The following is a 72,089-nucleotide window of genomic DNA, read 5'->3' on the forward strand; positions in this document are numbered from 1 at the left end:
TCCTCGGATGATGTGCCCTCCTAAAGTCCATGATCAGCTCCTTCGTTTTTTTGATGTTCAAGAGGAGGCTGTTATCCTGGCACCAGAGTGCTAGATCAGCCACCTCCTCCCGGTAGGCCTTCTCATCGTTGTCTGAGATCAGGCCCACCACCACAGTGTCATCAGCAAACTTAATTATTGAGTTGGAGCTGAACCTAGCCACACAGTCATGTGTGTACAGGGAGTACAATAGGGGGCTGAGGACCCAACCCTGGTGCGATCCTGTGCTCAGGGTGAGGGACTTCGATGTATTCCCTCCCATTTTGACTACCTGGGGCCTGGCGGTGAGAAAGTCCAGGACCCAGGCACACAGGGAGGTGTTGAGCCCCAATTCCATTAGCTTCCCGGCCAATCTGGTGGGGACTATCGTGTTGAAGGCTGAACTGTAGTCTATGAACAGCATCCTCACGTAGCCCCCCTTCTGGCTGTCCAGATGGGAGAGAGCGGTGTGCAAGACCTGGGAGACCGCATCGTCCGTGGATCTGTTGGGACGGTATGCGAACTGCAACGGGTCCATGTTCCGAGGGTGGAAGGCGCAGATGTGTTTCTTCACCAGCCTCTCAAAGCATTTCATGACTACCGAGGTAAGGGCCACCGGACGGTGGTCATTCAGACAGGCTGGGGAGGCATTTTTTGGTACCGGTACAATTATGGATTTTTTGAAGCAGGCAGGGACCACGGACTTGTCCAGGGAGAGGTTGAATAATGTAGTGAGCACTGGAGCTAGCTGCGTAGCACAGGACTTGAGCACTCGCCCCGAGATGCCATCGGGGCCTGCAGCTTTTCTCGTGTTCACCCGTGTCAGAGCCCTCCTCACGTCGTGCTCGGACAGCGAGAATGTGTGCACATTCCTCCCTTCAGCTTCGGTAGCCAGTTGGCTTCTAGGTACTGACACTTATCACAGATAGGTGAGATATTTGGACAAAATCTGTTTAATTTAGTTTTGGAGTAATATAATCTATGTAGTATTAAAGAGTGTCTGGCGTTTAACGAACAGTAATATATATGTTGTAACCTTTCATCCCATATATCCTTCGTTATGGATTGAGCCAATTCATTTTCCCATGCTTGTCTGTGTGGTTCCGTCGACAGGACCTCAGTATCTAACAGAATATTATAAATGTAGGATATTAATTTTTCTGTATTAGGATGTTTATTCAAATATTCATCGAGGATTTCTAGGTCTTTAGTTCTATACACTAGTGTGTGTGATTTTATATAATCTCTAAGTTGCAAGTATCTAAAAAAATTATTTTGATGTAGTCCATAATTCTGTTGTAGCTCCTGGAATGAAAGAAGGATACCCATTCGATAAAGGTGTCCCACTTTTGTAATTCCAAAGTTTTTCCATTTTGCAAATCCTTTAGCTAACACGGACGGGTTAAATGAGGGGTTATTTAAGATAGGAAGAAGTGATAAATTATCCAATTTTAAAGTCTTTTTTAATTGTTTCCAGGTTCGCATACCACTTACCATTATCGGGTTTCCACTATAAGTTTTTTAAATCAATTTTGTAGATGTTAACAAAATTGCGACAATTTCAAAAGGTAGCCAGTCTGCTTTTTCCATCTAGAAGTTCATATTTTTGATATTAACAGCCCAAAAATTAAATAGAAAATTTGGTAAAACTATTCCTCCATTCATCTCAGGTGTTTTTTTACTTATTCTATGGTTCTTGTAGTCCCAAATAAAACTTGTAATTATTTATTTTCTTCACTGTAGAGGTTCCTGCTCTCCATTCTACTAATCTCTCCTACGTTACCTTGCTCCGTCGTGTCTGTTCACCCATCGCACATCCACCAACAGCTCACCGCCCCACCAAAACAATTAACCTTTCCAATTAATTTTACAAACTTGCTTCCCACTGGTGTTTTGCAGAGTCCTTGTAGATGGTGTACCTGTCCAAGGTTCATGGTGTATCACCATTCCCAGCTTTCTCACTGATCATCATAATTTGGGGATAGTCTTCTTTTCCAGCTGGGTTCCACTTCTCTGCTCCTCATCAAATCCTCATTGAAGGCATGGCAGCATGGGTAGAGCTGCTGGATGATGTCCACATGCCTGGACTAATGATCTGATAAAAATACCTAGAAACTGATAAATTGCTAAATAAAAATGATAAATTAAAATGGAATGAGGTTAACATCAATAATGCTAATTATTAAAGTATTAGATTATCATAAAATCTGTTCAGTTCATTCATGTAATTCAAGGGATGGACATGTGCAAACAACATTTGTTTGGCCGGCAGGTAACACCAGACCCAACACTGTGCCGACTGTTAACAAGGCTCTGAAATAACTCAAGAAGCACAACAATTGTAAAAGACATGTACAGTAGGCACTGGCCTTTTCAGAGACATTCATCTCCTGAAAATGAATAGAAAAGCACCTTTCATGACAACCCGGTCTTTTGATTCCAGCCAAAACAAGTGTCCTAGAATGTTTATTTCATTCAACAAGTGAAGCCATCCAGGCCTGGAAACACTGGAGATAGCCAACGGCCCAGGCAGATTTAATGGTGCGAGGTAAAGAGCTAATGTTTGAGATTGATGACCTGTCATCAGAACTGAAAAAGGTTTGAGATACAAGAAGTTTTAAGCAGAACAAAAGAACGGATGGGAGGAGAAATTAATTGTCAAAAATAAACCCAATGCAAGGGAAAGAGAGTTGATACATAATTGACTTTAAGTGGAGTGGGATTCATTTCTACGTGTGTTCCCTATCATTTTTACTCTGTTAAGTGTTATATTTTACAACTTTCATTTTACCACATTTCAATAAATATTATTGAATCTTTATATTCTTGACCAAACACCTGTGGTAACAATATTTGAGGTGTTAAAATATTTACATATATTAATTATTCATAAATTAATTTCAGTTATTAGTTTTGTCCCTGACCCCGTCTTTTAGGTGATTGCAATGTAAGGGTCAGACATCTATATGTAATTGTCACCTCACAGGACCCAGTGTTAGTGGGTCTCATTTGTGTCGGGCCAGTGTTTTCCAATGAGAATACTTTGGGAATGCAACAGATATCCATTTCACTCATAGCAAATTCTCCCTTAAGCATCAAAGTGGGCTGTTTGGTGGCTTGGGTTAGAATTGCAATCAATGTCTTCCTGGGAGGCTGGCCAGCTTGTAGCTCCTTATCAGTTGGTGGTAGGCCCCTTCTAACTGCATCTTTGAACAAAAGTTCTCATATGATGTCCGAAGAAGGGTCGCGACCCGAAATGTCGCCCATTCCTTCTCTCCAGAGATGCTGCCTCACCCGCTGAATTACTCCAACCTTTTGTGTCTTCCTTTGATAACCTGATGTATATAGTCACTGCCCCACCAATCACACTGACCACAAGGTGCTAGTTACTCACCTTTTCCTTTTGATTGCCACTGTGGCATCAATCCACTTTCAATCTCTCCTAGTTGAGAAAATTGAATAACTTTCTGATTTTTTTCTCTGCTCGACATGATAGGAAGGATAATAATTCACAAAATCGGGTACAGAGTGGATATATGAGGATGTTACCAGAACTGGAAAATAGTGGCTATGAGAAAAGATTGGATAAACTATTGTTTTTACCCACTATGCAGCAGAGGAGGCTGGATGTGAGACTTAATTGAAGTTTATATCATCAGGAGGGGCCTGGACAGAATAAACAGGAATAATCTATTTCACCTAGAAAAGACTCAAAACCCAGGAAGTATAGATTTAAATACAGGCAATCCCCAGGTTGCGCACATGTTCTGTTCTTGAGAACTATCTGTAAGCCGAAGTACAAACAATGTTTTCTAGAATATCGTAACCCGTGTCGAATTGGTCTGCACACACACACACACTTTCATTCATTAATTGCATTGAATCATCACCCTCATATTACGCATAAATAAACCAATGGAATATACAATGTACTCAGTCATTAACAAATAACTTGGAACATGCTTTTATTATTATTATTATTACCAACATGAAAAATGCATTGAAAGTATACAGGAGAGTTTGAGAAAAGTCATAATTCCGTAAGCAAAATTATTCATAACTCATGGAGCCTCTGTAATTGTCAAGAGTCAAGAAAGTCAAGAGTGTTTAATTGTCATATGTATCAACAATAGAACAATTAATTTTTTTCTTATAATAGTTCCAAAGGCCCATAACTAAATACACACAGATAATATATAATAATCAAGAAATTCAATAATTTAATAACCATAATACTAATGCAAAAAACAGATCAATTTCAGATCAATTTCCCTCCTAGGGTAAATAAAACTCTATCTTATCATATCGTAACGTTCGTAGTGTAACCAAGGACACAGTCCATAGAAGCTCAAAGAAGCTGAGAAGTGTGATGTTGAGGTAAAGAGCCAGATGTTTGCTGGGAAGAAGCAGATCTTGAACCTGGTCATGACGGTTTTCATGCCTGTATCTCTTCCCGATGGTAGGAATGAAATGAGAGCGTGGCCAGGGTGATGTGGGTCGTTGATGATCTTGGCTGCCTTTCTGAGGCAGTGCCTCCTATAGATCCCTTTGATGGTGGGGTAGTCAGTACTTGTGGTGGAGTAGGCAGTGTCTACCACGCTAGCTGAAGGATTGAAGATTGGTGAGGGAAATAAATCTCACAGTAAGTGGCAGAAGTCTAGATCTTCCTGTCTGAAAGAATAGTAGAGACAGAAACACCAATTATATTTAAAAGAACAGTGACCTGCAGTCCTACACATCAAATGGTGGAAGGTGGGATTAGGCTGGGTGGCTCTTTGTTGACCAGCACAATCTTGCATTAGAAATGTTTCTCTTATCAACCATCACAAAGTTTTCCTGCAAAGTGCACCACATATTAAGAAGTTTTGCTTCAGTATATTTTGGTGAACTTCAAATTAAGTGACACATTCAGGCTGTGAAAAATATGGCAGGTAAATTGTTTCAGTATTGCTAAGGAGTGAATTGTGTCAGAAGTTGTTGCAAGGGAACAGGTTCAGGGATCCGGCTGATAGAACAAAAAAAGGCTCACACCATTTACAGTATAAATTAAGTTTAGAACCCCAAACATATCTGTATTATCAGAACACCCTCTAGAAGACATTCTTCTGGACCACGATTTCATTTTACTAAACATTTTCCATATTATTTGTCAGATCCGACAAATAGAATAAAAAATGTTTAGTTTCCGTACTGTAGTGGTTACCACATTCGCCTGACAAGCGAAAGGTCACGTTCAATCAGGCCGTGCCACACTGTCTGATGTGCACGCTGTTTCTGCACTGCTTGTGGTAGGGGACATGGGTGGTTCACCCAGCTTTTGCAGTGTTTTGCTCAGGATGTCCAGACATTCCCGGACATTCTTCGAAAGCATCTAGTTGTTTTCGTAAGTGTTCGGAATGCTGTGTTGCTAATTTAGCTGACAACTCCATTTTAGCTGCAAATGGGAGGGGGTGTGATGTGGACTGATTGGAGGGGAAAGGCCATAAAGGACTGTAATTGGCACCCTTCCAGAGCAGGAGAGAGCCCCAGCCTCGGACCATGTCATAAACGGTGCCAGGAGATCAACAACAGGTCACTAACCCACGGCGCGCTTTGCGGTGCACTCTGAGTTTTGCAAACTCCCGTACACACATACATGAATCTAGTGTGCCTTATTTTGTAGTGTAATAAAATAACTTGTTATACAAACTATGTTGCCTGAATCCGGTGATTTATCTAACACAACAGGAGTGAATATCGGCCTGTAATGGTCCCACAACTTGAGACAATAGATGGCTGGAAACACTCAGCTGTGTGAGTAGAAACTGGTTAAATCAGATTGGTTTGGTTTTATTTCAAGCCCTACACTGAAAATTCATTATTTTAAAGTTATGAGCTATCAGAGTTCATGAGGTGTGATTTTCAGATTCAAAGGTTCCACATTGTTGTAGTTTGTGAGACCCTATGTGGAAAATTTCTCTGTAGAGTCGGGACTACTGAAATATCTTGACCAATTTCAATTTCAGTGTGATAATGCTTCAAAATGGAAACAGTTTAAATATGACATGGAGGAGACATTCATGATGCATTGTTGCCAGTTATTGGGGTCTGACAACGTGAAATATATGCTTCAAGGCATCTCATGACATGGTCTGCTGTTGCATGAGTTACCCCAAAGTCTACCATGGCCACTCCAATATTTCTCATCCAGACGGCAAACTTTGGTGACATGGTCCAAATGCCTGAGATGAGATTCTGCAGGTACACTGATGATTCTGATCACCACAACTGTACCCCTCCTACTGTCTCCAAATTGTCAATGTCTATGAAATGTATTGCCTTGGACAAATATTATGGATTCCATCGCCATGTTTTGGTCTCAAATTCTCTGTCTCGCTGATTACTTCATCCATCTCTGCAGCAACTCCTTTGCTGTTAACAACTCCAGTGTCTCACTTGGCAAAATGAGTATATCCACCATGTAACTGAACTGCTTTCTTTCACCCGTGTAATATTGTCCTCCCAGAGGTGATTCCTGCTGAAACCCTGATCCTTGCATTTGTTGCTGCCGGACCTGCCAATCCTCCCCCCTCCCTCTTTGCCTATGTTTTATTGGGAGAAGGCTGACATGGTTTAGGTTGCCATAACCAATATCAGCTAATTTTACCCAGCCATTACCAATGATGCTGGGGATTGGCCTCTCCTGGTCAGTCAGCCAGTGATAGGCATCCAAGGGAGGGGGCGCTGTCACAATTCACACAGAGAAACAGCGGGAGAATCAATGAGGACTGGAATCAGGAGGAATGGAAGGAAAGGGGTTAAAATAATAGAGAGGCAGTCAAATGCCACCCAGGCACATTCCGTGAGATGGTTCAATGAAATGATCACACCCCAGGGTACATTGTCAACAATATACTCAGACTCATATATAAAGTACCAAGGGATGTTCTTCAGACTGAGCACCACACTCACTGCTGTTAGACCCACTGTGACAGTTTCCGTGGTGCAATATTTTGTTCTCAGCTTCTCCTATAGGGGACAGTGGGGTTCTTTTCTTTCCACTTTTAAGCAGGTGGCCCCAGCTACTACCCACCCATAAAATAATCCTCATGCCCCCCTCCTCTCTGAACACCCACCATCCCCCCCACCAGACATCGCCTCGGCCTCCATCTACTCACCTGACTTCCTCCGACCCCAACCCTTGCCTTGTTTTCACCATCCCCTCTGATCTCCCCCTTTTTGATACGGAACGGTCGGTCCTTGGCAGAGGCCTCACCTTTGTTCCCCTCCACCCCCACCTCAACGAGTTGCAGGTCCGCCACGATGTAGAGCTCTTCTTCCGTCGTGTCCACCTCCGTGCCTTTCTCAATGGGAAGGAGTTCTCGCCACCCAGTGATGACCCATTCTACCGTCTCCACCGGACCCCCTTCCTCTTGAACTCCCCCGGATGGCCCTCTACCTTCTTTAGACATTTTTATTTCCAACTGCCTCAACTTTTCCGCTCCTCTTACTTACTCGAACCTCTTCCCCCCTGAACACACAGCCCTCCGCTCACTCTGCAGCAACACAGACTTGATAATCAAACCCACCAACAAGGGAGGTGCCGTGGAAGTCTGGCGCACTGACCTCTACCGGGCTGAGGCCAGGTGACAACTCTCAGACACCTCCTCCTACTTATCCTTGGACCATGACCCCACAGACGAGCACCAGACCGTAATATCACATACCATTTCTGATTTAATTACTTCCGGCTCTCTGCCCTCTAAAGCCTCCAAACTTATCATTCCCCAGCCTCGCACGGCCCGATTTTATCTTCTCCCCAAAATCGACAGAACTGTCCTGGCAGACCCATTGTTTCTGCTTGTTCATGTCCCACTAAATTAATTTCCACATACCTCGCCTCCATCCTATCCCCTCTGGGCCAATCCCTTCCTACCAATGTCCAAGACACCTTACATGCTCTTCGTCTCTTCAATTATTCAAGCCCCCACTCCCTCATCATTAATATGGATGTCCAGTCACTCTACACCTCCATCCCCCACCAGGAAGGTCTTAAAGTCCGTTTCTTCCTCGACCTCAGAACCAGCCAATTTCCTCCACCTAGCAGAGCTGGTCCTTACCATCAACAACCTCCTTCAACTCCTCCCACTTCCTCCAAATCCAAGGAGTAGCTATGGGCACTCGCATGGGCCCGTCTATGCCTGCCCCCTTGTAGGATACGTCGAACAATCCCTGTTCCAGGCTTACTCTGGCCCTATCTCTGAACTCTACCTCTGCTACATTGACAACTGAATCGGTGTTACCTCCTGCACCCATGCAGAACTCACTGACATCAACTTCACAACTAATTTCCATCCCACACTCAAATTCACTTGGACCATCTCCGACATCCCTCTAACGTTTCTAGATCTCACCGTCTCTATCACAGGAGACAGACTATTGACCGACAGCTATTACAAACCCACTGACTCCCATAGCTACAGTATCTAGACTACACTTCTTCCCACCCTGCTTCCTATAAAGACTATCCCCTACTCCCAATTCCTCCGTCTATGTTGCATCTGCGCCCAGGATGAGGTTTTCCATACCTGGTCAACGGAGATGTCCTCAATCTTTAGGAAACGGGGGTTCCCCCCTTCTATTATATATGAGGCTCTCACGAGGGTCTCCCCAATATCCCGCTGCTCCGTTCTTGCACCCCCTCCCCCCCCCATTCATAACAAGGACGGAGTCCCTCTTGTCCTCACCTTCCACCCCATTAGCCGTCGCATATAGAAAATAATCCTCCAATATTTCCGCCACCTCCAACGGGATCCCACTACTGACCACATCTTCCCATCTCCACTCCTTTCTGCTTTCTGCAGAGACCGTTCCGTCTGCAACTCCCTGGTCAACTCGTCCCTTCCCACCCACACCACCACCTCCCCGGGTACTTTCCCCTGCAACTGCAGGAGATGCAACACCTGCCCCTTTACCTCCCCCCTCGACTCCATCCAAGGACACCAACAGTCTTTTCTGATGAGGCAGAGGTTCGCTTGCACGTCCTCCAAACTCATCTACTGTATCCGCTGTTCCAGGTGCTAACTCCTGTACATCGGCGAGACCGAACGCAGGCTCGGCGATTGTTTTGCTGAACACCTCTGCTCAGTCTGCCTTAACATACCTGATCTCCCAGTTGCTCAGCACTTTAGCTCCCCCTCCCATTCCCAATCTGACCTTTCTGTCCTGGGCCTCCTCCATTGTCAGAGTGAGGCCCAGCGCAAATTGGATGGACAGCATCTCATATTTCGCTTGGGTAGATTACACCCCAGCAGTATGAACATTGACTTCTCTAACTTCAAGTAGCCCTTGCTTTCCCTTTCTCTCCATCCCCTCTCCCTTCCCAGTTCTCCCACCAGTCTTACTACCTCCGACTACGTTCTATCTCTGTCCCGCCCACTCCCCTGACATCAGTCTGAAGAAGGGTCTCGACCCAGAACGTCACACATTGCTTCTCTCCAGAGATGCTGCCTGTCCCACTCAGTTACTCCAGCATTTTGTGACTCTCTGATATTTAAACCAGCATCTGCAGTTCCTTCCTTCCACTGACACTCCTTAAAAAATGCAATGACTTAATTATCATTAATTTGTCAGATAGTGGCTTTTAATAATATTTTTTTGCATTTGCTAATAAATTTGCTTCCATGGTGACTAATTTTCCTGAGGCCCTCTATTCCAATTCCTAATTGACAACTATTTCTGGGATGTTATCTGTGTTCTCTATAGCAAAGACCGATGCAAAATAACCATTTAATTCATCTACCAATTATTTTCCTTTTTAAAATACATGGAAATTCTTACTGTTTTTATATTTCGGGCTAACTTTGCCTATTACTCTAATTTTTCCTTTCTTGGTAGTTTTCAGTCATTTGTTGCTGTTTTATATGCAGTAGTCTTTTGAACTGTGCAATAATATGCATTTTGTTTAAGTCTGATAGTGTAACATTTTTAATTCACCATGGGTGGTCTGTGCTCCACTTGGTGAGTGAGAGAGAGAGAGGAGGGGGAGTACAGAATTGTTTCCTTTGACCCTTTCCAACAAACAATGAAGCTTCACTTCCACACTAATATTACTCTAACCAAAGGTACACAAAAATGCTGGAGAAACTCAGCGGGTGCAGCAGCATTACTCTAACCAATGCTGCTGCACCCGCTGAGTTTCTCCAGCTTTTTTGTGTACCTTACTCTAACCAATGTTATTCTCTCCACATTTCCATCAATTATCCCCACGTTCTACCACTCACCTACACATTAGGGGGAATATTTGAAGGCCAATTAACTTATTGACCTGACGAGGAAACCAGAGCACCTGGGCTCACAGCCAAAATGCACAAATCCCACACAGATAGCAACGATGAATAGGAATCGCTGAGTCACTGGAGCAATGACGGCTCTACCAGCAGTGTCACTGGGGTGTCCTCTTGAATTTAAAAGAACATCAATTAATTCTAGATCATTGCACAATTCCAGATTTTTTTTTAGTTTGCCTCAGATTCTTGGATTCTTCAAAAATATTACATGAAATCCATATCCAGATTGTTACAAGTTTTGTCTGGGATTATAAGAATCATAGAATAAGTAAAAAACATTTATGTAAATCAAAGATAAATGGAGGTCTGGCTTTGCCAAATTTCTTATTTTATTTTTGGGCAGTCCATATTAAAAACATGAATTTTTGGCTGGAAGAAATGGATCAACAACCAGATTGGCTAATGATGGAAAAGGAAGACTGTCTACCTTTTGAAATTGGACCGATCATATTTGCCCCCACAAAACTGCACAAAAAAACCTATAAAGAAAACCCCATAATACATAGTGGAATACGAATTTGGAAACAAATAAAAAAAGATTTAAAATTGAATAATATACCACTCTGCCTTCCCATTGTAAATAATCCTTTATTCAAATCATCCTTTATGGACAAAGGTTTCACACAATGGAAAAATCATGGAATCAAAAATATAGGACATCTTTATGGGAAAGGTACTTTTCTTTCATTTCAAGAGTTACAACAGAATTATGGACTGCACTCAAATAATTTCTTCAGATATCTACAAATTAGAGATTATGTTAAATCTAATACACAAGTTTACAGGAATAGGGAATCAGAAATTCTTGATGAATGTCTGAACAAGCATCCTAATACTGAAAAACTAATAGCTTATATTTATAACACCCTACTAAATAACGAGGTACCACCAACCGAACCATATAGATACAAATGGGAAAATGAAATAGGTCATCCTATCACGAAAGATATGTGGGACGAAAGTTTACAACAAATACATCAATGTTCATTAAATGCCAGACATACTTTAATACAATTCAAGGTCTTACATAGACTACACTTCTCTAAAATAAAACTAAATAGAATCTTCCCACAAATCTCTCCTATTTGTGATAAATGTCTACATTTAGAGGCTAATTTAACACATACGTTTGCAAACTGTATAAAACTTAAACATTTCTGGACAGATATTTTTGAAATAACTTCAGAAGTTATTAATACAAAACTGGACCCAGACACAAAATTAATAATACTTGGAATATCAGAACAAAGCTTAACACTCACAACAAACCAAAGAAACTTCGTCAATTACAGTATAATAACCGGAAAAAAATTAATATTAAAATTTTGGAAAGGCCCTACAACCCCCACAATTAAAATGTGGATTACGGAAATGTCGGAGACCCTATACTTAGAAAGAATTAGACTTGTCTTAATGGACAAACAAGATCTTTTCCATAAAATTTGGGCTCCATTCATCAACTATCTGAAGGGATAGATTGGCACAGCACGAGGACCCAGCTGAAACTTGAACTCAGGAACAGATGAAAAGCTATACTTTATAACCTACGAACCTATCTCCATTGATGTATTACAGGTAACCCATTCCACCTCCCTTGTTTTTCTGTTGTGTTTTTTTTCTTTTTTGCTTTCTTTTTTATTTGTAACTTTCTACCCTCTCTTTTTCTCGCTTTCTATAAAAAATAAAAATACTAGAAGCAGAAGTAATTGATAATGGAAAATTTTAATATTTTTTTACTATAATATGTAACTACATTTTATAATATGTCTACTTCTAATAAATAAATTTTTTAAAAAAAATAAAAAAAAATAAATCCACATCCAGGATATCTTTGCTAACCTTATTTTTCTATTAAGATTAAGATGCTTCATGATTCTCACATGATTATTCCACTTAACTTTCAGGTACGGCCCCTGCCCTATTTCTCACTCCCTCCCCTAATCCCCTCCCTCTTGCAATCACATTAACCCCTTTCCACTCTCCCACAACTCCCTGACTCCATCTACTCCTTCCGCAGTTGTACAGAGCCCTATTGAGACCACACCTGGAGTATTGTGTGCAGTTTTGGTCCCCTAATTTGAGGAAGGACATTCTTGCTATTGAGGGGGTGCAGTGTAGGTTTACAATGTTAATTCCCGGGATGGCGGGACTGTCTTATGCTGAGAGAATGGAGCAGCTGGGCTTGTACAATCTGGAGTTTAGAAGGATGAGAGGGTATCTTATTGAAACATATAAGATTGTTAAAGGTTTGGACACGCTAGAGGCAGGAAACATGTTCCCGATGTTGGTGGAGTCCAGAACCAGAGGCCACAGTTTAAGAATAAGGAGTAAGCCATTTAGAACATGGACAAGGAAACACTTTATCTCACAGAGAGTGGTGAGTCTGTGGAATTCTCTGCCTCAGAGGGTGGTGGGGGGCGGTTCTCTGGATACTTTCAAGAGAGAGTTAGATAGGGCTCTTAAAGATAGCGGAGTCAGGGGATATGGGGATGATCAGCTATGATCACATTGAATGGCGGTGCTGGCTCGAAGGGCCGAATGGCCTACTCCTGCACCTATTGTCAATTGTCTATTGTCTATTGTCTACCCACTCACCAGGCAAATTGCTTTTAGTGCAAGGCCTATTCTCAGCCACCAGTTGCCCTCCAAGTGCTGCAGGACAAATCTGCCCACAAATTCAAGCCTAATGGTTTAAGAACCTCCATTTTAATGGTTTGTGAAATACATTCATCCATTTTCAGATGGCACAGTGAAGTGACTGGTAAACGTTATTGCCTAACAGCTCCAGCATCCCAGGTTCATCCTGGCCTCTGGTGCTGGAAGTTTGCACGTTCACCCTGTGACTGTTAGAGTTTCCTTCAGAGGCTCCGGTTTCCTCCCACAAAACAAAGACATGCAGAGCTAATTGGCTGCTGCAAATTGCCCTTCATGTGCAAGTGAGGGATAGAATCTGGCGGGAAGAAAGTGAGAATGTGGGGATAATGAAGTGGGATTAGATGCTTGATTGTCAGAGTGAATTTGGATGTGAAAAAGTTATTTATTCATACTGTATGGGTTTATAATGATGTGATTCAGAAATCAGAGCTGCAAAGGGACTTGGGAGTGCTGGTACAGGATTTCCTAAAAGTTACATTTCAAGTCAAATCAGTAGTAATGAAGGCAAATGCAATCATAAGCATTTATTTTGAGAGGGCTGGAATACAAAAACAGCAATGTAAGGCTGAGACAAAACAATGTAAACCTTTTGTATGTGATGAACATTAAAAGGTAGAACAGTACAGCACAAGAACAGACCACAATGTCAATGAACACATAACGGCAAGTTAAACTAAATTTAAACATGTGATCCATATCCCTCCATTCCCTGTATATCCATATGCTAATGCTTACAAAAGAGCTATTGAAAGTACAGGTTCAGACTTGTATTGTTTCTGCATTCTTGAATCTTCTCCAGTAGCGTTAGTGAATCATAACCGTGTTGGTTGTCACTCAATTCAACCCTGATATATGTTGCCCGTTCGATTCCAATATATTTTAATTGGGTAGCTGCTGTTACATATTCAAATGATTCCTTCGCTCCATCATAGTAAATCAAATTTGGATGAACATGAATTAAATCAGTGTGGTGTCTTCTGCCTTCAGGATGGAGATCTCCAAAACAAACAGACTGTAACTCATACCTGTGACAAAAATACAAGAGGTATAAAGTTTAATTGAAAGTGATGGGGTTATTGGAACACTTATCACAGGATATGGAATTCAGAGTCATAGTCGTACAGCACAGGTACATTCCCCGCCACACAGCATGTCCACGCCGACCATCGTAAACGTATCCCATTTTCCAGCACTTTGCCCGTAATTCTATGCCTTAATGCTTACCTGGATATTCATAAAAATATATAAGAATATCTGCTTGTACACCCACTCATAAAGTATGTTCCAGATTCCAACCACACTCTGGTTGAAAAAATTCTTCTTCAGAATTCTTCTAAACTTCCGATACCTAACCTTAAACCGATAACTTCTGATTTTAGACTGTGAGGAAAGTTTTTTTACTATCTATCCTATTTATGCCTCATAATTTTGTATTCCATTATTAAGTAATTCCTCGGCCTCCAAGGAAATTAGGCTCAGCATATCCAGCCAGTCCTTGAAATTGAAACACACTGTGCCAGATAACATTATGATGAATCTTCTCCGCACCCCACTCCCTCCCCCCCCTAGTGTAATCAAAACTTCACAAGGTATTTAAGTGTAGCCAATGAAGGTGTGCTGTAATTTCCCTGTTCTTGTAGGTCAACCAATACTCACTTGAACTTCCACAGGTGTACAGTAAAGAACATATTGACTGGTTGTATCACAGCCTGGTTCAGCAACTCGAATGCCCAGGAATGAAGGAGATTAGAAAAAGTGGGGAACACTGCCCTGTCCATCACAGGTACTGACCTCCCCACCATCGAGTGATCTGAAGATGGCGCTGCCTCAAAAAGACAACCAGCAACATCAAGGACCCGGGCCACGCTTTCATTTCACTAGGAGCTTGGGACACATCTCACTCGTCCATAAGGATTTAACCATCACTAAATATACTAAGGCATCAAAATACCTTTTCCCCGTCAATGGTAAAGCTCTAGACATTTGCCTTTGCCCTCCCTGAATTCTCCATCAACAATGTTCTCCTCCTTATTGAATACACATGAAAAAGTTTCATTTAAAACCTCATTTACGTCCTGACTCCATGCTCAGATTAACCCTTTGACCACTAATGAACCCGACTCTTTCCCTCTTACCCGCCTGCTCTTAATATATAATGGTTTGGGATATTCTTTAATCTTCTCTGCCATGATATTTAAAACAGTCTCTCTGCATCCTATTTAATTTCTAAGTACTCCTTTGCAATTTATATATGCAGGCCTCCCCCATTTTCAGTTCTCCACACCTGCCATATGCTTTCTTTTTCCAATCCATTTCCCATACAATCCAGCATTCCTTGGACTTCCTGTCCTTTGGAGACATGGATAGGTGAATGCTCATAGTATTTTAATCAGGGAAGAGGAATCAAAAACTAGAGGGCACAGATTTAAGTTGAGAGGTTGCAAAAATACATTATCTCCTATTTTCAATTTCTCTCTCTGCCGCAACTATTCCCAAGATGAGGCTTTCCATTCTAAGAATTCTGAGATGTCCTCTTTCTTTAGTAAATGTGGTTTCCCACTTGCTGTCATGGATGGATAATTCATCTGCATATCAATTGTGTCCTGTAGTCCCTCTCTTGTTCCTGCCCTTGGGTGCTGTCTTTGTGGAGTTTGCATGTTCCTCCTTAGGAGACCTGTATGGGTTTCCTTAGGATGCTCTGAATTCTTCTCCCACCTTATTGACGTGCGGGTTTGTAGTTTAATTGGCAATCAGTCTGAAGATGGGAACCGATCCAAAATGTTATCTATCCATTTTCCCCAATGGGAGTTACTCCAGTACTTTGGTCCTTCCTTTTTTTTGTTTGTTCGTAGAGACATAGAGTGATACAGTGTGGAAACAGGCCCAACTTGCCCACACTGGCCAACACATCCCAGCTACACTAGTCCCACCTGCCCGCGTTTAGTCCATATCCCTTCAAACCTGTCCAAACCTAATCTATTCTTATGGAACATCAAATATCCTGGAATATTGAGTTTCTGGTGCAAGTCACCATACAATAATGTCTCTGTTATACATATTAAATCAAACACATTTATTTCTGTGTGTGCTAACAACTCACTGGCAGGAGGATATAAATCAGTTCCTGATGTGGACAGAGAAATGGCAGATGCAGTTCAATCCAGGCAAATGTGAAGAATTGCATATTGGGAGATCAAATGAAAGGGGAAAGTAATGAATAAACGGCAAGACCAATAACAGCATTATTGTACAAAGGGATCTTGGGGTTCACGTTCATAGCTCCCGAAAGTAGCAACATATGTAGATAGAGTAAAGAAGATGTATGCTTGCCTTCATCTGTCGGGGTATTGAGTTTAAGAGTTAGAAAGTCATGTTGCAGCATTTTAAAAGTCTGGTTAAGTCACATTTGGGGTATTATGTGAAGTGGTGGTTAACCCATTCCAGGAAGAGAATTCAGACAAGGTTTACTTTGAAGCTGCCTCGATTAGAGTGTATTAACAATTATGACAGGTTGGACAAGCTTGGACTATTTTATCTGGAGTGTTGGAAGCTGATACCTGTAGATCGTTTTAAAAGTTTGAATGGCATATTCTTGTGCTGTACTGTTCTATATTCTAAATCCAGCCCATTCCCATGCTGACCCTTCTGTCCTGAGTCCCCTCCATTGCCAGAGTGAGGCAACACTCAAAATGGAGGAACGCACCTCATATTTTGCTTACAACCCAACCGTATAAACATTGAATTCTCCAGTTTTAGATAACTAAAACTCCCCCTCCCCCTTCTACCCCTGCTCCTCCCTCTTGCCTATTGCTCAATTCCCACAACTTTTTCTACTTACATTCCTTCCTCAAGCCTTATTATTTGCAACTCTTAAAATCTTTAATTCTGACCCTTTATTTCTGGCTTTTGTCCAACTATCTGCCTATCAAAAACCCTCCTCGCCTGTATCCACCTATTACCTCCCAGGTAAAGATCCTGAAATGACACAAAACATAGAAACATAGAAACATAGAAAATAGGTGCAGGAGTAGGCCATTCGGTCCTTCGAGCCTGCATCACCATTCAATTTCTCCAGCATTTTCGTGTACCACCATTCAATATGATCATGGCTGATCATCCAACTCAGTATCCCATCCCTGCCTTCTCTCCATACCCCCTGATCCCTTTAGCCACAAGGGCCACATCTAACTCCCTCTTAAATATAGCCAATGAACTGGCCTCAGCTACCTTCTGTGGCAGAGAATTCCACAGATTCACCACTCTCTGTGTAAAAAATGATTTTCTCATCTCGGTCCTAAAAGACTTCCCTCTTATCCTTAAACTGTGACCCCTAGTTCTGGACTTCCCCAACATCGGAAATAATCTTCCTGCATCTAGCCTGTCCAACCCCTTAAGAATTTTGTAAGTTTCTATAAGATCCCCCCTCAATCTTCTAAATTCTAGCGTGTACAAGTCGAGTCTATCCAGTCTTTCTTCATTTGAAAGTCCTGCCATCCCAGGAATCAGTCTGGTGAACCTTCTCTGTACTCCCTCTATGGCAAGAATGTCTTTCCCCAGATTAGGAGACCAAAACTGTACGCAACACTCCAGGTGAGGTCTCACCAATACCCTGTACAACTGCAGTAGAACCTCCCTGCTCTTATACTCAAATCCTTTTGCTATGAATGCTAACATACCATTTGCTTTCTTCACTGCCTGCTGCACCTGCATGCCTACTTTCAATGGTACACAAAAAAGCTGTAGAAACTCAGCGGGTGCAGCAGCATCTATGGAGCGAAGGAAATAGGCAACGTTTTGGGCCGAAACCCTTCTTCAGACTGATCGGGGGTGGGGGGAGCGGGGACAAGAAAGGGAAAAGGAGGAGGAGCCCGAAGGCTGGGGGATGGGAGGAGACAGCAGGGGGACTGAGGAAGGGGAGTAGATAGCAAGGACTAACAAAATTGGGAGAATTCGATGTTCATGCCCCCAGGATGCAGACTCCCCAAGCGGAATATGAGGTGCTGTTCCTCCAATTTCCGGTGCTGCTCGCTGTGGCCATGGAGGAGACCCAGGACAGAGAGGTCGGAGACGGAGTGGGAAGGGGAGTTGAAGTGCTGAGCCACCGGGAGGTCAGCTTGGTTATTGCGGACCGAGCGGAGGCGTTCGGCGAAACGATCGCCCAACCTCCGTTTGGTCTCACCGATATAGATCTGCTGACATCTAGAGCAGTGGATGCAATAGATGAGGTTGGAGGAGATGCAGGTAAACCTCTGTCGCACCTGGAACGACTGCTTGGGTCCTTGAATGGAGTCGAGGGGGGAGGTAAAGGGACAAGTGTTGCATCTCTTGCGGTTGCAAGGGAAAGTGCCCGGGGAGGGGGTGGTACGAGAGGGAAGGAAAGAATTGACAAGGGAGTTATGGAGGGAGCGGTCTTTGCGGAAGGCAGATATGGGGGGAGATGGGAAGATGTGGCGAGTGGTGGGGTCACGTTGGAGGTGGCGAAACTGACGGAGAATTACTTTTTGTATGTGACGGCTGGTGGGGTGAAAGGTGAGGACTAGGGGGACTCTGCCCTTGTTGCGAGTGGGGGGATGGGGAGAGAGAGCAGTGTTGCGGGGTATGGAAGAGACCCTGGTGCGAGCCTCATCTATGGTGGAGGAGGGGAACCCCCGTTCCCTGAATAATGAGGACATTTCAGATGTCCTGGTGTGGAACGCCTCATCCGTGGAGCAGATGCGGCGTAGACGGAGGAATTGGGAGTAGGGGATGGAGTCCTTACAGGAAGCAGGGTGGGAAGAAGTGTAGTCCAGATAGCCATGGGAGTCAGTGGGTTTATAGTGGATGTCGGTCAGAAGTCTATCACCTGCAATGGAGATAGTGAGGTCAAGGAATGGTAGGGAAGTGTCGGAAATGGTCCAGGTGTATTTGAGTGCCGGATGGAAGTTAGTGGTGAAGTGGATGAAGTCAGTCAGTTGTGTGTGGGTGCAGGAGGTGGCACCAAAGCAGTCGTCGATGTAGCGGAGGTAGAGGTCGGGGATGGGGCCCTGGTATGTATTGAACAAGGATTGCTCGACGTAACCGATAAATAGGCAGGCATAGCTGGGGCCCATGCGTGTGCCCATAGCTACGCCTTATATTTGGAGGAAACGGGAGTCGTCGAATTTTTTGCCTACTTTCAATGACTGGTGTACCATGACACCCAGGTTATGTTATAAATCAGTTTTCTTGAACATATTAATTGGATCAGAAACATACTGTAATAAATCAGCATTTTGTAACAGTGATCTCCCCAAGTTCCAAACTATTTGTTGAAGGGACAATGACTCCCTCACTCCCGTGGCTGTCTATGTGTCATGCTCGCTCCTGATTGCTCTTCTCAGTGCTCTTCCCTATCCTTCCTATTGTCTCTCTTCCTCCCCCCCTCTCTCTCCCTCCTTTCCTCCTCACCTCCCCCTCCACAACCTCACCACCCACCCCCTCACTGCCCCCTCCACCCCACCTTGAGGCTCACCATCTTGTCTATTTAGCCTCTTAGAACAGGAGGTAGAGGTGAAACACATTCATGAAGCACTGCCCGTATCCCTATCTTTGCTGGGTACTTCACTCTGCACCTGGCCTTTGGTACAAGGTAGTAATCTTTGCAGTTGATGGTCAAGCTCTTTGTTTAATTGACCTTTCTTCGGAATCAGCATAGTTGTGTTAGAATATTTAGCAGGTAAAGTGATTGTACCTTTTAGTGCTGGTCGATGTGTGATTGCCAGTCTGGCAGTAATTGTTGATCATTTCTTTCATTGCAATATTTTTCTGGAAGCATACTTGGAAGAAAAAACAATGCAAAACGTTTTTTTTAGTTTTCAAATACAGCATGGAATCAGGCCATTAGGCCCACCTAGTCCATACCAACCATCACTAGTTCTATGTTAGCCCCACTTTCTTATTCACTCCCAACACATTAAGGGCAATTTTACAGTGGCCAATTAAACTACAAATCCGCAGGTCTTTAGTATGTGCGAGGAAACCAGAGCACCTGGAAGAAACCGACGCAGTCACAGAGAGAAGGTGCAAACTCCACACAGACTGCAACCAAGGTCAGGATCGAACCCGGGTCTCTGGCTCCGTGAGGCAGCAGCTCTGTCAGTTGCGCCACTGTGCTGCCTTAACTGGGAACTAAAACAGAACATACTGGAAGAACTCAGTCAGTCAAACAGCTTCAGTGGAAAGAGAAACCAGTGACTCTTGCTCAGAACTGGGAGAAGAGTAGAGTTTTCATAATAGAGTTAGGCTTGGGGAGGGATGAGGTGCAAGACAAAATAAGTAGATAAGTTAAAACAGATCAGGTGAGAAGGTGTACGAGTGCTCACTGTTAAGAGAGGCATTACAAAAACAGGATGAGAAAAGGACATAAACATGATAATGGGAAACAGTGAGAGAGCAGTTTACCTGGTGGGAAAATTCAAGACGCATAGAAAGTGCAGGAAAAGTCCGGAGGAAAAAACAAACTACTAGTGGATCTCAGTGGGTTGAGCAGAATCTGTAGGAGCATCTGTGATGTTTTGGTTTAAGACCCTGCATTGGCAGAGTGTGTTGGGAAGAGGGAAACCTTCTACTAATAATGTGGATGCAGGCAGCATTAGTTGGTTGAATTTCCACCAAATGTACATATGGGATGTAGCTATCTTCCCTCCATACGCTCAGTCCTGATGCAAGATCTCGGTCTGAAACTTCGACCATTGCTTAGTCTCCACGGATGCTGCTTGACACACTGAGATCCTCCAACAGCATGTCTTTTGAAAAATTAAATGTTAATTCCAGAAGGTTGCAAAGTGCCTGGACGGAAGATAAGATGTTATTCTAATTTAAGTTGGGCGACAGTACGGCAATGTGGGTTGAGACACATACAAGTAGCTTCAAATAGGCCACATTTCATTCACAGTACCCAACAGGGATACAATGAGATAATAAACATCAGGTGCAGTAGATAAACCCAGATGATCCGATGCCTCCATCAGAAATTATGTTCATTGATTCACAGCATGAAGAGAAAAGCAGGAAAGCAGGTGCCTACTGCTGCATGAACTATCGAGTTACTCCTCTCCTACATCAGTTCAACTTTTTATTCTTGCAATAATTTTTTCAACTCTCTCCCATCCCCAAATCCCTCCATTCACCTCCAAATTGGAGACAAATGACACTGGCCATTTAACTTTTTAAAGTGATTAGCCAAGCATTCAAAGAGATGTAAGCGAGACCTTTTGTTATGCAATAAATTGTAGTTACGGAGTTCATTGGAACAAGGCAAATACACTGCCTGAAATGGAGAAGCTCAGAGAGAGCTATTCTTTGTAGGGTTGCATTTGACTTGCTTGTGGCTGAAGGTAAAACAAAAACATTTCTGATGTGTGGCTTTTAGCTAATTTTTTTCAAAGAGAATTTGTTTTGGTAAGTGCTTACGTTGACTCTAGTTTGATGAAAGATGTAGAAGCATCTTCATGGTGCAGGAATCTGGCCAACTCCAGAGCTCCTGCAGTCCTCTCCCAATTATTTCCTTCAAAGTCCCATATTAGACCCAGGTTCCTGCGATGCAACCCACATGCACATGCTGCCTCAACAATAATTACATTGCCCATGTTATGCTGACGGCTCAAACGTAGGCAAGCTAGGAATGTATCTAGAGGGTGCGATCCAGCAGGTGGTGTGTTCTCTTTGGAACTGTGAACACAAAATAGAAATGTTTCAATTAATTAATTAATAATCTAAGTACAAACTGTATTCATGCATATGGCCATTGTTGACCCTCTGAGATTTATCATCGCTTCTGCTCCCAACAATAACCATCCCCTCTGAGAACATTCTGAGCCTTCTCCCCTTGTTATAATTGTTACTGAGACCTCACTTCACCCAGACACCTAAACTGTTTGAAGCTTGAATCCAACCATTATAGGGTTCACCACTATCAAGAAAAATTCAATTGGGATTACAAAAACATGATCAGATGTCCCAAATCTGTTCCACCATCTGTAAGATTATTGTAAGATAAACGCAAAATACTGGAGTTATGTCCCTGTCCCACTTAGGAAACCCGAACGGAAACCTCTGGAGACTTTGCGCCCCACCCAAGGTTTCCGTGCGGTTCCTTGAGGTTCCCGTAGGTTTTTGTCAGTCTCCCTACCTACTTCCACTACCTGCAAACTCCGTCAACCACCTGAAACCTCAGGGAACCGCACGGAAACCTTGGGTGGGGCGCAAAGTCTCCAGAGGTTTCCGTTCAGGTTTCCTAAGTGGGACAGGGGCATAACTCAGCGGGACAGGCAGCGTCTCTGGATAGAAGGAATGGGTGGCATTTCGGGCCGAGACCCTTCTTCAGACTTTATTGAGATGGAAATCTCCATTTGACTGGATAAGTGCAGTGTCAATAATCCTCAAGGAACTCAACAAAACAAAATGGCCCACTTATTTGTAGTGAGCCAGTACAGATTAGGTTCATTTGGTGAGACTGTAAAAGAAAAGAAGCAAAATAGTGTAGATTGAGGCAATGCTACTATTTTAAGGGTTTTTATTGCTTGAGTATATTTCAATATTTTTAAAGAGCAAAAAAAAAAATCATCCTTTTCTAAACACTGGATAGATTTATTAACATTTTATATTTTGGGAATGTTTATATTTTTAGGATGCCTGCAACAAAAACTTTCAGCAACATTCACAAACATTTAAACATTTCAAAGGTTTTTTAATGTATCAAACTATCAAAGCTTATCAATGTTTATTTTTAAAAGCATTTAAACAAACAAACAACAGTAAAATGATTAATAAACAGAATCTGTGTCAATCTGAGCTCTAACATTGAGCTCTCCATGCTTTAAATCAGGAAAGACAGGAAAATCAGCATATTTAATTGTTGGCCATTAATTTTGCTGAAAAGGTCATAGCAAATGGCCGTCAGTATGATGTAACTATCTTGAAGAAACAAAGAACTGCAGTTGCTGGTCTACCCAAAATATACAAATCGCTGGAGTAACTCAACAAGTCAGGCAGCATCTCTGGTGAACGAGGATTGGTGATGTTTTGGGTAGGGGTCCTTCTACAGAATGAAGAAGCGTCCCGACCCAAAACATTGCCTATCTATATTCTCCAGAAACGCTGCCTGACCAGCTGAGTCACGCCAGCACTTTCTGTCCTTTTTTGAGAAAGCTATCTTAATTTGCATGTGCTTCTAGCAACCCTGACGAAAGATAGGGAAGAGATGGATCAGATATATCCGTGGAGGCTGGGGAAGCAAGCGTAGAAAATGCAGCCCTCCCTGATTGAGATATATGAATCATCATTAGACACGGGTGAGGTGCTGGAAGACCGAATGGTGGCTAATGTTGTGCCTCTATTTAAGAAAAAGAAAAACCTGGGAGGTACAGACTAGAGAGCCTAACAACTGTAGTAGGTAAATTACTGGGGTGGATTCTGAGGGATAAAAGATATACTGTATGTGCATTTGGATGGACTGCATTATTAGGGATAGTCACAATGGTTTTGTATGTGGGAGATCGTGTCTTACAAATCTGATTGAGTTTTTTCAAGAAGTAACCGAAAAGATTGACTGAGGGATAATCGTATAGAGATGTATAAGATCTTGAGGGCAATTCATTTAACCTGAGTAGAGGAATCAAGAACTAGGGGACATTGGTTTAAGATGAGAGGGAAAAATTTAGTAGGAACCTGAGTGGTAATTTTTTCACAAAGAGGGTGATGGGTATATGCCAACATTTGAAAATGAAAAATCTTACTCTGAGTGCGCACGTTGACGGAGTGCGAGCGCCGAATCAATACTGATTTTCAGGTACTAGAATACTGAAATGCTCTGACAAAACTTGGCAGCTCTATTGCGATATCGGCAAACTACTAATAAAAAGCCCTTAAAATCCAGGAGCTAAGGCGGGCCCCTGGACCCACCTTAGGTGCTCGCACTCCATCTATCGCGCACTCAGAGTAAGATTTTTCATTTTCAAATGTTGGTAGGTATGATTATGTGATTGGACACAATGCCCTTGGAGATACCGGGTGATTGGACGGGAATTTTAAGGGAAGCTGGTCGGTGATTGGACGCAACCCCCTTAGCGACAGAGGTTGATTGGTCGTTTTTTTCCCCTTATTTCAAAATCGTACTGTTCCGATTTTTCACACCTTTTTAACTTAAAAATCGAAACAAATGCGATAAAATTTGACTAGTTGGCAGGTATGGTATATGTAACGAGCTACCATAGAAGGTCATTCAGGCAAGTACTATAACAACATTTAAAGAACATTTGGACAGGTACATGGATCAGAAAGGTTCAGGAGGAAACAGGTCAAATGTGTGCAGGTGGGACTACTGTAGCGTAGATGAAGCATTTTGGTCAGCATGGGCAAGTTGGGCCGCATGGCCTAATTCTGTGCTGAATGTTTCAATGATTCTGTAAAATGTGTTCCTTCATTACTTCACCTGCATTCTATTTGTAAGAGTTCCCTGATATATTGGAAGGTGCCCGAAGACAGTTTCTTTAATTGTTATTTGGGTGACATTTTACAGCATGTTACACTTTAAAGCAAAAATGTGAATAGACACTAGACAATGGACAATAGGTGCAGGAGTAGGCCATTCGGCCCTTTGAGCCAGGTCTGCCATTCAATGTGATCATCGCTGATCATCCCCAATCAGTACCCCGTTCCGGCCTTCTCCCCATATCCCCTGACTCCGCTATCTTTAAGTGCCCTATCTAGCTCTCTCTTGAAAGTATCCAGAGAACGGGCCTTCACCGCCCTCTGAGCCAGAGAATTCTACACTCACAACTATCTGTGAGAAAAAGTGTTTCCTCGTCTCCGTTCTAAATGGCTTACCCCTTATTCTTAAACTGTGGCCCCTGGTTCTGGACTCCCCCAACATCGGGAACACGCCTCTAGCCTGTCCAAACCCTTAACAATCTTATATGTTTCAATAAGATAGCCTCCCATCCTTCTAAACTCCAGAGTGTACAAGCCCAGCCACTCCATTCTCTCAGCATATGACAGTCCCGCCATCCCGGGAATTAACCTTGTAAACCTACGCTGCACTCCCTCAATAGCAAGAATGTCCTTCCTCAAACTGAACACAATACTCCAGGTGTGGTCTCACTATGGCCCTGTACAAATGCAGAAGATTTATCCTAAATTATTATCCTAAACTGAATGATTTATCCTAAATAATGAGGCTCTCTCTGATGAGAGGTTTTTGCTTCGGACAGTAATCACTGAAGTCATCTGAAATCGAGCATATATAATAGTGAATTGTCTCCATGTTTCAAAGGCTCAGATCCACAGAAGTAGAACTTCAAGATGTGTACAATCATTGCAGATCAACAACCACAGTTTGACTTTTAGTATTAAGACTCATACCTTGAATCCACGTGGTCTGAAGTAATGGCGCTTACTGAAAATTACGCTCTGCCAAGTTTTGCTTTTTTTCCTAAAGCTCCGCCCACTGAAGCGCGGTGCATTTTTTTTTTTGCGAAATGTTTTTATTAGAAGCATAATAAATAAAAAATTGTAACAAAATACAAACATTTCTTGTATATCAATCATACGTTGCTAATAGGTGGGAATCCAGCTATCAAAATAATAGTGGTCCTCCTTTATCAGTTGTATATTAACTCTGCTTCTATTTAGTTTTTTTTTTAAGAAAGTGAGAAAAAAAAAAGGCATGATAAATAAGAATGGAGTAATTTACCAATAATACAACTTTGGAGATAGGTCCGTAAGTTATAAAGCATAACTATTAATCTAATCCTGAGTTCGAGCTGCAGTCAGATTCTCGTGCTGGACCAATTTACCCTTTCAAAAATTCAATAAATGGAGACCATATTCTAACAAATAATTCTTGTTTGTCAATTAAGACAAGTCTAGTTCTTTCCAAATGTAAGGTCTCGGACATTTCCATAATCCACATTTTAATTGTGGGGGTTATAGGACCTTTCCAAAATGTTAATATTAATTTTTTCCCAGTTATTATACCATAATCAAGAAAGTTTCTTTGGCTTGTTGTAAGTCTTAGGCTTTGTTCTGATATTCCTAATATTATTTGTTTTGAGTCGGGATCCAATTGGGTATTGGCAACTTCAGAAATTATTCTAAAAATATCCGTCCAGAAATTTTTTATTTTTATACAGTTTACAAAGGTATGAGTTAAGTTAGCCTCTAAATGCTGACATTTATCACAAATAGGAGAGATATGTGGGAAGATTCCATTTCATTTTGGTTTAGAGTAATGTAGTCTATGTAATATTTTAAAGGTATTAAAGAGTGTCTGGCATTTAAATATTTTTTCAACTAAAATATTAAGACTGTGTCTCTCTCCATAGATACGACTCAACCTGCTGAATCTTTCTAATATTTTCCGTATTGAATAATCTTGCCATTAAATTTCTAATCATTAAAATCACATTACTCAAAAGCATACAAGCTAATGATCAGCAGCATGTCACCATGCTCATATGATGATCCTCATATTGGTGCTCTTGACTGAGGTTCCGTCTCTATACTACAAATCTCTCACCACCTAAACAATGAACCTTTCCAATTAATTTTACAAACTTGAATTGTTCGCAAGGTTAGCGTGTAATGTTACTGCCATTGGTATTTGCTTTTTACAGAGTCTTTGTAGTTACCTGTCCAAGGTTCATGGTGCATCCATGGCCGTCCGAAGGGGGGGTGCGTGGGGTGCGACCGCACCCCCCTTTTTTCCCCCTTAAGAAAAAAATCACAAAAAAAAAAAAATATATCGGTAAAACAAAAAAAATTCGCGCTTCCACTTTGGAAACGGCCAGTTCTCCGTTCTCCCGTCGCCGGGTCCACGCCACCCCCGCTGACCCCCGCTGGGCCCACGCCACCCTTGCTGGGTCCACGCCACCCCTGCTGACTCCCGCTGGGCCCACGCCACCCCCGCTGGGCTCATGCCACCCCCGCTGGGCCCACGCCACCTCTGCTGGGCCCGCGCTATCCCTGCTGGATCCACGCCACTCTCGCTGACCCCCTGCTGGGACCACGCCACCCCCGCTGGGTCCACGCCACCTCCGCTGACCCCCGCTGGGTCCACGCCACCCCCGCTGGGTCCACGCCATCCCCGCTGGGCCCACGCCACCCCCGCTGGGTCCACGCCACCCCCGCTGACCCCCGCTGGGCTGACGCCACCCCCGCTGGGCCTGCGCCACCCCCGCTGGGCCCACGCCACCCCCGCTGGGCCCACGCCACCCCCGCTGGGCCCACGCCGCCCCCACTGACCCCCGCTGAGCCTCCACTGACCCCCGCTGGGCCCCCGCAACCCCCGCTGGGCCCGCGCCACCTTCATCTTTGCCCCCTCCCGCCAGAAAGAGGGGGGGATGTTAGAGGGGGGAGGGGGAGAGAGAGAGAGGGAGGGGAGAGAGAGATGGGGAGGGGAGAGGGAAAGGGGGATTATCTTTAGTGAGATTGCAAAATTAAGTTATGTTTTAGAGCTATTATATTTTCTCCTCCACATGAATAATATTAAACAATATCAAATAATATCTAACAATTGGAACGGCTTTCTTTTCCTTGATAACAATACTGAAAAATGTGAATTCCATAGTTTGTGACATAAATACACATTTTAATGGGATCATTATATACAGATGTAACATTTCCATTTTGAGATCGGGGGGAGGGGGGGGGGGGGGAGGGCATCAAGCCGATAGCCTAATCGTTAAAGAGTTAAAAGATAGCCTAATCGATAAAGAGCTGAGAAGAGGAATCAGAGCTGCCAAGGAAAGGTACTCTGAGAAGTTGAGGAGCAAGTTCTCAGCTAGTGACTCTTCTTCAGTTTGGAAGGGCATGCAAGAAATCACCAGCTATAAGAGGAAAGCCCCCCACTCTTTGGACAATCGTCAGCTGACGAACGACATGAATGAGTTTTACTGCAGGTTTGAAAATCAGAAACGTAACCCTGGTACCCCTTCCCCAACAAACACAGCCAGACCCCAGTCTGCAAAGAATGGACCCTGCACCCTCTCCTTCCCATTCACCACTTCACACCTACTTAAGGCAAGACTCCAGTATGAAAAGAGTGGACCCTTTCCCACCCCAACCAACACTTCACACCCACTCACAGCCTGACCTCTGTCTGCAAAGACTGGGCCCTTCCACACCCACCCCACTCCAATCACCACTTCACACCCAATTACTCATTTTTAACCAGTCCCTGCAAAGATGTACTGTCCCTGCCTGCTTCAAAGTCTCCACTATTGTCCCTGTACCCAAAAAGGTAAGGATTACTGGTCTTAAAGACTACAGGCTTGTCACACTGACCTCTGCAGTCATGAAGACCGTTGAAAGGCTTGTGCTGGCCAAGCTGAAAAATATCACTATCCCTCTGCTGGACCCTCTGCATTTTGCATAGATCTGTGGATGACGCAGTCAATCTGGGCCTGCACTTCATCCTCCAGCACCTAGACCGCAGGGGACCTAGGCGAGGATTTTGTTTTATTGATTTTAGCTCTGCATTCAACACCATTGTGCCAGAGCTGCTACGCTCCAAACGTTCTGAGTTGACTGTGCCTGAACCCCTCTGTCGGTGGATCACCAGCTTTCTGACAGACAGGAAGCAGCATGTGAGGCGGGAAAGCATATCTCGGACCCGCAAACGCTCAGCATAGGAGCACCGCAAGATGCGTACTCTCCCCTCTCCTCTACTCTCGCCACACCAATGACTGCACCTCCACAGACACCTCTGTCAAGCTTCTCAAGTTTGCGGATAACACAACCCTGATTGGACTGATCCAGGATGGGGATCTCTGTACCCTTTTCAGTTTGACATCTTTCCTATAACATGGTGCCCAGAACTGAACACAATATTCTAAATGCGTGTCTCACCAACGTCTTATACAACTGCAACATGACCTCCCGACTTCTATACTCAATATTCTGAGTGATGAAGGCCAAAGTGCCAAAATACTTTTTGACCACCTGATATACCTGCGACACAACCTTCAAGGAACCATGCAACCATCAACCATTTCTCTGCCCACCTGGCTAATTGATCCAGATCCTGCTGCAATCTTTCACAACCATCTTCACTATCTGCAAAACCACTCACTTCTGTATCACCAGCTAACTTGCTAATCTTGCCCTGTTCTGTGATGTTTCACAGAGTGCTGGAGTAAGTCAGTGGGTCAGACTGAGTATAGAAGTTGGGAGGTCATGTTGCAGTTGCATAAGAAGTTGGTGAGGCCACATTCAGAGTATTGTGTTCAGTTCTGGGCACCATGTTATAGGAAAGATGTCATCAAACTGGAAAGGGTGCAGTGAAGATTTACGAGGATGTTGCCAGGACTAGAGGGCCAGAGCTATAGGGAGAGGTTGAGTAGGCTGGGACTATATTTCATGGAGCACATGAGGATGAGGGATGATCTAATAGAGGTGTATAAAATCATGATTTGAATAGCTACGGTTGAGTCTTTTGCCCAGAGTAAGTGAATCGAGGAGCAGAGGACATAAGTTTAAGGTGAAGGGCAAAATATTTAATTGGAATCTGTGGGGTATGTTTTTCACACAAAGGGTGGTAGGTGTATGAAACAAGCTGCCAGAGAAGGTAGTTGAGGCAGGGACTATCGCAACATTTAAGAAATAGTTAGACAGGTACATGGATAGGACAGGTTCGGAGGAATATGGATCAAATGTGGGCAGGTGGGACTAGTGCAGATGGGACATGCTGGGCCGAAGGGCCAGTTTTCACACTGTATCACCCTATGACTCTATCTTTCCCTCTCAAACCCATTCTCCTGCCTTCTCGCCATTACCTCTGACACCCGTATCAATCAAGAATCTATCAATCTCCTCCTGAAAAATGTCCATTGACTTGACCTCCACAGCTGTCTGTGGCAATGAATTCCACAGTTCACCACCCTCTGTCTTAAGAAATTCCTGCTCATCTCCTTCTTAAAGGAATGTCTTTTAATTCTGAGGCTGTGGTCACTGGTCCTAGACTCTCCCAATAGTGGAAACATCCTCTCCAAATTCACTCCATCCAGGTTTTTACCAGGCTGGGACAGACGGCACCAACTTCACACCATGTCCCAAAGCTTGTGTCCTGTCCTGCATCACCCAAGGCAGCAGAGACGTTCTGGAGAGGGCAAGCACCGTAACAAAGTAGCTCACGATGGTTTGGGTAACATTCAGGAATGTCTATGCATGTCACATCATGAATATTACTGAAGAACGGTCTTGACCCGAAATATAATCTATACCTTTTCTCCAGAGATGCCGCCTGACTCACTGAGTTACTCCAGCACTCTGTGACGTCACCTATCCATGTTCTCCACAGATGCTGCCTGACCCGCTGAGTTACTCCAGCACTCTGTGAAACGTCGCCTATTGATCTTCTCCGCAGATGCTGCCTGACCCGCTGAGTTACTCCAGCACTTTGTGATTATTTTCCCTTCGCCCATCTGCCCAAGTCCATTCTCCCCCCTCCTTTCCTATGTTCCTTTCCACCCATAAACCTCTCTCTGCCTTTACATTTCACTCCTCTTTCAAATCTGCTCTACTTATCTACATGCATTTTTCTTCTTCACTTTTTAGTCATAGAATGATGCAGTGTGGAAACAGGCCCTTCAGCCCAACTTGCCCACCGACCGACATGTCCCATCTAAACTAGTCCCACTCACACGCGTTTGGCCCATATCGATCTCAATCTGTCCTATCCATGTACCTGTCCAAATGTCTCTTAAACATTACAATAGTCCCAGCCTTAACTACCTCCTCTGGCAGCTCGTTACATACACCCAGCAACCTTTTGTGTGAAAAAGCTACCTCTCAGAGCTTTGCGCTCGTGATGTGCGCAGCGCGCACATTATTTCACATTAAGTTTTTTGTAATCCTGTTATGCCACCCCCCTTTTTGAAAAGCTTTGTACGGGCCTGGCATCCCCACTCCCAGCTATCTCACTGATCATCATATTTTGGGGATAGTCTTTTCCAGCAGGGTTCCACTTCTCTGCTCCTCATCAAATCCTCATTGAAGACATGGCAGTATGGGCAGAGCTACTGGATGATGTCCACATACCTGGATTAATGGTCTGATGACAAAACCTAGAACCTCACAGTGGAAACTGAGGGAGATAAATTGCTAAATAAAAATGATTTACATAAAAATTGAATGAAAAGTTAAACATTAATAATGCTAATTATTAAAGTATTTGATTATCATAAATTCTGTTCAGTTCATTCATGTAATTCAAGGGATGGACATGTGCAAACATCATTTGTTTGGCCGGCAGGTAACTCCAGTCCCAGTACTGAGTCGACTGTTAACAAAGTTCTGAAATGACCCAAGAAGCACAGCAATTGAAAAAATCTTGTAGGTATGAGCCTTTTCAGACACATTTATCTCCTGAAAATGAATAGAAAAGCACCTTACACAACAAACTGGTCTTTTGATTCCAGCCAAAACAAGTGTCCTAGAAGGTTTAATTCCGTTCAACACGTGAAGCCCTCCAGGTCTGAAAACAATGGAGATAGCCAACAGCCCAGGCAGAATTAATGGTGAGAGGAAAAGAGCTAATGTTTGAGTTTTATGAGTTTGAGTATTATCAGAACTGGAAAAGGTTTGAGATATAAGTTTCAAGCAGGTCAAGAGAACAGATGATAGGAGAAATTAAATGGCAATAATAAACCTAATGCAAGAGAAAGAGAGTTGAAACATAATGGACTTTAAGTGGAGTGGGATTCATTTCTACGTGAGTTCCCTATCTTTTTTGTTCTATAAATGATATATTTTACAACTCTCATTTTACCACATTTCAATAAATATTATTGAAACTTTAAATTCTTGACCAAACACCTGTGGTAACAATATTTGAGGTGTTAATTCATAAATTATTTTCAGTCATTAGTTCTGTCCCTGACCACGTATTTTATAAAATATACAAATGCTGGGGAATTTATAGATTATGTCCACAACAAGCTTTTGCTGTTGAGGTACACCATAAGTTATTTGGCCTTCCTCTCCTCAAATTCTTGCAGGGTATGACAGTACAAAATTCATAAAAATAATACCTCTGCATTATCACTTCAGACTCAGCGATATGTCGGCATGAAGTCAAAATAATGTTTCCTTGTTCCCTAAAAGCCATAATCCCTGGGTAATTCCAATGTAAGGGTCAGACATCTATGTGTAATAGTCACCTTATGGGACCCAGTGCTAGTGGGTCTAATTTATGTTGGAGCAGTGTTTTCCAATGAGAATACTCTGGGAATGCAACAGATATCCATTTCACTCATAGCAAATTCTCCCTGCAGTATCAAAGTGGGCTGGCTTGGCTTAGAATTGCTATCAATGTCTTCCTGGGAGGCTGGCCAGCTTGTAGCTCCTTATAAGTTGGTGGTAGGCCCCTTCTAACTGCATCTTTGAAGGAAAGTTCTCATATGATGTCTGAAGATGGGTCGCGGCCCGAAATGTCGCCCATTCCTTTTCTCCAGCTGAGTTACTCCAGCATTTTGTGTCTTCCTTTGGTAACCTGATGTACATAGTCACCGCCCCACAAATCACACTGACCACAAGGTGCTAGTTACTCACCTTTTCCTGCTGATTGCCACTGTGGCATCAATCCACATTTAATCTTTCCTGATAGAAAAAATGGAATGACTTTCTGATTTTTCTCTGTTCTACATTATAAGAAGAACAAGACTGCACAGAATCAGGTGCAGAAAAGACATATGAGGATGTTACCAGGACTGGAAAATAGTGGCTATGAGAAAAGATTGGATAAACTATTGTTTTTCCCCCCATATGCAACAGAGGACACTGGATGTGAGACTTAATTAAAGTTTATATCATCAGGAGAGGCCTGGACAGAATAAATGGGAATAAGCTATTTCACCGCGAAAAGACTCATAACCCAGGAAGTATAGATTTAAATACAGTTTGCGAAAAGTCATAATTCCAAAAGCAAATTCATTCATATCTCGTGGAGCCTCTGTAATTGTCAAGAGTCAAGAAAGTACAGAGTGTTTATTTGTCATACGTATCGACAATGGAACAATTACATTTTCCTTATAATAGTTTAACAAGCCCATAACTCAATACACACAGATAATATATATATACTAATCGAGAAATTCAATAAATTAATAACTGTAACACTAGTGCAAAAAAACAGATCAATTTCAGATCAATTCAGTATCACAAAGTTCGTAGTGTAACCAAAGACACAGTCAACAGAAGTTCAAAGATGCTGAGAATGGTGTTGTACAGTTAAAGGCCCTGATGTTTGCTGGGGAGAAGCTGTTCTTGAACCTTGTGGTCACGGTTTTCATGCCTGTATCTTCTTCCCAATGGTAGGAGTGAAATGTGAGCGTGGCCAGGGTGAAGAGGGTCGTTGATTATATTGGCTGCCTTTCTGAGGCAGCGTTTCCTATAGATCCCTTTGGTGGTGGGGTAGTCAGTACTTGTGGTGGAGTAGGCAGTGTCTACCACGCTAGCTGAAGGATTGAAGATTGGTGAGGGAAATAAATCTCGCAGTAAGTGGCAGAAGTCTAGATCTTCCTGTCTGAAAGAATAGTAGAGACAGAAACACCGATTATATTTAAAAGAACAGTGACCTGCAGTCCTACACATCAAATGGTGGAAGGTGGGATTAGGCTGGGTGGCTCTTTGTTGACCAGCACAATCTTGCATTAGAAATGTTTCTCTTATCAACCATCACAAAGTTTTCCTGCAAAGTGCACCACATATTAAGAAGTTTTGCTTCAGTATATTTTGATCCGCTTCAAATTAAGTGACACGTTCAGGCAGTGAAAAATATGGCAGACAAATTGTTTCAGTATTGCTAAGGAGTGAATTGTGTCAGAAGTTGTTGCAAGGGAACAGGTTCAGGGATCCGGCTGATAGAACAAAAAAAAGGCTCACACCAGTTACAGTATAAATTAAGTTTAGAACCCCAAACATATCTGTATTATCAGAACACCCTCTAGAAGGCATTCCTCTGAACCACTTGATTTCATTTTACTAAACATTTTCTATTATATTTGTCAGATCCGACAAATAGAATTAAAAATGTTTAGTTTCCGTACTGTAGTGGTTATCACATTCGCCTGACAAGCGAAAGGTCACGTTCAATCAGGCCGTGCCACACTGTCTGATGTGCACGCTGTTTCTGCACTGCTTGTGGTAGGGGACATGGGTGGTTCACCCAGCTTTTGCAGTGTTTTGCTCAGGATGTCCAGACATTCCCGGACATTCTTCGAAAGCATCTACTTGTTTTCGTAAGTATTCGGAATGCTGTGTTGCTAATTTAGCTGACAACTCCATTTTAGCTGCAAATGGGATGGGGGTGTGATGCGGACTGATTGGACGGGAAAGGCCATAAAGGACTGTAATTGGCACCCTTCCAGAGCAGGAGAGAGCCCCAGCCTCGGACCGTGTCATAAACGGTGCCAGGAGATCAACAACAGGTCACTAACCCACGGCGCGCTTTGCGGTGCACTCTGAGTTTTGCAAACTCCCGTACACACATACATGAATCTATTGTGCCTTATTTTGTAGTGTAATAAAATAACTTGTTATACAAACTATGATGCCTGAATCCGGTGATTTATCTAACACAACAGGAGTGAATATCGGCCTGTAATGGTCCCACAACTTGAGACAATAGATGGATGGAAACACTCAGCTGTATGAGTAGAAACTGGTTAAATCAGATTGGTTTGGTTCTATTTCAAGCCCTACTCTGAAAATGCATTACTTTAAAGTTATGAGCTATCAGAGTTCTTGAGGTGTGGTTTTCAGATTCAAATGTTCCACAATATTGTCGTTTGTGAGACCCTATGTGGAAAATCTCTCTGTAGACAGTCGGGACTACTGAAATACCTTGACCAATTTCAATTTCAATGTGATAATGCTTCAAAATGGAAACAGTTTAAATATGACATGGAGGAGACATTCATGATGCATTGTAGTAGCCAGTTATAGGTGTTTGACAACGTGCAATTTATGCTTCAACGCATCTCATGACATGGTCTGCTGTTGCCTAAGTTACCCCAAACTCCACCATGGCCGCAACAATATTTCCCATCCAGACGGCTAACTTTGGTCACATGATCCAAATGCCTGAGATGAGGTTCTACAGGTACACTGATGATTCTGATCAGCACAGCTGTACCCTTCCTACTGTCTCCAAATTGTCAATGGTTCAATTCGAAGTCTGAAGAAGGGTCTAGTCACTGCCCCACCAATCACACTGACCACAAGGTGCTAGTTACTCACCTTTTCCTGTTGAAAAGGTTTGAGATGTACAAAGTTTTAAGCAGAACAAAAGAATGGATGATAGGAGAAATTAAATGGGAAAAGTAAACCTAGTGCAAGCGAAAGAGAGTTGATACATAATGGACTTTAAGTGTAGTGGGATTCATTTCTACGCAAGTTCCCTAGTATTTTTATTCTATTCCATTATATATTTTACAACTCTCACGTTACCGCATATCATAAAGGTTATTGAAACTTTATATTCTTGACCAAACACCTATGGTAACAATATTTGAGGTGTTGATTCATAAATTAATTTCAGTCATTAGTTTTGTCCCTGACCCCGTCTTTTATAAAATATAGAAACGCTGGGGAATTCATAGATTATGTCTACAACTAGCTTTTGCTGTTGAGGTACAACATGAGTTATTTAGCCTTCCTCTCCTCAAATTCTTGCATGGTATGACAGTACAAAATTCAGAAAAATAATACCTCTGCATACCTGATGTATGTAGTCACTGCCCTACAATCACACAGACCACAAGGTGCTAGTTACTCTTGCTGATTGCCAATGTGGCATCAATCCACTTTTAATCTCTCCTGAGAGAGAAAATTGAATAACTTTCTGATTTTTCTCTGCTCCCCATTATAGGAAGGACAAGAATGCACATAATCGAGTGCAGAGGAGACATGTGCGGATGTTACCAGAACTGGAAAATAGAGGCTATGAGAGAAGATTGGATAAACTATTGTTTTTCTTCCCCCTATGCAACCGAGGAGGCTGGATGTGAGACTTAATTGAAGTTTATGTCATCAGGATTGGGCCTGGATGGAATAAATATGAATAAGCTATTTCACCCAGAAAAGACTCAAAACCAGGAAGTATAGATTTAAATACGGTTTGAGAAAAGCCATAATTCCGTAAGCAAAATCAAGCAAAACCTCGTGGAGCCTCTGTAATTGTCAAGTCAAGAAAGTCAAGTGTGTTTAATTGTCATAAGTATCGACAATGGAACAATTACATTTTTCCTTATTATAGCTTAACAAGCCCATAACTCAATACACACAGATAATATATAACAATCGATAAATTCGATAAATTAATAACCATAATACTAAATCAAAAACACAGATCAATTTCAGATCACTTCAGTATCGTAAAGTTCGTAGTGTAACCAAAGACACAGTCCACAGATGTTCAAAGATGCTGAGAATGGTGTTGTACAGTTAAAGACCCTGATGTTTGCTGGGAAGAAGCTGTTCTTGAACCTGGTGGTCACGGTTTTCATGCCTGTATCTTCTGTACCTAGGAATACCATGAGACCATGGCCAGGGTGATGAGGGTCGGTGATGATGTTGGCTGCCTTTATGAGGCAGCGCTTCCTTTAGATCACTTTGATGATGGGGAGGTCAGTACCCATGGTGGAGCAGGCAGTGTCTGCCACGCTAGCTGAAGGATTAAAGATTGGTGCGGAAAATACATTTTGCAGTAAGTGGTCTCCTAATTTGAGGAAGGACATTCTTGCTATTGATGGAGTGCAGTGTAGGTTCACCAGGTTAATTCCCAGGATGGCGGGACTGACATATGATGAAAGAATGGATCAACTGCACTTATATTCATTGGAATTTAGAAGGGTAAGAGGGGTTCTTATAGAACATGTAAAATTCATAAGGGATTGGACAGGCTAGATGCCGGAAAAAGGTTCACGATGTTGGGGGAGTCCAGAACCAAGGGTCACAGTTTGAGAATAAGGGGTCAGCCATTTAGGACTGAGATGAGGAAAAACATTTTCACCCTGAGAGTAGTGAATCTGTGGAATTCTCTGCCACAGAAGACAGTGGAGGACAATTCACTGGATGTTTTCAAGAGAGAGTTAGATATGGCTCTCAGGGCTAACTGAATCAACAGGTCACTACTTGGCGGCACGCCTTGCCATGCAATCGGGGTTTTGCGAATGCATACGCGGTTACGTGAGTCTATTGTGTATTATTTTGTAGTGTAATAAAATACCCTGTTATACAAACTGTGTTGCCTGAATCCGGTGATTTATCGAACACAACAGGAGTGAATATTGGACTGTAATGGTCCAACACCTTAAGACAATAGATGGCTGGAAACAGTCTCAGCTGTGTGAGTAGAAACTGGTTAAATCAGATTGGTTTGGTTCTATTTCTATGCCTTACACTGAAAATTCATTATTTTAATGTTATGAGCTATCAGAGTTCTTGAGGTGTGATTTTCAGATTCAAAGGTCCCACACTATTGTAGTTTGTGAGACCCAATGTGGAAAATCTCTCTGTAGTCAGGACTACTGAAATACCTTGACCAATTTCAATTTCAATGTGATAATGCTACAAAATGGAAACAGTTTAAATATGACATGGAGGAGACATTCATGATGCATTGTTGCCAGTTATTGGGGTCTGACAACGTGCAATTTATGCTTCAAGGCATCTCATGACATGGTCTGCTGTTGCATGAGTTACCCCAAATTCTACCATGGCCGCGCCAATATTTCTCATCCAGACGGCAAACTTTGGTGACATGATCCAAATGCCTGAGATGAGGTTCTGCAGGTCCACTGATGATTCTGATCACCACAGCTGCACCCCTCCTACTGTCTCCAAATTGTCAATGTCTATGAAATGTGTTGCCTTGGACAACCAGAGCCAAATACAACTGTAGTGCCTCACTGGGCAGAATGAGTATATTCACCATGTAAATGAACCGCCTACTTTCACCCGTAATATTGTCCTCCCAGAGGTGATTCCTGATGAAACCCTGATCCTTGCATTTGTTGCCGCCAGACCTGCCAATCCTCCCCCCTCCCTCTTTGCCTGGGTTTTATTGGGAGAAGTCTGACATGGTTTAGGTGGCCATAACCAATATCAACTAATTGGACCCAGCTATTACCAATGATACTGGGGATCCACCTCTCCTGGTCAGTCAGCCAGTGATAGGGATCAGAGTGGCATCCAAGGGAGGGGGCGCTGTCACAATTCACACCGAGAAACAGTGGGAGAATAAATGAGACTGAACTGGAATAGTAGCTCTGACGTAGTCGGTGCTTCACCGAAACCATGCAACAACCGCGGTGAATGGGTACATTAGGGCATCCCACAGCTGCTCTCTGAACCGAGTCTGGGACACCACATAAATACAGGTGTTGGTGCAGCAGCTCAGAAGCTGCAACATGTAGCCTGTTTGTTTAGCGATGTAACTGGGGTCATGGACACTCGTGAAATCATAAACATTTGCAATCCTCCAGTAGAGGAAAAACAGAACATTCGTCATCCATAAAAGTATAAAACTGCCTGAAATGGTGAGGAGCAAAATGATGGATTTCCTTCTCTTCACCATCTCTGGATCACGGTGATCCTCATTATTGTTGCATTGCTGTAGCTTCCTGCGGATTCTGCCTGACACCAGAATGTGTCTGACCGTCAAGGCATTGAGCAGCAGAATCAGGAGGAATGGAAGGAAAGGGGTTAAAATAATAGAAAGGCAGTCAAAAGCCACCCAGGCACTTTCCGTGTAAAAGTTCGATAAGGTTTTCACACCCCAAGGTACATTGTCAACAATATACTCAGGCTCATATATAAAATACCAAGGGATGTTCTTCAGACTGAGCACCACGCTCACTGCTGTTAGAACCACTGTGGCAGTTTCCGTGGTACAATATTTTGTTCTCAGCTTCTGACAACAGATGGCAACAAATCGGTCGAAGGTGAAAGTGACGGTGAACCAGACAGAGACATCGGTGGCTGCAGAGAGCAGGACGAGTATGAGGGAACTTGCAGGAGTGGTGTCCATGTAAGTTCCCGGGAAATGAAAAGGAATGATCGTGTACAGTAGCACATCAGTGAAAATGACCATCGAATCCGCCATTGCCATGGCCACCAGGTAGAGATTGATACACCTGGAGAGTCCGCACTTTCCTCTCGACAGGATCACAATGGCCATGAAGTTGACTACAACAAATGCAAAACAGCAAGTAAGTCATTGATCAACATCCCAGACATGAAGGCAATTCCAGAGAGCAAGGGATTACATGGGAATGTGAGCACCAACAGATCATTCATCCATTCACGGTTCATCAGCCATTCAATTAATAAATTCCCCGGTTTTGTCCCAAACACAAAATAAGGATCGACCTAATCTGGCTCATTCTTGCCCGATTGGTCCAATCCTAGTCACTAACAAAACAATGCCGGGTATTATCAAGCAACCATTATTCACAAATAAAGTAATTTGTTTTAAATTCACTACGGTTACTCTTTCCAGACCCCATTCCCACCTTGGTACAAACATGAAGCAATGTTCTATATTCTAAACTGAGGTTTCGATGTTATTTGACATTTTTGACAGTGTGATATTAAGGTTCTGTGGTAAACTGGAGGTCAATGGGCTTCATGGGGAAAGACTCCTCTGTGTGGAATTGCCCCACCTCACCCACCGGATGGTTCGGGTGGGATGTTTCAATACATTTTCTGCCAATTTCCAGCACTCCCTCACTTTCATCTTGTCCATCCCTGATTCTTCCTTTCATTTACAGCTTCCCAGCTCCATCTCAGGGGTTATGTTAATGGCGAATATCCATTAAATATCCCAAAGCTACTTAATTACAGTCCTGACCCTGCTTCCATTCCCCTAGCATAGTTTAGTTTAGTTTAAAGATACAGCATGGAAACAGGCCCTTCAGCCCACCAAGACCGCGCCAACCAGTGATTCCTGCACACTAACACTATCTTACACACACAAGGGACAATTTTACATTTACACCAAGCCAATTAACCTACAAACCTGTACGTCTTTGGAGTGTGGGAGGAAACCGAAGATCTCGGAGTAAAACCCCACAAGTCACAGGTAGAACATACAAACTCCGTACAGACAAGCACCCATAGTGAGGTTCAAACCTGGGTCCCTGGTGCTGTAAGGCAGTAGCTATAACGCTGTACCACCGTGCCGCCCCATAGTTTCTCCACTCTCTCCTTTGCATCTGTTCTAGTCTTGACATCTCACGTAACAGAGCTTTCAATTATGTTCCCATATTCCTAATTATGGTTTTCCCTCTGTCAGTGCCAACAGGGCTCTCATTACAACTGGTACATACTGTGTATTGCTACCCTCACTCCCTCCCCTGCCGCTGAGGCCAAGTATAGGGAACTTCTTGCCTTCACTCTCCTCACTAGCTTCCACTTTCAATGATCATTGTCCGCAAATTCCACCCGTTTAAAGTGATGTCTCCACCAACCTATCTTCACTCCGCTTCCCTTTTCAACATTGGGAAAGCCTACTCTGAACTCGCAGTCATTGATTCCTTGCCCTGCTTTATTAAGACATAGGATTAGAATCTCATCTTCTCACTGGGAATGTAACAGGTTTCAAAAGCCAAAATCAAATTCAACCATTTCAGATAATCAGTCCTTTTGTATTTCCTACTTCAAACAGTTTCCTTCTCTCCTCTAATGGTCATCTCAGACCTAATTCATCTCCTTCCATTGACAACTCCCTCACACACATGTATTACTTTTCCTGGCTTTTACCATTAGATTCAACCCTTCTGTGTCCACTCATGCACTCCTGGTCTCCAGTCTAATACACACCTCTCATGAAGCAAAAGCACAGAGTGGTGGAACCATTCAGTTGGTCAGGCAGCATCAGTGGAAAGAAAAGCAGAGTTCATGTTTCATGTCCACTACAGTTTAATTCTCCATCCCACTCTGACCTCTCTGCTCTAATTCCTTGCCCTGTCCCAAACTAAGCTCAGGGAACCCACCTCTTTTCCTCTGCCCTTTTCACCTTCATCTAAAATTAAACTTGTTCTCCATTTGTCAATTTCTTGGAAGCATATGGTGCAATACAAACGTAGTAACGATCCGTTTCAGGGCTGGGTGAATGGTGGTCAAGAAAAACAAATTGCTATCTCTCCTTTATTCTTCTGCTTTCTACCACTGCTTCTTTTCTCTTCATTTTCTTTCTTTTCCCATTTTCCTTTTCTCACTTTCTGATATCACACACGTTTCTATCTCTTTTCTATTCTTCTCTGTCTCCTTTTTATTGTATAAAAAATGTATTAAATAAATAGATAGATAGATAGATAGATAGATAGATAGATAGATAGATAGATAGATAGATAGATAGAGAGATAGAGAGATAGATAGATAGATAGATAGATAGATAGATAGATAGATAGATAGATAGATAGATAGATAGATAGATAGATAGATAGATAGATGAATAAATAGATAAATAAAATTAAAAACATGATTATTTCAAATTTCCTTCCAATCTGATGGCAGGTCACTGACGTGTATCATTGCCTCTTTCTCTGCAGATGCTGCATGAGTATTACCAGCACTTTCTGGTCTTGTTTCATATGGATGCCTGGATGGGCTGTGGGGCTGGAACGGGGGAGGTCATGGAGGGATTATTCACCAGGGGTGAGAATTTAGGATGTAGGTGAGAGCCACCGAGTTGGCACGTGTAGGATTGGTGGGTGGAACGCAGGAAGCAGAATTTTTGGTGTCCTTACTTATGGAAGTTAGGAGAAGGAATGCATTTGGACAGGCAAGTCTATAGGGAACAAACAGGAGGAAGAAGGAGATTCAACAGCAGATTGGGTTGCTTGCTTGTTTCCTTCTGATCAGGCAGTTGCAGACCAGGGGGACAGAGTCAGTGGTTGAGGAACGGATTTTGTGGCAGAGATTGCCACAGTGTGATCTGTACTCTGTACAACGCATCTGCAGCTCCAGGCTCATCAGAACAAGTATTTGGACAAATCCAAGCACGCTTTTCACTGTACCTCGTTACTCGAGCCAATAAACGAAACTAACTAACTAACTAAACTAAGGAAACACAAGACCAGAGAGGCCATAGAACGAAGCGACAGGTGTGTCGATCAGTTACAAGATGATTGTTCAATATTTTAAGATGCATTTACCAAACGTACATCAAGAGATATTGGCTTACCTGGAATTCCCACAGCTGCAATAACAGGGTAGTAAATGTCTTCTATCTGATGCAGTATTGTTGCCTCCCGCATGTTTGGTGGAAGGTGATGTCTTCTACTGGTGATGGAGGGAAGTGCACGATCTGATTACAAGATTGCATAGAGAGGAGCAGTGCATTTATTCAGGAGTGAAACTTCCCTGGAGATCACACAGTTGCATCATTATTATTATGAAAAGGTTCGTTGACTAAAGCAGTAGACCATTAATAATACAACTTGCCTTGGAATGAGCTACAATTGGCTGGAGCCTCCTCGCAAGATGTTCCATGGAAAGTGTAATGAACCGTGAGAGGAATATCAATGATATTTCAAATAAAGGCAATTTCATTCCTATCTTGATTTTTTTTTTGTCTTACAAGCTCTTTAATATAATTATTCAATGGCAACAATACTAAAATCATTTTTGTACAGAGCTGCCCAATATATACTCAATATAACATTAATTATTTTCTCAATTATAAATGGGGAAGTCTGGATGAATTCAAGGGGGGAGATCATTCTGTGGAGATAAATAAAATTAATGCTTCAACTCCGTTACTCTTCAGCTGAACTGAGAACAGTTTAAATCTGTCTGCAGAACCAATCTTTCCATGGCCAATGAGCAGCCATTTGGAGGTGATGTTAGTTGTGAAAAAAAGCAGAAAGCAGAGATTTATTGTAAAGACAGCTTTTTTAAGTGTAGTGTAGTGTAGTGCCCGTCTCTTTGGGAGATTTGTTTTGTGAGGATTGTGATTATTTTTCACAGGAGTTTGAAGGTTTGACTGAGGTGGAGACAGCTGCAAGAACGTGGGGGTGAGACTGCGAGTCAGAAGCTGATAAAATTGACATTTCGATGTTACCTTGGGCGAAGTCCAGCCCCACCTTTTTTTGCTTTGCCATGGTCAGTCGGTTGCTGTAAGGTTTAGTGGCATCTCCGACTTTCATGGGTCTTAGGCTCGGCTTACAGCATCTCCTGAGCTGCTGTGGTATTGTCATAGAGACACCATCAACGAGGCACGTTCCTTGCATTCCTGGACTACACGCACTGATCTCAATCTCTTCTGTTTAAGAAGGAACTGCAGATGCTCTGCAGATCCACCTCTTCCTTTCTTCTTCCTGCCCCCCACATCAGTCTGAAGAAGGGCTCGACCCGAAACGTCACCTATTCTTTCGCTACATAGATGCTGCCTCACCTGCTGAGCTTCTCCAGCATTTTTGTCTATCTTCAATCTCTCCTGTGCTCTGATCTGCGGAAAGGCGTTTGCTAACGTTTTGAGACAATTAAATGGCTAAATAATCTTATGGGGGGTTGATGTTCTGTTGAGCTCTGCAGTGTAGCTGCTTCATCACCCACTCCTGTTCCCCGGTCACTGTGTGGAATGTTAACCTTTAGGAGTGGTGTGAAAACCTGTGTGCACCCTGACATGAGTATTGATGCTGTGTAAAGTCAATGGCTGGAGTTGTTGGCCCTTCAGCCGTTGTCGCAGCCCCAAAGATGTCAGGAAAGGCAGTTCTGTCCTGAAGACTGAGCAGGGGATGCCACTGGCCCAGATTAAGTGGGTCACTGTAGGTGGGATTTTCCTGCCAGTGGACCCACTGGGGGCATTTGTAGGAATATTAGTCTCCAACATCCCACCCTTCAGATCCAATGAGTTCCTTCTCCCTCATCTCTGCCCTCTGGGGGTGTGCAGTCAGATATTACCCCTATCTCACCCAGTCTTCAAGAGAACAGCCTCGATCATGTCCTTTCATTTTGATGCCAGCTGTTCATGCTGCTAGTGTGGGACGGAGTCACTGAGGGCCATTTTGTTGTCCAGTTTGAAGGGGCTGTTTATTCAGATGTTGGACCATGCACTGTGTCATGCCTGTACAGAAGTGGGGCACCTTTGATAAAACTGCCCTAGCCTCTGGGCCACAACTTCCACCCCAATAGCCCAGGATGGTACCTCTAACCCTCCTCTCCTCCCATTGCAGTGGACACTGGGGTAGAGCATGTCGCAAGCCAGTGGGAGGGGGGAGTATTCTGGGATAAGGCAAAGAAGAGAACAAAATATCAAAGGGTACCTACCATTACCAGCTGAGGATTGACCAGCTGTTACAGCCGGCAGCCCGAGTGATAAGTCTTCTAGGTTGATGGGTGGCCCTGCAGCCTTGAACCCAGTGCCGGGTTTCCAGTTGTCCCTCTGAAATCCGGGGGAGGCTTCAACTGTAGCCTTGCAGAGGGAGATCACTCCAGTCAGCGTCCTCTCCAGTAACATTTACAGCCTCCCAACTCTGAGCTAGCAGTTCGAAACCTGACTGCTTCTGGAATGGGGGCATTTGTCTAGTGACAAAAGATTATGATAAAGACTAGACCTGTAGTCCCTGGAATTAAAGGGGATTTTGATGAAATGTAAAAAATGAGAGGTAAACTCGTGTCATCTTGTGACTAACATTTAGTTTAGTTTAGTTTAGTTTAGTTTGGAGATACAGTGTGGAAACAGGCCTTTCAGCCCAGCAAGTCCATGCCGACCAGCGATCCCCGTACACTAACACTATCCTGCACACAAGAGACAATTTACAGTTTTTACCAGAGCCAATTAACCTACAAACCTGTACGTCTTTGGACTGTGGGAAGAAACCGGAACACCCGGAGAAAACTTACGCGGTCATGGGGAGAAGGTATCAACTCTATACAGAGAGCACCCGTGGCACCAGCAACTCTACCGCTGCTCCACCGTGCCGCCCCCACGTGTCTGGAACCAGGGGTCACAGAGTCATGAGAAGGGGTTGGCCAGTCAGGACAGAGTTGAGAAGAAATTTATTGACCTGAGCTTGGGCTCAGGAAGTGTTGTTGCAGCTCACTATCGACAGCCCCAGCAGCCTCATGCTGGAAATCGCGGTTGTCCTATTTCTGGTGCCTTTGGATCCCTCATTAAAAAATTGTGAAAATGGCCAAAGGAGCGCAGTTGTCATGGGTTACAGGCCGAAACGGGTAGTAAATGGAGAACTGCATTGTTCCTAAGAGGATCCTGCTCCCTCAAGGCAGCTTCTGAGGTTTTCCACTGACCAAAAACCCTTTGAGGCACACTGCTCATGGCAGTTTATACACAGCAGCACACTCCGTGGGGCCATGGATCAGACGACCATTAGCTTTGGTGACGGAAACCTGGACGTGCTAGAGGCAGGTCTGTGTGCTGAGGCAGGGAAGTGGTGGATGCAGGTGATTCAGCCGGACATGAGAGGTCTTTCTAATTTCAGAACTTTCATCAGGTGTAATTACTACAAAAAACCTGAGATTGCCATTCCTCCTCCTTCGAGACCAGGACTGAGCTGCTGAGACAAGTCAGAGATTGCCAGCTCCACTGCACATGTCCCTGCTAGTGAAGAACAGCGCCCCCATGCGGTCCTGGACTTTCTTCCCAATGTAAATAAAATATATAATGTGAGTACTGCCAGTGTCGGTATGGTCACTGCTGAACCAGGCATCATCCCTGATATGTTATATATTTCTATCAGATCTCTCCTCAACCTCAAACGGCAGCGAAAATAATCCAAGATAGTCCAATTTTGCTTTTAATCCAATTTGATTACCTTCTAATCTGGGCAGCATCTAGTTAAACCTCGTCTACACTTTCCTCAGACTTTTGATTTAAGAGACCGTGTGGAAACTGTCCCTTCTGCCAGGTTCTGTTTCCACACTGTTTCCAAAGGACAGATAGCCAGTCTATTGTAATGTGAGGGGGTGGGGTGGGTGGGTAAATGATGGGCTCCATCTATCACCTTCCACCCTCTGTCCCACCCTGTCTTATACTGCTAAATACTGGCAACCTTTCCTCTGCTAAGGCTCAACCCAAAGCATCAACTTTAAAGCATTAACCTCCACATGTGCCGCTTGACCTCCTGAGTTCTTCAAGCGTTTTTTAAATTCTCAATTCCAGCATCTGCAGTGCTGTTTGTCTTGGGTATGAAGGAACTGCAGATACTGATTTAAACCAAAGGTAGAAACAAAAAGCTGGAGTAACTCAACGGGACAGGCAGCTTCTCCCATTTCTTCTCTCCGGAGATGCTGCCTGTCCCACTGAGTTTCTCCAGCTTTTTGTGTTGTTTGGCATCATGTTTTGGTGCAGCTGATGCTGCTCCTGGCACTGCTCCTGTAGGTGACCCATTTACACGGCTGAAACTGCAGGTGATGTGGGGGGAGGTATTGTGCTACAACTGCTAGAGGCCCACAGTATCCCATCAATGGTTGTTGGGCCTGCTCTGAACCTACTCCATTCAACACACTGGTGGTGCCACTCAATACAACAGAACACTTTCTCTGAACAGGGAGTTGTAGTGAGAATGCCTGGCGTGCGATTAGTCTGTAGATAACAAATAGTTAATAGGGCTTTGCTTGGTAATAAGAGACGGTGCGAAATGCTGTGGGCCCCTGCTATCGATAGATAATACATCGGGTAGATGCACAGAGTCTCTTGCCCAGAGTAGGTGAATCGAGAACCAGATGACATAGGTTAAAGGTGAAGGGGAAAAGATTTAATAGGAATCTGAGGGGTAGCTTTTTCACACAAAGGGTGGTGGATGTATGGAACAATCTGCCAGAGGAGGCAGTTGAGGCTGGGACTATCCCAACGTTTAAGAAACAGTTTGACCAGGTACATGGATAGGACAGGTTCGGAGGGATATGGACCAAATTATGGACCAGGCAGGTGGGACATGTTTGCCTGCGAAGGGAAGTTGGGTCAAAGGCCCTGTTTCCACACTGTATCACTCTATGACTCTTTGACTCTATTGGGGGACTAATGGCGTATTTCGGAATCCTATTGGCTTGAAGTAGTGCTCTGACGGCCTCTTGCTCCACTTGGTATAAAGCAGGCGTCTGCAGCGTGCTCCTTTGTTCTTCAAAAGGTCATCAAAGGGCTGGGATCGTGACCAGTGCCTCGGACAGGGCATAGAGAGAGAGAGTTATGCTGCTGTAGACAGGGTCCTGCACATACCTAGATAAGTAGATGTTCACCCCCTATTGCCAATAAACTTGATGTATACTGGAAGGCCTCACCGACGGACTGGGTTGCGACCAGCTCCTCATAAGGGGGCATAGAGAGGTAGTTGTGCTGCTGTAGAGGGGGACTTGTGCAAACCTAGATAAGTAGATGTTTACTCTCTGTTGCCAATAAACGATTTATACTGTAATTGGAGTGTGAGCCTTTTTCTGTTCTATCAGTCGGATCCTTGAACCTGTTCCCTTGCAACAGGAGCCAGTGACTCTAGCAATATCACAGTCAAGTCAAGTTGAGTTGAGTTTATTTTATTTTGCACAGTATAGTAAGGTACAGATGCATTGAAGATCTCGCTTGCAGCAACATCACAGGCACATGGACTCAAATAACACACAAAATCATACCTCTAAATAAATTCTACAAAGCTGTGGAAAGAAAAAGACTGTACATGAAACAAGACATTGGTACAAAACCACTTAGAAATCAATTCCATGGTCATCTGGGAGATGGTCCTTATTGTTCCATTGTTGAAGTAGAATTAGAGTTGGTATTGGTTTATTGAGATATGTATACACACCTGTATTGAGATACAGTGTAAAGCTTTTGTTTGTTTGCTATCCAGTCAAATCAAATCATACTGTACATGAGTACAATCAAGCCATGCAGAAGTGCAGCAGGTAGAACAAAGAGAAACATCCCAGAGTGCAGAATATAGTGTTATCAGGAGGTTCAACTCCAGAGCCAATAAGATCATGGGAGACCCCTTCCACCCCTGCAACGGACTGTTCCAGCTGCTACGTCCGTTGCCATGCTGTGAGAATGGAGAGGTTGAGAAGGAGTTTCTTCCCAGAGGCCATTAGGACTGTAAACTCCTATCTCACCAGGGACTAACTTTACTGTACCACTCAACTGCTTTTTTTAAAATTGCTGTTTTTTTCCCTTTTTCCATCCGCCCACAATATTCAATATGTAAAAGAATATGTGATTCTGTTCCAGTCTGTTGTAGTTTCTTTGGATGTTTGTTTGTTTGTCTTTTTGCACAAAGTCCGGGAGCATTGCCACTTTTCATTATACTGCACATCTCGTATGTGTATGTGACGAATAAACTTGACTTGACTTGACTTGACTGGGCTTGCTGTATTGGAGCATTAGAGTTACCGAGAAAAGGTCCAACATCCTAATGAGGTAAATTGGAAGATCAGTTCAGTCAGTTCAGTTTTATTTGTCATATGTAGGTTAACACTGGGTCAACGGTACAATGAAACGTGTTTGAAAAGACAACGGGTCACCTCAGATTAGGACCAAGCCCTAGCTTTGGGAGGACTGTTTGGCTGTTTGATAACAGTGGTGAAGAATCTGGTGGCATGTTCTTTCAAGCATTTGTACCTTCTTCCTGATGGGAGAGGTGAGAAGAGGGAATGACCAGGGTGATAAAGGATCTTGTTTATGTTAACTGCTTTAATAAGGCAGAGTAAAGTTTAGATGGAGTCAATGGTGGGGAAGCTCGTCCATGTGATGGACCACATTACATCTACAATTTTTTTGTGGTCTTATGACGAGCTGTTTCCAACCAAGCTCTGATGCAACTGGATAGTATGTTTTCAATGGTGCATCTGTATAAGTTGGTGAGAGTTGTTGGAGAGATGTCGAACTTCCACAGTCTCTCAAAGAAGTGGAGGACTAGCTTCAATGTGGTTGGTGCAAGACAGATTGTTGGTGATATATACGCCAAGGAACTTGATGCTCTTGACCATTTCCAATTCGGAAACTTTGATGCTGACTGGGGTGTATACACCTTGCATCCTAAAGACAATAACGAGCTCCTTCATATTGCTGACATTGAAGGAAAGGTTGTTGACTTGTCTGGATGCAACTAAGTTCTCTTTCACCTTCCTGTCCCTCTCATCATTGTCCGAGATTTTGCACAACATAGTGCTGTCATTTGCAGAAATTAGACCCACACTCATGAGTATATAGGAAGTATAGAACACATCCTTCTGGAGTACCAGTGTTGAAACATATTGTGAGGATATTTGGTCCGCTGTTTTCACAGTGCAGCTTGGTTCAAGAACTTGATGGCTGTAGGAACGTAGCAGTTCCTGAACATGGTGGTGAGGGATTCTGTACCTCTTGCCCGATGGAAGCATGAAGGAGAGGGCATGGCCGGGAAGGTGGGGATCTTTGATGGTAGGCGCCGCCATCTTGTAGAGACGTAGATCACGTAGATGCTTAGGATGGTGGGGACGGCTGTACCCGTGATGGACCAGGCTAAGTCCACACTCTCTGCAGCTTCCTGTAACCCTGTGCATTGGAATTACCATACCAGGCCATGATGCACCCAGTCAGGTTACACTGGGTCTGCAAGTAGTGCCCCATAATTACTCACAGTTAGAGAAAGAGGGAGTAGAATGGCTAAGAAGACGGCACTGGGAAGGTGGTTATGAAAGTGGCTTCACTAAAACCATGCAGCAACCGCAGTGAATGGGTACAACAGGGCATCCCTCAGCTGCTCTCTGAACCTAGTCTGGGTCACCACATAAATACAGGTGTTGGTGCAGGAGCTCAGAAGCTGCAGCATGTAGCCAGTTTGTTCAGCGATGTGGCCCGGAGCCGTGAGATCGTGTTTGTTGGTGATTCGGTAATAAAGGAAATGCAGCACTCTTGTCATCCACAAAACTACAAAACTGCCTGATATGGTGAAGAGCAAGATGATGGATTTCCTTCTCTTCTCCATCTGTGGGTCATTGCGATCCTCACAATTACTGCTTTTCTGGAGCCTCCTGCGGATTTTACCCGTCACCAGAATGGATCTGACAGTCAGAGCGTTGAGCAGCAGAATCAGAAGGAATGGGAAGCAAGGAGTTAAAGTCATGCAGAACAAGTCAAAAGCTACCCATGCAGTTTCTGTGTAAAAACTCAGTGATATGGTGTTCCCCCAGGGTACATCATCAACAATATACTCAGGCTCATATATAAAGTACAGAGGGATGTTCTTCAGACTGAGCACCACACTCACTACTGTTAGAACCACTGTGGCAGTTTCCGTGGTGCAATATTTGGTTTTCAGCTTCTGACAACAGATGGCAACAAATCGATCAAAGGTAAAAGTGACGGTGAGCCAAACAGAGACATCGGTGGCTGCAGAGAGCAGGACAAGCAGGAGGGAACTTGCAGGAGTGGTGTCCATATAAGTTCCCGGGAAATGAAAAGGAATGATCGTGTACAGTAGCACATCAGTGAAAATGACCATCAGATCCGCCGTTGCCATGGCCACCAGGTAGAGAGTGATGCACCTGGAGAGTCCGCACTTTCCTCTCGACAGGATCACAATGGCCATCAAGTTGACTACAATAAATGCAAAACAGCAAGTAAGTCATTGATCGACATCCCAGTCATGAAGGCAATTCCAGAGAGCAAGGGATTACATGGGAATGTGAGCACCAACAGGTCATTCATCCTTTCAAGGTTCATCAACCATTCAATAAATAAATTCCCCGGGTATGTCCCAAACACAAAATCTGGCTCATTCTTGCCCGATTGGTCCAATCCTAGTCACTAACAAAACAATGCCGGGTATTATCAAGCAACCATTATTCACAAATAAAGTAATTTGTTTTAAATTCACTACAGTTACTCATTCCAGACCCCATTCCCACCTTGGTGCAAACATGAAGCAATGTTCTATATTCTAAACTGAGGTTTGGACGTTATTTGACATTTTGGACCGTGTGATATTAAGGTTCTGTGGTAAACATGAGGTCAATGGGCTTCATGGGGAAAGATTCCTCTGTGTGGTATTGCCCCACCTCACCCATCGGATGGTTCGGGTGGCATGTTTCAAGACATTTTCTGCCCATTTCTCGCACTCCCTTGCTTCCATCTTTTCCATCCCTGATTCTTCCCTTCGATTTATTGGCTTCTCAGCTCCAACTCAGGGGTTATGTTAATGGCCAATATCCATTGTATCCCAAAGATACCTAACTACAGTTCCAACCCTGCTTCCAATTCTCCTAGCTTAGTTTAGTTTAGTTTAAAGATACAGCACGGAAACAGGCCCTTCAGCCCACCAAGACGGCGCAAACCTGTGATCCCCGCACACTAAAGGGGCTGCCCCTCTTCGGCGACCTAATCCGTGAGTTAAGAAGGGTGTCTTCGACCTTCAATCTTGAGGGCACTCGCCTGAAAAACCTCGAACTGGATCGACCGTCCACATTGAAACTGCGAGCTGGATCGACCGACCGCGCGCACACACACACACACACACACACACACACACACACACACACACACACACACACACACACACACACACCACACACACACACACACACACACACACACACACACACACACACACACACACACACACACACACACACACACACACACACACACACACACACACATCGCAAAGGCTGGGGAAGGCGCTGTCTGAAATGCACACCCGCGATGAAGAGGAAGGTAAAACGGCTGCACAGTGTACGTTAAGTCCTTTAGAGAGCACGGGGGGGGGGGGAAGAGAAGGGGAGAGAGAGGGGGAGAGGGAGGGGGAAAGAGGGGGAGAGAAGGGCAGAGAAGGGCAGAGAAGGGCAGAGAAGGGCAGAGAAGGGCAGAGAAAGACGGAAGAAGGCGGAAGAAGGCGGAAGAAGGCGGGAGAAGGCGGGAGAAGGCGGGAGAAGGGAGGAGAAGGGGGGAGAAGAGGGGAGAAGGGGGGAGAAGGGGGGAGAAGGGAGAAAACACTTTTAAGAAGTATAATAAAGTTTAGCAGGCATTTTCCCTACCAGTCGGTTTTCCTTGTTCCTGAAAACTCCAATGAGCCAATCAAATGCCCGGTCACCGAAGGGCGACCCCACTCCACTTCAATGTGAGTTAAAAAGAACCATGCCGACCAAATCTTACTTGTGGAAAATGTTTCAACATGCTGAAAATTTTTCCGTGACCTAGCTGAGGCCGCGAGTATTCGGGAACTTCCCTCGAGCATGAAGGAGAGTTCCAGTGACCTCATAGGACCTCCGAGGACCACGTGTCGACCATGCTGCGAGTTTGAGTCAAGGGGAAACTCTTCTAAACTCGCTGATTAGGTTGCAGCAGTGGGACAGCTCCTTAACACTATCCTAGACACACTAGGGACAATTTTACATTTACACCATGCCAATTAACCTACAAACCTGTACGTCTTTGGAATGTGGGAGCAGACCAAAGATCTCAGAGTAAACCCCTCCAGGTCACAGGTAGAACATACAAAGTCCGTACAGACAAGCACCCATAGTGATGATCATACCCGGGTCTCTGTAAGGCCGTAGCTCCATAATTTCTCCACTGTCTCCTTTGCATCTGTTCTAGTCTTGACATCTCACGTAACAGAGTTTTCAATTATGTTCCCATATCCCCAATTATGGTTTTTCCTCTCTCAGAGTCAACAGGGCTCTCACTACATCTGGTACATACTTTGCATTGCTACCCTCACTTCTTGCCCTCACTCTCCTCACTAGCTTCCTCTTTCAATGACCATTGTTCGCAAATTCCACCCATTTAAACTGATGTCTCCACCAACCTATCTTCACTCCTCTTCCCTTTTCAACATTGGGAAAGCAAACTCTGAACACAGTCATTGATTCCTTACACTGCTTTAATAAAGTTAGACATAGGATTAGAATCTCATCTTCTGACTGTAAAGGAATGTAACAGGTTTCAAGAGCCAAACTCAAATTCAAAAGTTTCAGACAATCAGTCCTTCTGTATTTCCTATTTCAAACTTTCCCTCTCTCTAATGGTCATCTCAGACCTAATTCATCTCCTTCCATTGACAACTCATTCACACACATGTATTATTTTTCCTGGCTTTAACCATTAGATTCAACCATTCTGTTGCCCACACATGCACTCCTGGTCTCCAGTCTAATACACACCTCTCATGAAGCAAAAGCACAGAGTGCTTGTTGTCTGTACTCTGTAGTCTGTATTCTACATACTATGAGAGTTGATCCCACACCCACCTGGCGAAATAAAGACGATACTGTATTACTAACTTTTGTATTGTTATCAGTTTGAAGTAAAAACGAACCTTAACATTGGCGTAGTTGGCAGGATCTTGCTGGAAACTATCTCTGAAGACTGAGTAAGAGGCTACAGTTTGGCCAGGATCTCAAAGTGAGTAGAAAGTGCACTATCGGACCCCTTGAGTCTGAATTCATGAGAGTGCCCGGGATCACTGTGACCCTTCATCCAAAGTTCATTTGGTTCCCTGCCTAGGTCCTTGACAGATAACGTAAGGTTAGCCATTTTTGTTAATTGAGCAGCTCAGACTTGGGAACTAATGCTCAAGTACCTATATCGGAGATGCCCCATGTGGGTCGAGATTACAGATAAAATATTAGAGGGTCCGGGACCCGTATTTTCGATTGATCAGGTCATGTGTTCTGTAGAAATTAATGTGTGAGATAATCATCATTTATAGATTCGAATGATGGGACATTCTCTGGATAAGAGTGATGTGGGAGCTTCAGTACAGCATATTATTTTGATCCAGGAAAACGTAAAGATTACATAATGAATAGATTTTAAAAAGAGAATATGAATTGAATTGAATTCTTTATTTGTCATTCAGACCTTTCGGTATGAACAAAATGTTGTATTATGGTTGGTCAACATAATATTAAACAATTGGTATGCAAAAATGGAAACCTAAGCAAAATATCCCCAGGGACCCCTTGTCTGGCATGGCGACCCTGTTTACAGAGAGAGGGGGGATGAGGAACAAATTCGGGGAGAGAAACAAAATTGGAAATAGTGTAGAACACCTCCTCCATGCCCTGGCCACCAGACACTAACAGCAGGAGCTACCCCACTAAGATCACGTGAAGAGGAAGGGGCTCCGGTACTTCTACAGGGAAGGGCAACCCCAGAAGAAGGAAAAACTGATAAGGAAGATGAGAAAGAAGAAGGGAGAGGGCTTAAGGCAGAAGAGGAAGAGCCGTAATGAATCCAGCAGTGAGAGAGTTAAACAACAGAGCACCAGAGAAAGAGCAACAGCAGATAAATCAAAGAAGACTGAAAAGGGAAAAAGCAGGATGTCGAGCTGGTGGCTTTCAAGGCACTGTACCTTAATTGCCCCACAAGAATCGAGGCTGCTCACTGCCCAAAGAACATTTTGCAGCCAGCAGTCGGTACAGTTTAAAACAAACTTGAAACAAAAGACTCTGACCTGTTTGCAAATACAGAGCTCGTCCCCCCGATGGAGAGAGAGGGGAAAGTTTGTGAGTAACCCAGGCAAGCATGAGGTGTGGCAAGACCCTGAATGACAGGAAATCGGACCAATCCCATTGAGAACTATACCAGCCCGACCACCCCTAAACAGATGAGGGCTTTTCTGGGTTTAGTTCATTTCTACCGGCAGTGGATACATTACTGTTGCTCGTGTCTCTGCCATGGCACCGCAGCAATTCTCTCTCACTCCAACAAGAAGAAGACTTTCGCAACATAAAATCAGCGCTGGCTACTACACCAGCAACTGCACACCTTAGCCCTCCCAATCCAACTGGCGATTATTAAGTGCAATGCCCATACAAGTGTCCACAACGAAGTCTCCCGGGGGAATGCCATAGCTGACATTACTGCCCACACAGCAGATTACGAATTCTGCACATTGGTCCCCACAGAACCAAAGATCCTAGTAGACAGAACGACTCTGTCAGACAAGGGAAAGTTAATTAATGTAAAGTTCTGTCACGTAAAAAGATCTGTGGAAACAAGGGGGCTGCGCCGTTGACCATTTGAGGGGCCTCTGGCTCACCCCTCTCGGTCAAATTTGTGTACCTGATGATTTTCTGTCGGTTCTTTTACACTATATACACTCCCTTATGCATGTTGATAAGGATGGAAGGGAATGTGGAATGTAGCTTGAAGCTTTAATGAAATTACCCATGTCTAAGAGGGGGGAGCAGTAGCAGCAGCAACAGAGAGAGAGAGATTCGAGTGGGAGATAAGGGATATGTAAATGTATGTTTTGGGTTAAGACCGTTCTTCAGTATATGTTGTATTTATGAACAAAGTATGAACATTTTTGGGTGTATCAAAGTTCTAAGTGTTTTGCATGATTTCCTTGAGGAGTGTATAACTGTATTTTACTCTTGAGTGAGAATTTCATTGCTTCTAAGTGTGTGAATATCTGAGATTCAGCATATTGCATGAGGTGTGGAAAATTGTGAGTGAATGTCACAGAAAAGAGGGTGTAGAGTGAGTGAGTTTAAAGACTGTTACTTGTTTGTGGAGCCAGTTCAGGGTGAATGTTGAATTAATCCTATAATTCAGATGAAATAGGATGTCATTGAATGAGCTTGCTCATTTACGTGATAAATCTTTGTAGAGTCTCCTGTGTTTTAAAAGGTGGTGTCTTTTTAAGAAGTTGTGTGGGGGTGGAGCCGCTCACAGTTATTTTCTTTTCCTTTGCTCTTTGGAAATGCATTGGCTATCATGTGGAAATTATTCTCTGTCTTCTCAACTTTTAATAAACAGCGGATGTGGCTCAGCAAAGAGACTGCCCATTTTCTGTGCGGCATAACCTGGCAACCTGGATTGGTGAACTTGTCGGCATTTTAAGTTTAATTTCTTCCTATTTCTTACCTTTTGAATTGAATTCAAGAGAGATCTGAATTGCACACTGGCCACGTGGGATTCAGATTGAGGTGTTGGATGAGAATTGGTAATGCCTTTATCTCAGAAAAAAATATGTTAATTTGAAATTGTGAATTTGGGGAGTTAGCTTGAAAGAATTGTGAATATTTCTTTTTTAAAAAAAAAATAATTACCTATTTTTAAAGGGTCTGCCGTAAGTAGTTAAAGAGTTTAAGTAAGGCCTTGGCTGAGCTGGACAGGACCTTAGTGATGAATTAATTATATATGTACAGCAATTGAACCGAACCTTGTCAGTCTTACAGAAACCACTGAACCACAGAAAAGCAGAAACCACTATCAGCTGATCATAACGGCGAATCCTTACAACCAGGAGTTCACGAACTGATAAGAAATTGGGATAGGAAGAAGTTGGGAGAATGGTGGAAAGAGCCCTTCCAAGTACTACTGACTACACCTCCAGCAGAGAAGGTCGAAAATAATCCTGGTTGGATACACCTAACCAATTGCAAAAGAATTGGAAACTAGAAAAAGGAAATATGAACTTGGACGTCATCCTGCAAGACTGGAGGTAAAAGGAAGCTGTACAAATTGTTTTGAAAAAGGCCAGTATCTTATTGGAACCAGCCATGAACATAAGCAAACGCATTGCACCTAATCCCGGATACCAGGAACGAGTCTCCCCCTGGTTGAATAAACTTGAACAATTAACAGTGACCCCTTATTTGTTCTTTGGGGTCCCGTGATTGGGAATAATGGTCCACCTCTCTTAAAACCAAAGGGATCGATTTGAGATGGGAGACAACTCCGAGTCACACTTAACCGTAGCTGCTAGACCTCCAGCAACAGCGATAGAAATAGTAAAAATGATAAAATGGCTGAAAGACAAACAGACAATTCATGTTTTAAAATTGCCAATGACACAGAAGGAAAGATCACATAGGTCAGAAAGGAATGGGACACTAGGAAAAGCAACATTGAGGATACGCCCAGGTTACCAATGGCTCTGGTCCAAGTACCCTTTTAACTATGGGCAAAGCATAAGAATCATGTGGGATGAGTGCATTCAGCCCCTGAACATAAAGTGACGTTAAAAAAGGGTGATGCCTTGCCATGTTTAAAACAATATTGACTGGCCCCAGAGGCTGAAGAAGGGATAGCTATGGTCATCATGTATTTATTGCAACAAGCACTATTAGTGAAAATGCAAAGTCTGTGTGATACTCCTATTCTGCCAAATGTGAAAGTGGGAAGACGTAATGAATGGTGTTTTGTCTAAATCCAGAGAGCTATTAAATATAGTGATCCCTATTGCTCCTTTAGTACCTGACACCAATATTATTCTGTCATCTATACCGGCAGAAGCCGACATCTTTACCGTAATTGACCTATGTTCAGCCTTTTTCTCCATACCCCTGCATTAAGAATAGTAGCCTATTATTCCATGGCTGTATCAGCAGTAGAAATGGCATGCCACCCTGCTTACTAGCTATAACGGCGAGGGTTACAATGATAGAAGTGTTAGCAGTGAACTCGCTGCTGTAAGGTAAACAAGCTTCCTTATCTGATTAGAATGTTGGGTTTATGCCATATCCCTTTATGAGCTCAAGGACAGGTTCAAAACAAATTACAATCAGACACACGTATGCCTGCATTTCTGTAACTGATTAATGAGAGAAAATTAAAAAACTTTCTTACTATAATATAAGTATTGATCATAAAGATCAACAAGGAGCCACCTGTGCTATTATAAGACAAGTGTTGCGCCTATATCTCTGATGAATTCTCTAATATCAATGACTTTGCCACCAATATTGAAAAGATCTGTAAGGTTGGCAGTGACATGCATGGGTACAATGAAGGAGATGGGAGCTGCTGGCCACTCAGTTGGATTGGTGGACTCTGGGGCACTGTGTTACATTATGGCTCAATATTTTTATTCATCAGCACTCTGATGTTATTGTTAAATGCTTGTGACCATTGTGTACCTACCAAGGACTGTGAATGTTATCATATTATGATAAAGAGGAAGGAATGAAAGAGTTTAAAGATTTAGAAGTTACAAAATGGGTTCTGCTGTAGATTTAGAAGCAATAAAATGAATGCCTAACCTTTGTCCTACTACACCAGTGAGAGTTCCGCACAATAACATGAATGTTTTCGCCTTTCTTCTATAACACTGCTTAGATTGCAGCACAATAACATGAATGTTTTTGCTCTATGATATAAACAATCAGAAAGATGTTCAGACAACTCGGTTCCTGCCCTTTTATCCACAGATTATAATGTACAAAAAAGAAATCAACAAGGTCAAAATACAAGAGTGCTTGAATCTGCAAATAATAGCTCCTTCAGCATAACCATATATGGGCTTACCTTTCCTCTATCAGAAGAACCTGTCAATCCTCTGATTTTAACAGGCAAGATGCTGTACAATGCTCTGTAAGATAAAGAATAGCTGAATTGCTGATTATTAGGGTATAAATATATCTGATTGAACATTACCTCTGTGTGTGGAAAAAGAGAGACTCTCTAGTCTCCATTTTACATACTGTGAGAGATGATCCCACACACGCCTGGTGAAATAAAGACGTTACTGTATTACTAACTTTTGTGCTGTTATCAGTTTGAAGTAAAAATGAACCTTAACAGAAACATTCAGTTGGTCAGGCAGCATCAGTGGAAAGAAAAGCATATTTAATTTAATTTATATCTCCATCCCAGTGGTGGGAACATTCAGCTGACAGGCAGCATCAGTGGAAAGAAAATCAGAGTTCATGTTTCATGTCCACTACAGTTTAATTCTCCATCCCACTCTGACCTCTCTGCTCTAATTCCTTGCGCTCTTCCAAACTAAGCTCAGGGAACCTTACCTCTTTTCCTCTGGCCTTTTCACCTTCATAAGTATTTCAAATTTCCCTCCAATCTGATGGCAGGTCATTGACGTGTATCACTGTCTCTTTCCCTGCAGATGCTGCCTGAGTATTACCAGCACTTTCTGGTCTTGTTTCATATGGACGCCTGGATGGGCTGTGGGGCTGGAACGGGGGAGGTCATGGAGGGATTATTCACCAGGGGTGAGAATTTAGGATGTAGGAGATTCAACAGCAAATTGGGGTGGACGAGGAGTGGAATCCAAAAAGGTCAACCCCGCTGGAAATCAAGGGTTGTGTAGGAATGTGTATTTTGTTATTAGTGTTGCTTGCGACAGCACGGTTGCTCGTGTCTTAGGAAGTTGCAGACCAGGGGAAAGAGTCAGTGGCTGAGGAACCGAGTTTGTGGCAGAGATTGCCACGGTGTCATCTGTACATGGTACAACGCATCTGCAGCTCCAGGCTCATCAGAACAAGTATTTGGACAAACCTTAGCATGCAACAAAAGATTTTCACTGTACCTCAGTACACGTGACAATAAACTATACTAACTAACTAAACTATGGAAGAACAAGACCAGAGAGGCCACATAGCACAGTGACAGGTCATCAGTTCTAAGATGAGTGTCCAAGATTTTAAGATGCATTTACCAAACGTACATCAAGAAATATTGGCTTACCAGGAATTCCCACAGCTGCAAGAAAAGGGTAGTAAATGTCTTCTATCTGATGCAGTATTGTTGCCTCCCGCATTTTTGGTGGGAGGTGATGTCTTCTACTGGTGATGAGGGAAGTGCTCTACCTGATTACAAGATGCATGGAGAGGAGCAGTGCATTTATTCAGGAGTGAAACTTCCCTGGAGATCACAATTGCATCATTATTAATATGAAACGGTTTGTTGACTAAAATAGTGGACCAATCATAATACAACTTGCTTTGCAATGAGCTACAATCAGTTTACGCAATCTCTAGGCAAGGTGTTCCATGGAAAGTGCAATGAATCGTGAGAGGAATATCAATAATATTTCAAGTAAAGGTAATTTCATTCCTATCTTGATTTTTTTTTGTCTGACAAGCTCTTTAAAATAAAATAATTATTCAATGCCAACACTACTTAGATCATTTTTGGACAAAGCTGCCCAATATACTCAATATAACAATAATTATGTTCTCAAATATAAATGGGGAAGTCTGGATGTATTCAAGGGGGGAGATCATTCTGTGGAGAGATAAATAAAATTAATGCTTCAACTTCAGCGGAACTGAGAACAGTTTAGATCTGTCTGCAGAACCAATCTTTTTGTGGCAGATGAGCAGCCATTTTGAGGTGATGTTGATTGTGAAAAAAATGGGTACTTCACTCTGCACATGGCCTTTGGTACAAGGTAGTAATCCTTGCAGTTGATGGTCAAGCTCTTTGATTACTTGACCCTTCCTTCGGAATCAGCATAGTTGTGTTCTTTAGAAAACTGAGCAGGTAAATTGATTGTACTTTTTTTGCAGCTCGATTTGTGATTGCCATTCTGGCAGTAAATGTTTATCAATTCATGCAGTATAATAGGGTCGTTTGTTCTTGGAAGTATATACTGGTTGGATAAAAATGTGCATAAAGTTTTTTTAGTTTTGAGCTACTGTATGGAAACAGGCCATTCGGCCCACCTAGTCCATACCAACCATCACTACTTCTATGTTATCCCCACTTTCTTATTCACTGCCGACACATTAAGGGCTATTTTTCAGTGGCCAATTAAACTACAAATCTGTATGTCTTTGGTATATGCGAGGAAACCAGAGCACCTGGAAAAAACATATACAGTCACAGAGAGAAGGTGCAAACTCCACACAGACAGCAATCAAGGTCAGGATCAAACCCGGGTCTCTGGCACTGAAAGGCAGCAGCTCCACCAGTTGCGCCACTGTGCTGCCTTAACTAGGAACTAAAACAGAACATACTGGAAGAACTCAGTCAGTCTTGCAGCTTCAGTGGAAAGAGAAACCAGGGACAATTGCTCAGAACTGGGAGAAGAGTAGAGTTTTCAAAATAGAGTTAGGCTTGGGGAGGGATGAGGTGCAAGATAAAAGATGTAGATAAGTTAAAACAGATCCGCTGAGAAGGTGTACAAGTGCTCACTGTTAAGAGCAAAAATCCTATAGTGGAGAAAGATGGGCCACTCCTGCGAAAAACACGTAGTGCAGTCATGGGCAGATTCATGGGTAATTATAGGACCCATTTCCGTAACCAACTTCCGTCCATCTTGCTTCCCCCCAAAGATAGGACCTTTGCTTCCGCCTTCGCACTCGTATCTTCACTTTAGCCCATGGCGTCCACGTCTACTAGTGTTGCATTCTGTAAATTGCTTCAATTGTCAATGTAGGCAACCTGACTTGTCTTTCTTCAGGTTCCTCATTAAGTAGGAAAGGTAAGCAAACATTTATTATTTCTGTGGCATATTGAAAATTTTATTTGGCCTGTTAAATCTCTCACTGTAGTTAGACCATTGAGCTCAGATAGTCGAGCCCTCATGGCAACATCCTTGTAAAAATCTTCTCCTCAAGAGCATTTTCTTTCTACCTCTGTTATTTAATGCAGAATAAGAACATATTGACTCTGTTTTGTACTGAGAATTTTATTAAGTCTGCCCGAACTCTAACTATAGTTCAGATCTTACAGCTGGGGGCTCCCCTTTATCTCAGATACAGTCGAGTCCTCATGGCAACATCCTTGTAAAAATCTCCTCAAGAGCATTTTCTTTCTACCACTCTGTTATTTAATGCAGAATAAGAACGTATTGACTGCATGATATTTTCTGTAATTTCAGATGTCGACAGTGGGTCCAGAATACTCGCCAACATGATCTCCTACACCGAACTGCAGAGTATTTGTCGAATAACTGCCGTCTTATGTACATTGTCAATGGGGAGGAGCCATCTTGTTGAACGGCTGCTAGCCAGCAGCCGTCTGTTTTAAATTCGTTTTTTTATAGTTTTTAGTGAGTCCTGTTTTTTTGTTTGTAGGGGATATGGTCTTTTTAATGTGGGGGGTAGGTGTAACTATATTTTTCGGTCCCTACCTGGTCGGTGTGGCAGCCTTTTCTCCGGGCTGCACGTCGACCTGTCCTCGTGGCCTACCAGCGGGCTTGGAGCGCCGTTTCCTGGCGGGGACCGCCCAGCACCTCGGCCTCGGCGGCGGCACAGTGTTGGAGCGCTGGAGCGGAGCGGAGTGGAGCGGGCGATGCCTTGCCTGGGTCGCCGCGCTGGAGCGACGCGCTGGACCGCCGAGAGCAACATCTCCGGGCTGCGGGTCTGCGGAGCGGAGAGGCGGCGTGTGGAGAGGCGGCAGTGCGGAGAGGCGGCAGTGTGGAGAGGCGGAGCCGACTTTTTCATCGGGAGCCTGGGAGCTCCAAACCGGCGCGGCCTTGTCGGCTTCGGCAGCCGCGGGCTCCAACCAGGAAGCGGCCGTTCCAGGTGGCCCAGCCGCCGAAAGGACTCTCCCGACGCCGGGGCAAGACCACCCGGTGAGAACGGCCAGGGACATCGGGCCTCCGTAGAGGCAATTGCGGTGGCCTCAATAGGCCTGACTTTGGGGTGAACATGGGGTGGGGACTGGACATTGTGCCTTCCTCCACAGTGCTATCCACTGTGGGGGGGATGATTTTTTTGTCTAATTGTAGTCCTGTAGGTCTGTGTCCAAGATGGCTGCCATGAAGAGAGAGTGGACGCTGGCGCGCTTTGGCTGCCGCTGCTCTCTCTTCACACTGTATTTTTGATTTTCTGTTTTTGGATTGAATTCCGTTTTTAATTTGTGTCTCTGTGATGTCTTTATTATTTGTTATATTCCGATTATATGTTTTTATTCCGATTACTATGTAAGGTGTCCTTGAGATGTCTGAAAGGCGCCCATTAAATAAAATTTATTATTATTATTATTATTATTGTGTGAAATTGTGATTTGTTAACTGCACAAAACAATGCAAATGGCGATTTGTATTTGCATGATATTTTCTGTAATTTCAGATGTCGACAGTGGGTCCAAAATACTCGCCAACATGATCTCCTACACCGAACTGCGGAGTATTTGTCGAATAACTGCCGTCTTATGTACATTGTGTGAAATTGTGATTTGTTAACTGCACAAAACAATGCAAATGGCGATTTATTTATTCTTGTATCTACGTTGGACGTTTTGCTCTGTGGTGTAAGCAGGGGTGGGGCTATCATTGTGTTACATACGTTGAATTGTACATCACTTTCACTGGTTAGCTGATATGCTGATCACTGCAACCTTGTATATCTCACGCACAGACTAATATGAATTATGTAAATCTTACTGTACATGTCAGAAATAAAGTGTTAACCATGTTAATGGATTTCTATTATGAATTTTTTTTAATTGAGTGGGTTGCTGCAATATTGGTGCCATATGCTGCTAATGTGTCATAATCAGATATTCAGTGTTAAAAAGAAAAATAAATCACAACAAAAGCTAAAAGATGCATATGTTCCTTCCGCAGCGTGCGGGGAGTCTGGCCCGGATCAGCACGGTTGAGACACCAGAGTGAAGTTGCGGGGAGGTTCACAATGTTTTTTTATTTAATGTTGTCCCTTGTCTAGTCTGAAATAAAGTTCATAATTGGATATAAAAATCAGAAGAAATGTAAATGTGTGTGTTATATGATTATAAACATCTATATCACATTCATGTATGTGTGTTCTTTCCAGCACAATCTAATCAGTTGTATGCTCACTGAATAACACCATCCTTAAGTTATACATCATTTGTAAATCTTGCTCAAAACAAATGTAATTTTGTAAATACTTAATTTAGATAACCCCACCATTACAGACAGATCTCATTCCACTCTCTGGCTATTGGGAAGACCAGACCCATTTTATTGTTGAGAAACAACTCCATAGCCACAAAAACATTAAGGACATTCCAGGGGTAGAGCAACTAGAATCTTCATATTGCTATTATTTTCCCAAATACTGCAGTTGTGAACAGAGTGATTAGATGAATGAATTACAGAGTGCAAGTGTAATACATAATCAACTCAAACACAGCACATGAGCCATTAAAAAGAAAGGTTTTAAAAAACATTAATAAAGAAAATTAGCAGTCAAAATGTATAAACATTTTATTCTTTAACAAGAATTAACAGAATTATGAACTAACAGAATTATGAATCTAACCCTATATCACACACACAAACTGTTCCCCCGCAACGCTGAATACACTGCGATCCGAGTCGGGTCCGGTTACTGAAATGGGCGAAAAAAAGGCCCACGTTCCGCTCCGTTGTGTACTACATGTCAGCCCATTGCATTTCGCAGGAGTGGCCTATCTTGCTCTGCTATAGGATCTTTGGTTAAGAGAGGCATCACAAAAACAGGATGAGAAAAGGACATAAGCATGATAATGGGAAACAATGAGAGAGCAGTTTACCTGAAGTAGGAAAATTCAAGATGCATAGAAAGTGCAGGAAAGGTCTGGAGGAAAAAACAAACTGCTGGAGGATCTCAGTGAGTTGAGCAGAATCTGTGGAGCACCTGTGTGATGTTTTGGTTTAAGACCCAGCATCGGCAGAGTGTGCTGGGAAGAGGGAAACCTTACACTAATAATGTGGATGCAGGTAGCATTAGTTGGTTGAATTTCCACCAAATGTACATATGGGATGTAGCTATCTTCCCTCCATACGCTCAGTCCTGATGCAAGATCTCGGTCTGAAACTTCGACCATTGCTTAGCCTCCACGAATGCTGCGTGACACACTGAGATCCTCCAACAGCATGTCTTTTGAAAAATTAAATTTTAATTCCAGAATGTTGCAAAGTACCTGGATGTAAGATAAGATGTTATTCTATTTTAAGTTGGGCGTCAGTATGGCAATGTGGGTTGAGACACATACAAGTAGCTTCAAATAGGCAACATTTCATTCACAGTACCCAACAGGGATACAATGAGATAATAAACATCAGGTGCAGTAGATAAACCCAGATGATCCGATGCCTCCATCAGAAATTATATTCATTGTTTCATAGTATGAAGAGATAAAGCAGGAAAGCAGGTGCCTATAGTGCTGCATGAACTATCTAGTTACTCCTCTCCTACATTAGTTCAATTTTTTATTCTTCCAATATTCTTCTCAACTCTCCTCCATCCCACCCCCAAATCCCACCGTTCACCTACAAATTGGGGACAAATTACACTGGCCATTCAACTTTTCAAAGTGATTAGCCAAGCATTCAAAGAGATGTGAGCAAGATCTTTGTTCTGCAGTAAATTGTAGTTACAGAGATCATTAGAACAAGGCAAATATGCTACCTAAAATGGAGAAGCTCAGAGAGAGCTGTTCTTTGTAGGGTTGCATTTGACTTGCCTGTGGCTGTAGGTAAAGCAAAAACAACCTCTGATGGGTGGCCAAAGAGAATTTGTTTTGGTAAGTACTTACGTTGAATCTTGTTTGATTAAAGGTGTAATCATACAATGTAGAAACATCTTTATGGTGCAGGAATCTGGCCAACTCCAGAACTCCTGCAGTCCACTCCCAGTTATTTCCTGCAAGGTCCAATGTTTACTCGGCAACTGTTGTTGGTGATGAGCAGTCATTCAAATCTGTCTCTCTCAAATACTCCATATTCAATAGCTTCAAATATTTTCCCTAGATGCAACCCACATATATATTCTGCCTCGGCAATGACATGTTATCGTGAGAAAGGCGTAAAAATGCGAATGATTCATCCTAAATAATGGGGATCTCTCTGATGAGAGGTTTTTGCTTCGGACGGTAATCCCCAAAGTCATCGGAAATCAAGCTGATGTAATAGTAAATTGTATCCATATTTCAAAGACTCAGATCTATAGAAGTAGAACTTCAAGATGTGTACAATCATTGCAGATCAACAACCACAGTATGACTTTTAGAAAAAAAATTAAGACTCACTCCTTGCATCCACGTTTATATGATCCGCCATTATATGAATCAGCGTGCACGGTGGTAATGGCGGATCCGGCAATGTGCTCTCTGACACATTCTGATTTAATTCAAAGCTCCACCCTTCACTTTTTTGGTGCCACACTTTATCTGCAAAATCTGGTGAATATTTTTTCAACTGAAATATTAACCATGTTTCTCTCTCCATAGATACGACCCAACCTGCTGACTGTTTCTAATATTTTCTGCTTTTAATAACATTGAATAATCTTGCCACTAATTTTCTAACAATTAAAATCACATTGCTCAAAAGCATACAAGCTAATGATCAGCAGCATGTCACAATGCTCACAAGATACCTCCTCATACTGGTGCACTTGACTGTTGATGTTCCTGCTCTATATTCTACAAATCTCTTCCCAATTGGCCGCCCCACTCAATCAATTAACCTTTCCAATTAATTTTACAAACTTGATTTGTTTGCAAGGTTAGAGAACAATGTTACTGCCACTGATGTTTGCTTTTTACAGAGTCTTTGTAGTTTCCTGTCCAAGGTTCATGGTGCATCCCCACTCCCAGCTATCTCACAGATCACCATATTTTGGGGATAGTCTTTTCCAGCTGGGTTCCACTTCTCTGCTCCTCATCAAATCCTCATTGAAGACATGGCAGCATGGGTAGAGCTTCTGGATGATGTCCAAATGCCTGGACTAATGGTCTGATGACAAGACCAAGAATCTCACAGAGGAAACTGAGGGAGGTAAATTGGTGTATAAAAATTATTTAGAAATCAATGGAATGGAAAGTTAACATTGATAATGCTAATTACTAAAGTATTAGATTATCATAAAGTCTGTTCAGTTCACTCACGCAATTCAAGGGTTGAACATGTGCAAACATCAATTGTTTGGCCTGCAGTTAACTCCAGACCCAACACTGAGCTGACTGTTAACAAGGCTCTGAAATGACCCAAGAAGCATAGCAATTGGAAAAGACATGTAGGTGCTGGCCTTTTCAGAGACATTAATCGCCTGAAAATGATTAGAAAAGCACCTTTCATGACAAACCGGTCTTTTGATTCCAGTGTCATCGAATGTTTATTTCATTCAAAACCCCTCAACAAGTGAAGCCATCCAGGTCTGAAAATACTGGAGATTGCCAACAGCCCAGGCAGATGTACTGGCGAGAGGAAAAGAGCTAATGTTTGAGATTGATGACCTATCATCAGAACTGGAAAACGTTTGAGATACAAGAAATTTTAAGCAGAACAAAAGAACGGATGATAGGAGAAATTAAATGTCAAAAGTAAAGTTAATGCAAGAGAAAGAGAGTTGATACATAATGGACTTTAAGTGTGGTGGGATTAATCCGTGTGCGGACTTGGAGTCGAAGGATGAGAAGCTGAAGCAAAGAAGTGGAAGCCAAATAACTGATTGGAAACGAAGCCGAAACGCCAAATAACCGAAAGTGTACGAAACCGAAACGCCAACTAACCAAAAGGGTGGGATGCCTAAAAGCAAACTACCTGAAAGGCTGCCTTGCCTAAAAGCAATCTCACCAAATGGCCGCTCTGCCGAAACGCCATCTACCCGAAAGGCTGCGTCGCCTACAAGCCAACGAACCAAATGTCGCTCAACAGAAAAGTCAAATAATGGACATGACGTTGCGGGGGGGCCGGTGGAGATGGGAATCATTTTCCCACACAAGCCATAGGTGACTGGGCAATCTGAACCCGAGCATCAAGTTGTAAGCGGCCGAAGGAGCGCATCCCTCGGGACAGCCCCACTCTCCCAGGGCCATGGCCGCCCTCTGCCTCGTCTCCCCCTTGCGGCTGCACTGTGATGGGCTGTGGGTCTGGTGGAGCGGAGGTGTGGGACAGGCTGGTCCCTCCGCCCACCCAGCATCACTGACTGCGATGCACCACCATTGGACCACAACTCCTACACCAGGGTGATTTCCCCCCTCCCCCTCCCTCCGACCCCCAGACCCTGACATCAACACCGGGTGATTCACCCCCACCCCGGCCATGGGGACAGATGGCTCAGGGCATAGTAAATCGCTTTTGAAACATGGGGGGAGACCGATGAAAAGTGTGCATGACAACGAACAATGTTATCTCCTCCCACTCCCCCCCCCCCCCCGTTCGTTATTTGACTTTTCTGTTCGTTGGCTTGTACGCGACGCAGCCTTTCGGGTAGGTGGCGTTTCGGCAGAGCAGCCATTCGGTGAGTTTGCTTTTAGGCAACGCAGCCTTTCGGTTAGTTGGCTTTTAGGCGTCCCACCCTTTCAGTTATTTTGCTTTTAGGCGTCCCACCCTTTCGCATAGTTAGCATTTCGGCTTCGTATACTTTCAGTTATTTGGCGTCTAGGCTTTGTTTCAATTCGGTTATTTGGCTTCTACTTCTTTGCTTCGCCTTCTCGTCCTTCGACGCCACGTCCGGTACCGGATTCATTTGTACGTGAGTTCCCGATCTTTTTTATTCTATTAAATGATATATTTTACAACTCTAACGTTACCGCATCTCAATAAATATTATTGAAACTTTAAATTCTTGACTAAACACCTGTGGTAACAATGTTTGAGGTTAATTCATAAATTAATATCAGTCACTAGTTTTGTCTTTTATAAAATATAAAAAATGCTGGGGAATTCATAGATTATATCTACAACAAGCAATAGACAATAGGTCATTTAGCCCTTCGAGCCAGCACCACCATTCAATGTGATCATGGCTGATCATCCCCAATCAGTACCCCGTTCCTGCCTTCTCCCCATATCCCCTGACTCCGCTATTTTTAAGAGCCCTAACTAGCTCTTGAAAGTATCCAGAGAACCTGCTTCCACCGCCATCTGAGGCAGAGAATTCCACAGACTCACCACTCTCTGTGAGAAAAAGTGTTTCCTCGTCTCCATTCTAAATGGCTTACTCCTTATTCTTAAACTGTGGCCCCTGGTTCTGGACTCCTCCAACATCGGGAACATGTTTCCTGCCTCCAGTGTGTCCAAGCTTATATGTTTCAATGAGATGCCCTCTCATCCTTCTAAACTCCAGAGTGTACAAGCCCAGCTGCTCCATTCTCTCAGCATAAGACAGTCTCGCCATCCTGGGAATTAACCTTGTAAACCTATGCTGCATTCCCTCAATAGCAAGAATGTCCTTCCTCAAATGAGTACACCAAAACTGCACACAATACTCCAGGTGTGGTCTAACTAGGGCTCTGTACAACTGCAGAAGGACCTCTTTGTTCCTATATTCGATTCCTCTTGCTATAAAGGCCAACATGCCATTCTCTTTCTTCACTGCCTGCTGTACCTGCATGCTTACTTTCATAGACTGATGTACAAGGACCCCCCAGATCCCGTTGTACTTCTCCTTATCCCAACAAAGCCATTTAGATAGTTATTGGCCTTCCTGTTTTTGCTACCAATGTGGATAACCTCACATTTATCCGCATTAAACTTCATCTGCCATGCATCTGCCCACTCCCCCAACCTGTCCAAATCACCCTGCATTCTCATAGCATCCCCCTCACAGTTATAATGGTGGGATTTATATAGCGCCTTTCTAATACTCAAGGCGCTTTACATCGCATTATTCATTCACTCCTCAGTCACACGCGGTGGTGGTAAGCTACTTCTGTAGCCGCAGCTGCCCTGGGGCAGACTGACGGAAGCGTGGCTGCCAATATGCGCCTACGGCCCCTCCGACCACCACCAGTCGCTCACACACATTCACACACATTCACACACATTTCACAGTTCACATCCTCCTCACATAACTCATGTCGAGGTACAACATGAGTTATTTGGCGTTCCTCTCCTCAAATTCTTGCATGGTATGACAGTACAAAATTCAGAAAAATAATACCTCTGCATTATCACTCCAGACTCAGTGATATGTCTGCATGAAGTCAAAGTAATGTTTCCTTGTTCCCTAAAAGCCATAATCCCAGGGTAATTCCAATGTAATGGTCAGACATCTATGTGTAATAGTCACCTTATGGGACCCAGTGCTAGTGGGTCTAATTTGTACAACAAACATTTTCTAGAATATCTTAACCCATGTCGAATTGGTCTGCACACACACACACACACACACACACTATAATTCATTAATTTCATTGAATCATCACCCTCATATTATGCATAATTAAACTAATAGAATATACAATGTACTCAGTCATTAACAAATAACATGAAACATGTTTTTATCATTACTATTAATAGCAACTTGAAATTATTAATAGCAACTTGAAAGTATACAGGAGAGTTTGAGAAACATCATAATTCCGTAAGCAAAATCATTCATAGCTCGTGGATCCTCTGTAATTGTCAACAGATTTAAGTGTTTAATTGTCATATGTATCGACATTGGAACAATTAAAATTTCTCCTTATAGTAGCTTAACAGTGCCATAACTCAATACACACAGATAATATATAATAATCTAGAAACTCATAAATTAATAACCATGATTCTAGTGCGAAAAAAAGATCAATTTCAGATCAATCAGTATCGTAAAGTTCGTAGTGCAACCAAAGACACAGTCCATAGAAACTCAAAGATGCTGAGAATAGTGTTGTATAGTTAAAGACCCTGATGTTTGCTGGGAAGAAGCTGTTCTTGAACCTGGTGGTTATAGTTTTCATGCCTGCACCTTCTTTTCGATGGTAGGAATGAAATGTGAGTGTGGCCAGTGTGATGGGGGTCGTTGATGTATTGGCTGCCTTTCTGAGGCAGCGTTTCCTATAGATCCCTTTGATGTTGGGGAGGTCAGTACCTGTGGTGGAGCAGGCAGTGTCTACCACGCTAGCTGAAGGATTAAAAATTGGTGAGGAAAATAAAGCTTGCAGTAAGTGGTCTCCTAATTTGAGGAAGGATATTCTTGCTATTGAGGAAGTGCAGTGTAGGTTCACCAGGTTAATTTCCGGGATGGCGGGACTGACCGATGATGAAAGAATGGATCAACTGCACTTATATTCATTGGAATTTAGAAGGGTAAGAGGGGATCTTATTGAACATATAAAATTCATAAGGGATAGGACAGGCTAGATGCCAGAAAAAGGTTCACGATGTTGGGGGAGTCCAGACCAAGGGTCACAGTTTGAGAATAAGGGGTCAGCCATTTAGGACTGAGATGAGGAAAAACGTTTTCACCCTGAGAGTCGTGAATCTGTGGAATTCTCTGCCACAGGCGGCAGTGGAGGACAATTCTAGTCTTCAGGCATACTGGAACAAACAGGGAGGAACAATGGGAGGATATCACAGTTATACTGATATGGCTGGGCGTGGTTAGTGGTGTTGAGGTAGCTACATTATAGGTTGCATGCATAAACCATCTACATCCTTTCCCTTGGAAATTTAAATTTAAGTTATAACAGTGGCAGGGTGGTTATACAACCCCTGCAAATCTAAACGAAAACGCCATAACGGACAGGGGGTTTGACAACCCGACCCGAGCGAGTGCGCATGGCACCCTCACCCTCCTCACCCGAAAGAAGAGGAGGAGGCGCAATATCAGCCGGGAAGGAGAAAGCCGGGGGAGACCCAGCCGGGAATGTGGAAGGAGACCCGACTGGCACAGGCGAGCCTGGGGAAGGAGACGGGGGAGAAGGAGGAGAAGGAGAGCGGGCAGGGGAGGGGAACCCCGGAAGGGCAGAGGGAGGAGAACGCGGCAAGCGAACTGACCGGGGCATGCAGGGAGCTGAGGGGTAGTTAGTAGTGGGAGGCTCGAAACGCAACGGAGGAGCATAGGGGGCCGCAGGAGGAGGCTGAGGCTCGTTGACAGCCAACAAGTGCTGGCGACTACGGCGGTAGATAGTTCCTTCAAAGTCCACCAAGTAGGATCTGGGTGAATTGTCCACCCCACCACGGTTGCGAGTCGGGAGAATCCGGTGGCTGTCTGCACGCGGACAACCTGGCCAGGCAGTAGTGGTGAGAGAGGGCGGCAGGACTTGTCGTGAGAGCGGCGCTGTACTTCATGCCTTTGAGCAATCCGTTGCTGGACGGCAGCAGGCTGGAGGACCTTGGGCACTAGGGATTGCTGGGCGATCGGCATCGGTGGGCGAAGAACGCTGGACATCAGACGTTGGGCAGGGGATCGCATGGTATTGTCCCTGGAAATGTTACGAAGGTTTAACAGACCCTGGTAGAAGTCACCATTGGAGAGACGAGACTGCTCGAGCAAATTCTTGGCACTGCGGACAGCACGTTCAGCCAGGCCATTGCTCTGCGGGTATTCAGGGCTGCTGGTGTAGTGAGTGAAGTTCCACTTCACAGCGAAAGCTTTAAATTCTGCACTGGTGAATTGACGGCCGTTGTCGGTCTGCAAGCGGACCGGGGACCCAAAAGTGGCGAAGTGGCGGCGCAGCTTACTGATGACCATTTCAGAGGTGATAGCAGGGAGAAGGTCCACCTCGAACCAGTTCGAGTAGGAGTCGACCAACAC

General features: G+C 43.4%; 1 protein-coding gene and 1 long non-coding RNA gene across 2 annotated transcripts; one reads left to right on the plus strand and one right to left on the minus strand.

Moving 5' to 3' along the window:
• The first annotated feature begins 5,745 nt into the window (after window positions 1-5,745).
• LOC116976786 lies at window positions 5,746-36,409 on the plus strand. Its single transcript, XR_004413053.1, has 2 exons — window positions 5,746-5,811; window positions 35,887-36,409. It is a non-coding gene; the product is annotated as an uncharacterized LOC116976786 (long non-coding RNA).
• Window positions 36,410-38,304: 1,895 nt separating this feature from the next.
• Window positions 38,305-43,171, minus strand: LOC116977292 (probable G-protein coupled receptor 139). Its single transcript, XM_033027789.1, has 3 exons — window positions 43,087-43,171; window positions 42,208-42,330; window positions 38,305-39,206 (listed from the first exon to the last, which is right to left on the minus strand). Exons 1-3 carry the CDS (start codon window positions 43,169-43,171, stop codon window positions 38,305-38,307), a joined length of 1,110 nt encoding a protein of 369 aa, XP_032883680.1.
• Between the last annotated feature and the right edge of the window lie 28,918 nt (window positions 43,172-72,089).

The sequence above is a fragment of the Amblyraja radiata genome, chromosome 9, assembly GCF_010909765.2.
Source record: "Amblyraja radiata isolate CabotCenter1 chromosome 9, sAmbRad1.1.pri, whole genome shotgun sequence".
Lineage (NCBI taxonomy): Eukaryota > Metazoa > Chordata > Chondrichthyes > Rajiformes > Rajidae > Amblyraja > Amblyraja radiata.

Coding starts and splice junctions, on each gene's coding strand:
- LOC116977292 (XM_033027789.1), bottom strand. CDS start 43,171: ATGAAAGTCGGAGATGCCACTAAACCTTACAGCAACCGACTGACCATG. Junction 42,331..43,086: donor GGGGCTGGACTTCGCCCAAG/GTAACATCGAAA, acceptor TCTTGTAATCAG/ATCGTGCACTTCCCTCCATC. Junction 39,207..42,207: donor TGCAGCTGTGGGAATTCCAG/GTAAGCCAATAT, acceptor CATTTGTTGTAG/TCAACTTCATGGCCATTGTG.